The sequence below is a fragment of the Anolis sagrei genome, chromosome X (genome assembly GCF_037176765.1).
Source record: "Anolis sagrei isolate rAnoSag1 chromosome X, rAnoSag1.mat, whole genome shotgun sequence".
NCBI lineage: Eukaryota > Metazoa > Chordata > Lepidosauria > Squamata > Dactyloidae > Anolis > Anolis sagrei.
The window spans coordinates 95,872,787-95,944,875 of record NC_090034.1 but is presented as its reverse complement, the minus strand read 5'-3'; the positions used below and the strand labels follow the sequence as shown (position 1 = coordinate 95,944,875).

At 45.4% G+C, this 72,089-nt stretch overlaps 1 protein-coding gene across 2 annotated transcripts; it reads left to right on the top strand.

Annotated features, from left to right (window-relative positions):
- The first annotated feature begins 38,078 nt into the window (after positions 1–38,078).
- On the top strand, positions 38,079–67,026 carry LOC137094900 (coiled-coil domain-containing protein 9-like). 2 transcript variants are annotated; one of them, XM_067460847.1, is made up of 15 exons: positions 38,079–38,126; positions 38,250–38,283; positions 40,745–40,849; positions 45,261–45,419; positions 50,868–51,146; positions 52,879–52,962; positions 53,086–53,262; positions 54,961–55,163; positions 56,710–56,783; positions 57,864–57,996; positions 58,766–58,859; positions 59,466–59,901; positions 61,917–62,096; positions 62,197–62,258; positions 66,465–67,026. In XM_067460847.1, exons 2-15 carry the CDS (start codon positions 38,281–38,283, stop codon positions 66,480–66,482), a joined length of 2,007 nt encoding a protein of 668 aa, XP_067316948.1. In that variant the 5' UTR covers positions 38,079–38,126; positions 38,250–38,280; the 3' UTR covers positions 66,483–67,026. The 2 variants fall into 2 exon arrangements, with proteins under 2 accessions (XP_067316948.1, XP_067316947.1); XM_067460846.1 differs by having other exon boundaries at positions 53,083–53,262.
- Positions 67,027–72,089: the final 5,063 nt, after the last annotated feature.

Genomic DNA, 72,089 nt, shown 5'->3' with positions numbered 1-72,089 from the left:
TCGTTTCTGACTCTTTGTGACCTCATGGACCAGTCCACGCCAGAGCTCCCTGTCGGTCGTCACCACCCCCAGCTCCTTCAAGGTCAAGCCAGTCACTTTAAGGATGCCATCCATCCATCTTGCCCTTGGTCAGCCCCTCTTCCTTTTTACTTCCATTTTCCCCAGCATCATAGTCTTCTCATGATGTGGCCAAAGTACTTCAATTTTGTCTCTACTATCCTTCCCTCCAATGAGCAGTCGGGCTTTAGTTCCTGACGTATGGACTGGTTGGATCTTCTCGCTGTCCAAGGCACTCTCAGAATTTTCTTCCAACACCACAGTTGGTATAGCACAATATAATACTATGCTAACAATATAATATATTGTATGTATATATATCTTGTAAGCCCTTCTGAGTCCCCTTCGGGGTGAGAAGGGCGGCATATAAATATCGTAAATAAAGAAATAAATATTTTTTCCAAGCGTGGAAAGAACTGATCAGTGAAGCAACCACCTTAGTCCAGTTTTTATTGAAAAGGAAACATACAAAATTCTTCTCTCCCCGGCTTCCCCCCTCCCCCTGGTACAGACAACCGATCCCCTCAAGTATGTACAGGTAGCACCAATTTTGTCCTATGTACAAGCACCAAGATACCCGTATATACATACATACAGCCCTTGCTGTGCAGTTCAGTCCCACCCCGCCCGCTGTACAAAGCCCAGAAAGTCCCCTATTTACAGGGGACGCCACAGGTCCCATGTGCAATTCTCTCTCCCCACCCTTTCCCCCCCTGTACAGGCTCAATGAACAGTATTCACATAGTGCTAACTTGCCCTTGCTCCCACCTCAGTGAGCAGCTCTCCTGATAAGGCACTGCTGGGTTGGGAGCTCTCGCCTCCACCCAGAGCAGGCAGTCCCATGGTCCCCCTGTGAAGGAAGGGCCCGGCGGAGGAGCAGCATCGTCATCGTCGGCCTTTTTGTCACCCAAGGAAGGCAGGCCGTGCGTTTCTCAAGTCCCAAGGAAAGTCTGGCTTTTCCCTCCTGGCCAGCAGGAAGAGGAGACGGGAGGCACTCCTCTGGCACGCGGCAGCGGCGCCTCAAGCAGCAAGTCGGGAGGCTCCACTCTTCGAAGCCCGCGCTAGCCCCTCACGGGCAGGTTGTACAAGACGCCGAGCAAGTGGAACACAAAGTGGTAGAAGTGGCCCCAGGCGGCACCACGCGGCCTGTGCTCCTGCAGAGGGAAGGAAAAAAATCGACATTGAGGATCATCGTTGATACAAAGCCCATTTCTGACTCAGTAGCCCTGGACCGGACCACTCCACCCTTTCACTGCCATCCTTGTGCCGCTGCCACAGCCTGCTCTCGCTGCCTGTGCCCTGCCTTTATATCCCGGGGCTATTTATAGGCCATGAGTCAGCGGTGGTTGCCGGTGGGGCCCTGCCCAGTTCCCTGAACAAACAAGGCAGAGTGGGAGGTGGCCCGGTTTGTGTCTTTGTGAGCGGCGGCGGATCTGAAATTCTTGGAGAGCTTTGAACTAGCTCTTTCCCGCCCACCTTACAACCCTGCACTATATTAGAAGGACGTAGCCTTTTGTCCGTAAATCCCAAACAGCCCCCAACCACACCTCTTTGGTTCTCTGTCCATGATTCTCCACTCACCCTTTGCTCGTATTCTAGCTGGAAGCGGTCTCCCATTTCGCGGAGGCGGGCCCCGATCTCCCGCTCCAGAGTGGGGAGATGCCTAGGGAGGTGCCCGTTGGGTTCGGCGGCCCTCTGCTCAGGCTCGGCGGCCACCCCCTCCTCCTCTTGCAAGCCTTGGTGGGTTGTCGTAACTGGCGGCAGCGTTCCTGCAACAACAACGACAAAAAGAAGGGAGGTCAGACCAAGGAAAAGGGGGAAATGTGTCAGAGAAACAGTCCCTTCCCCAAAGCATACCCAAGGCTGGGGGGGTTGCAAAGCAGCGCGGAGCAGCAAGGAGGGGGACTGGGGAGAAGGGAAGAGAGACGTTTCCTGTATCCTTGGTAACTGCAGCCTGTTGCGGCTGAGCAACGAGATCATTTCAGGACACACGGAGCAAATCTGTCTGTGTCTCCTGATCTGAGGCCCCTTTTCCTGCTGGGATCTCCACTTCCCTTTTAGGATGGGTTCTCACTCGGGTTGCCAGGTGCAAGGAACAAGACTCCAAAAGTCCTGCAAAAGTGACGGGGAAATGGCTATTCTGTAAACTGTGTTGTCGAAGGCTTTCATGGCCGGAATCACTGGGTTGCTGTGAGTTTTCCGGGCTGTATGGCCATATTCAGAAGCATTCTCTCCTGACATTTTGCCCACATCTATGGCAGGCACCTTTAGAGGTTGTGAAACATCCTCACATCCTCTGAGGATGCCTGCCATAGATGTGGGTGAAATATCAGAAGAAAATGTTTCCTGAACATGGCCATACAGCCCAAATAACTCACAGCAACCCCTCAAAAACGTTGAGGATGCCTGCCATAGATGTGGGTGAAACATCAGGAGAAAATGCTTCTGGATCATAGCCATACAGCCTGAAAAAAATCACAGCAACCCTTCACAACCTCTGAGGATGCCTGCCACAGATATGGGTGAAACATCAGGAGAAAATGCTTCCGGAACATGGCCATACTGCCTGAAAAACTCACAGCAACCCTTCACAACTTCTGAGGATGCCTGCCATAGATGTGGGCAAAACATTAAAAGAGAATGCTTCTGGAACATGGCCATAAAGCCCGAAAATCTCACTGCAACCCTATTCTGTAAACCATAGCAAATCTGAGATTCAGGTGACTTTGACACTTCGTTGTTGCTGTCCATTGTTGGTATATACATTGTTGGTGTACATGAGGTGTCACTGTAAGTGTGAAGGATTTTATTGTAATTTTGTATTGCTTACTGTATTTTTATGTTTTACGTATTTTATTTGCTGGGCTTGGCCTCATGTAAGCCGCCCCGAGTCCCCATCGGGGAGATGGCGGGGTATTAATAATAATAATAATAATAATAATAATAATAATAAAAACCAAATATGAATCAACAAGTACTTTCGGAGGAGGTGGCCATGTATTGATTTTTTTGGAAACTATGTGAATTAAAATTAAAATCAATACAGATTGAAACTGATCTTCTTAATGGTCACTTCAGGGTGGCTGGCTCCACAGGATATGCATTTCTGATTGTCCCTTAACGCTCTGTTTGGAAACCTGGCGGCCCGAGTTGTCACCCACCCACATGTGCTGGAGCCTCACATGCTGCATGCTTTCCATAAGGCATGGCATAACCTTGTTCAAAAGGTTTTGTTTCCCTTGCACAGGCTTTGATTTGGTGGAACAGGAGGGTGCAGTGACCTCCTGCCCACCCCATGGGGTGGGCAGGAGGTCACTTCACCCCCTCTGTTTCTACCAGGACGGCATTTCCAAGCAAAGCCTAAAGAGCTCCCTTGCTGCCTCTCAAACCCATCCATCCCTGGCAGACAAAGCCAGGGATCATCAGCACTCCGCAGTTACGCCTTCCCAAGGAGGATGCCATCAGACAAGCCCACCCGCCAAGGTGGGCGGTGGCACTAGCGTGGCACTACGTCCCCCAATCTTTTTCTTCCTCTCTCTCTCTGGGCAGCTTAACCCTTTCCTGGAAGGGGAGCAGCTTGATAAACCACGTTGGCCACCGCACAAAAGGAGGTGTGCCTGACAACAGCTTCAAAACACGCTACGCCTACATTTCGACACTATCACTTCCAGCTGGGAGGAAAAACGATGCTGCGTACACGTACAGAGACTCTTGACATCTCCGAACGCACGGGAAAGCAGCTGATAAAGCACCCAACCTTGAGGGATGGGTCGGAATGAAGGGCATTCTATACACAAGCAGAGACTTTGACAACCCTAATTGAGAAGACATAGTCTGAGACTCTTTGGCTCTCTAATAGAAAAAAGAGGGTACATAGGCAGAGGCTGACATCCTAAATAGGAAAAGGGGCTCTCTGCACACAGTGGAGACTTTCTGACATCCCAAATACCATTCTGGAAAGGGAAGGAGCAGGAGAGGGAGCGTTTGCAAAAGCCATGAACAGCTAGTCCTTCATCACCCAGCCAAGGCACTCTACACATGGGCTTTGACATCTAGATTGAGAAGAGGGAGCGTTCTGTACACGGGCAGAGATTTTGCATCCTGCATGGTATTTGAAAAAGGAAGCCACGTGCTGGATCACTCAGTTTGGTATAAAAAGGCACTCTACACATGGTCGGAGACTTGTTGGCATCCTGATTGAGAAGAGGTACGCTCTGCACGTGGTCAGAGACTCTTGGAATTTCCAAAATACCTTCCAGCATGGGAAAGGGAGGAGGAGAGGGAGACGCTTGCAAAGGGGATGCAACACGCGGGAATCAGGGGCACTCTGTCTCAATTTCACATCCTAATTGTGACGAGGGGTGCTCTGCACATGGTCAGAGACTCTTGTGGCATCCCAAAGACTACTGGGGCAGGGAAGAGGGAGCAGCTTGCAAAGGGGATGCCACGCACGAGAATCAAGTGCACTCTGCACATGGTCTGTGACTCTTTGACATCCTAATCAAAACAAGGGATGCTCTGGATATGGTCAGAAACTCTTGGAATTTCCAAACTACCAGTCCGGTAGGAGAGAGGGAGCAAGAGAGGGTGGGGCTTGCAAAGGGCATGCCATGTCCGAGAATCAAGTGCACTCGGCACATGGTCAGAGACTCTTGGAACATCCCAAAGACCATTGGGACAGGGGAGAGGGCGAGGCTTGCAAAGGAGAAGCCTCGGGGCGGGAACCAAGGGCACTCTTCACTTGGGCAGAGGCTCTTTGACATGCTAATAGAGTCGAGGGTCGCTTTGCACATAATCAGAGGGTGTTGGAGCATCCCAAAGACTACTCGGGCAGGGGAGGGAGTGAAGCTTGCAAAGGAGAAGCCTCACGCGGAAACCAGGGGGCACTCTACACATGGGCAGAGGCTCTTGGGGCATCCCAAAGACTACTATTGGGGGACGGGGAGAGGGCGAGGCTTGTAAAGGGGAAGCAGCGCACGGGAACCAAGGGCACTCTTCACATTGGCAGAGGCTCTTTGACATGCTAATTGAGTTGAGGGGTACTCTGTACGTGGGCAGAGACTCTCGAGACATCCCAAAGACTATTGGGGCAGGGGAGAGGGTGAGGTTTGAAAAGGAAAAACCTTACGCAGGAATCAAGGGCACTCTTCACATGGGCAGAAGTTCTTTGCCATCCTAACTGAGTCGAGGGTTCGTGGGTCGCTCTGCACATGGTCAGAGGGTTTTGGAGCATCCGAAAGGCTATTAGGGGAGGGGGAGAGGGCGAGGCTTACAAAGGGGAAGCCTCGCGTGGGAACCAAGGGCACTCTGCACTTGGGCAGAGGCTCTTTGCCATCCTAATTGAGTCGAGGGGCGCTCTGCAGGTGGGCAGAGGCTCTTGGGGCGTCCCAAAGATTAGGGGCGAGGTTTGCAAAGGGGAAGCCTCGCGCAGGAACCAAGTGCATTCTGCACATGGGCAGAGGTTCTTTGCCATCCTAATTGAGTCAAGGGGCGCTCTGCACGTGGGCAGAGGCTCTTGGGAGAGGGAGAAGTTTGTAAGGAGAAGCCTCGCGCGGGAACCAAGGGCACTCTGCACACGGGCAGAGGTCCGTGGCCATTCCAAAGACCATTTTTCGGAGGCCGGCTTACCGCTGCTGCCGCTTCCGAGCGGGGTCCTTCGCGGGGCGGTACTCAGGCGGGCGGCGGGGGCGCCGGGGGTGCGGAGGGCGGTCGGCAGGGCCAGCGTCCCCCCCAAAGGGCCGGCGGGGCTCCCGGAGACGGCGGCTGTCGGCTCGGCGCGGAGGCTCCCGTCCTGCAGCGGTCTGGCCATGGCGCTCGCGGGGATCTGCCGGAGGGAAGAGGCGGTCAGGAGGGCGACGCCGGGGCCAAAGCCAGCAGCTCGCCAACTGGGCATCCTTCACGCAGCAACACAACAGGGTGGGTTGGCTGCCTGGCTGGCTGTTTGTAAACAAACCCGAAAAGGAGGGAGGAGTAGGAGGAGAGGAGGAGGAGGAAAGACAGAACCCGAAACTAAAACTCCCCAAAAGTCAATCAGCAGTCTCTACGGACTTACTGCAGCTGCATGAACCCTCCGGGGGGCGGCTCAAGGAGTGGGTCGCTCGCTGCGGCTCGAGCAAAACAAGCAGAATGCTTTTGCAAAAAATGAGGAGAGGAGAGGAGCCGGAGCTGCTGCAGCCGCGGCGCGCGCCAAGCGGACGAGTGGCGCGAGCTGGGGCAGGCGCTGCCGAGCCCGGGCAAGCCCCGCCCACCTTGACGTCACCCCCCCCCCCCCCCAAAACACACACCACTCTCCTGCCTTTCCCCCCTCCCTCCCTCCCTCCCTCCTTCCCTTTCTCTTGGAGGCAAGTTCGGGCTTGTGCTGCCGGGCTGGGGAAAGCCCCCGCCCCGAACGGAGAAAAGAGGGGCAGAGAGGAGTCCCACCTCGGTGGCTTCGGTCCCGTCCCTTTACGATGGCCCAAACCGTCGAGGAGGAAAGCAGCCCAGCCTCGCCCGCCTCTCTCTCTCTCTCTCTTTGGGAGGAAAACAGGGCCCGCCCACGCCTCTTTTCTTCCAGCTCGGCGGGGCTGGCAAACACAAACACAAACCGCGTGTTGTTGTTGTAGTGGGAAAAGGAAAGGAAAGGAAAGGGAGGGAGGCAGCCTTTGCAACCAAGCAGTCGCCATTTGGGAGGGGAGAAAAAGGGATGGGGAACACAATGGGAAGCTCTAGCTTTTAAAAAACAGAGGCAGGTGGGGTGCAGGTTGAGTGTCCCTTGTCCAAAATGTTTGGGAAATGCAGTCCCAATGATCCCAAGCCATTGGAAAAGGGAATCCAACCAAAAAGGGTTGCAGAGAGAGGGAGATGGGATAAGGGTTGATTCATTGCTCCTTATCCCAAAGGTTAATAATAATAATAATCCCAAAAGTTGAGTATTCCTTGTCCAAAATGTTTGGGAAATGCAGTCCCAATGATCCAAAGCCATTGCAAAAGGGAATCCAACCAAAAAGGGATGTAAAGAGAGGGAGATGGGATAAGGGTTGATCCATTGCTCCTTATCTCAATGGTCAATAATAATAATAATCATTCCAAAGGTTGAGTGTCCCTTGTCCAAAATGTTTGGAAAATGTAGTCCTAAGGATCCAAAGTCACCGGAAAAGGGAATCCAGCCAAAAAGGGATGCAAATAGAGGGAGATAGGATAAGGGTTGAATCATTGCTCCTTATTTCAAAGGTCAATAATAACAATCATCATCATCATCCCAAAGGTTGAATATTCCTTTTCCAAAATGTTTGGGAAATACAGTCCTAATGATCCAAAGCCATTGGAAAAGGGGATCCAACCAAAAAGGGATATAAAGAGAGGGAGATGGGATAAGGGTTGATTCATTGCTCCTTATCCCAAAGGTTAATAATAATAATCCCAAAGGTTGAGTATTCCTTGTCCAAAATGTTTGGGAAATGCAGTCCCAATGATCCCAAGCCATTGGAAAAGGGAATCCAACCAAAAAGGGTCGCAAAGAGAGGGAGATGGGATAAGGGTTGATCCATTGCTCCTTATCCCAAAGGTTAATAATAGTAATAATGATCCCAAAGGTTGAGTAATAATAATATATAATAATCTATATAAATAAAAATGTAATGTTCGTTTGTGGTACTAACAGAACTCAAAAGCCACTGGGGGAATTGACACCAAATTTGGACACAATACACCTAAAAACCCAATGTATGTCCTTCAATCATAAAAACACTGAAAAACAGAGCAGAAGGGACTTAAAAAGACACAAAAAGCTAAATGATGAAAAGGTAAATGACAATACAGAAAAAGGGAAGAAAGGAAGTGGGGAGAAAAGAAAGAGAAAAGGGGAGGTAAAGAAAGAAGGAAAGGAAGCAAAGAGAGAAAGAAGGGAGGAAAGAGAAGGAGAAGAGAAAGGGAGGGAAAGAAAAAGGGGGAAGGAAAGTTAGAGAAGAAAGGAAGGAGAGAAGGAAAGAAAAAGGGAAAGAAGGAAGGAAAGTGGGAGCAAAGGAAGGGGGAAGATGTAGAGAAAGAGGGAGGGAAGGAAAGAGAGAAGGAAGAAAAGAGACAGCAGAAGAGAAAAAAAAGGGGGAAGGAAGGAAGAAGAGAAGGAAAGACGGGAAAGAAGGAAAGGGAGTGAAGGAAAGAGAGAAAGAGGGAAGGTTGACCACAGCAAAACGTGGCGGCTACAGCTAGTAATAATAATAATCCCAAAAGTTGAGTATTCCTTGTCCAAAATGTTTGGGAAATGCAGTCCTAATGATCCAAAGTCATTGGAAAAGAGAATCCAACCAAAAAGGGATGCAAAGAGAGGGAGATGGGATAAGGGTTGATTCATTGCTCCTTATTTCAAAGGTCAATAATAATAATAATAATCCCAAAGGTTGAGTATTCCTTGTCCAAAATGTTTGGGAAATTCAGTCCTAAAGGTAAAGGTTTCCCTTGACATCAAGTCCAGTCGTGTCCGACTCGGGGTTGGTGCTCATCTCAATTTCTAAGCATGACTACATGGAGTGCTGTTACCTTTCCGCAGAAGCGGTATCTATTGATCGACTCACATTTGCATGCTTTCGAACTGCTAGGTTGCCAGAAGCTGGGGCGAACAGCGTGAGCTCACCTCATTCCCTGGATTCAAATCGCCGACCTCTTGGTCAGCAAGTTCAGCAGTTCAGTGGTTTGATTCACTGCACCACCAGGGGGCTCCAAGGTGAGGATTAGATTCGAGTAAATAGGGTAATTTGCACATTAGTGGTACCTGTTTATCTACTCACGTTTCTGTTTTCGATCTGATAGATGAGCAGTATCTGGGGCTGACGGTGGGTACGCACCCGACCCAGGCTTGCACTGCCAAGGTTTTGATCGGTGGGATTTTCTACAGCTTAGCAGTTTAACCCACTGTGTTGAGTGTCCCTTGTCCAATCCCTTACAGGATAAGCCCAGTCCCTTACAGGATAAGGGACCTGTAAGAACCTGTCCCAAATATCCAAGGATGCAGCCAGAAATCCGTAGGTGAGGGGATGCTACAAGAAAAACACAATTTTCCCGCGTCTTTTCCTAACCAGGAAGTTCATGTCTGAGTCATCTCTGCTTGTGGGGTGGCAATGAAAAGGAAAGCACGTTGCTGTTATGAAAGGAATACCAACATTTGTTCCTCATTTCCTGCAGTGACTGTACAATCATATTGTCCATTTATTCACCTTTGTACACTTTGAGGAAAAGGAAGAATTGTTTATGTGTCTTGATGTCTATCTGGGGGAGAAAACTCCAAAAACTGCAAGAATTTTTAGAAGAGTGATGCTTTCTTGGGTGAAATTCTTTATTATTGAGTACTTTCAAGTCATTTCTGACTTACGGTGACCTAAAGGCAAGCCCGTCATGATGTTTTCCCAGCAGAATTTGTCCAGAAGGGATTTGCTTTTGCCATCCTCTGAAGCTGAGAGTATATGACTTGCCAAGGTCACTTAGTGGGTTTCCATGGCTGAGGATACCAACCCTATTTTCTGAGTCATATGTCAACACTCAAACCACTATTTATTTATTATTATTTATTATTTATTTAAAACATTTATATTCCGCCCTTCTCACCCCGAAGGGGACTCAGAGCGGAGCACAGCATATACACAGCAAACATTCAATGCCTGGAAACAATACATAAACATTAAAAAAACATTTATCAAAATATTAAAATACACCACTTAAAATAACACCATTTAAAACCGTCCTAGCCATCCACTTCAAATCCAATTGGCCCCTGTCATCTTTTCCATTGCCGCTTCATTGTCCTGACCCGAAAGCTTGGTCCCACAGCCAAGTTTTTACCATCCTTCTAAAGGACAGAAGGGAGGGGGCCAACCTGATCTCACCAGGAAGGGAGTTCCATAGCCGGGGAGCAATGACCGAGAAGGCCCTGTCTCTCGTCCCCACCAATTGTGCCTGTGACAATGGCGGGAAAGCAGGGCCTCCCCAGAGGATCTTCATCTCTGTGATGGTTCATAGGGGGAGATGCATTCGGACAGGTAATTTGGGCCGGGGTCAGCACTTTGAATTGTGCCCGGTAGCAAAACAGTGGAGCCAGTGGAGCTGGCGTAACATGTGAGTTTTATGCTCCCTGTATGCCGCTCCAGTTATTAACCTGGCTGCCTCTCGTTGGACTATTTGACGCTTCCTAGCAGTCTTCAAAGGCAACCCCACGTAGAGTGCGTTGCAGTAGTCTATTCTAGATGTAACGAGAGCGTGGACCGCCGTGGCCAAGTCTGACTTCCCAAGGTACGGGCGCAGCTGGCGCACAAGTTTTAATTGTGCGAACGCTCCCCTGGCCACCGCTGCAACCTGGGATTCCAGGCTCAGTGATGAATCCAGGAGGACCCCCAAACTGTGAACCTGTGCCTTCAAGGGGTGTGTGACCCCGTCCAGCACAGGCTCCGACCCTATACCCTGTTCGGCCTTGCGACTGACCAGGAGGACCTCTGTCTTGTCTGGATTCAACTTCAATTTGCTCGTCCTCATCCAGACCGTCACAGCGGCCAGGCACAGGTTCAGGACTTGGACAACCTCCTTAGCATCTGGTGGAAATGAATGATAGAGTTGGACGTCATCTGCGTACAGATGGCATCAAACTCCAAAACTCTGGATGATCTCACGCAGCAGCTTCATGTAGATGTTAAACAACATGGGGGACAATACTGAGCCCTGCGGGACCCCATAGGACAATGGCTGTGAAGCCGAGCAGGAGTCCCCCAGCAACACCTTCTGGGTACAACCGTCCAGGAAGGACTGGGACCACTGCAGAACAGTCCCTCCAAGACCCATCCCCGCAAGTCGCCCCAGAAGGATACCATGGTCTACGGTATTGAAGGCTGCTGAGAGGTCCAGGAGAACCAACAGGGACACACTCCCCCTGTCGAGCTCTCTGCGGAGATCATCTACTAAGGCGACCATGGCTGTCTCAGTTCCATGTCGCCTGAAACCCGACTGCGACAGATCCAGATAATCAGTTTTGTCCAAGAATCTCTGGAGCTGCGAGGCAACCACACGTTCCAAGACTTTGCTCAAAAAGGGGAGATTGGAAACTGGCCGAAAGTTGTTCAAATCAGTGGGAGCCAGTGATAGTTTTTTCAACAGCGGTTTTATCACAGCTTGTTTTAAGCTGGCTGGAATCTTGCTTTTCCGAAGGGAGGCATTCACCACCACCTTGACCCACTCTGCAAACTCCCCTCTGGCTTCCTTTATCAGCCAGGATGGGCAGGGGTCCAGGATGCATGTGATCACCCTCGCCTCTCCAAGACTGAAACTTCACAACGGAAAATATTTTGGAAGTATTGTTTATGTCACTATCCACTGGCCTGTGGTGGCCACCGAATGATGCCACATCAAGTGCTGACTCAGTCACGTGTGCCACCAGGCCTTGATATTCCCTGGTTTCTCATGGAAATTCCAAACAAAGAAATTGCTTGTTCCAGATGACATCCACCCAAGGTTTCTTAAACAATTCAAAAGTGAAACTTCTCTACTAACTATGTCATGTGTCCCTGCAATCATTTTCCCTACCAAAGGATTGGAAAGTGGCCAATGTATCACCAATTTGTACAAAAGGGTCCAGAGAAGCTCTAGGAAAGTGTTGGGCTGTTAACCTCTATTCCAGGCAGGCTGAAGTGTAACTAGGAATAAAATAGTCATCCATATGAAGGACAAGCCCTGCTGATATTGTCAGTATGGTTTTTGCAAAGTTAGCCCTAACTTAGATGTAAGAAAAAATGCCAGTAAATATGTGGACAAAAGTGATCTGCTAGCTAGTACCTACTTTGGCCTTTCCCGTAAAGTCTGATACCAAAAACATCCCAGAAAACTTAGCAGCCATGGGATAAAAGAAGTTCTCTCATAGTTTGAAAACTTGGCTTAAGACTACAGCCAGTAAGAATAAGCTATCAGTTGTCACACTAAGGATGTGACCAGTGCTTTTGAACATATTTGTATACAATGTATTGTTGAAGGCTTTCATGGTTGGAAGTTTCACCTGCATCTATGGCAAGCATCCTCAGAGGTTGTGAGATCCTCACAACCTCTGAGGATGTTTGCCATAGATGTAGGCGAAACGTCAGGAGAGACTGCTTCTAGAACATGGCCATATAGCCCGAAAAATCTACAACAACCCATATTTGTATACAATTTGAAATTAGGACAGTGATTGATAATAATAATAATAATAATAATAATAATAATAATAATAATAATAATATAACTTAGAAAAAGGAGACGAAGGGTCTGATTCTGGCAGCCCAAGAACAAGCCATTAGAACAAATGCCATCAAAGCCAAAATTGAAAAGTCAACGACAGATTCCAAGTGTAGACTCTGCAAGGAAGCAGATGAAACAATAGACTGACAACTGCTGCAAGACGATCATGCAGACAGACTACAAGCAGAAGCATAACACTGTTGCTCAGATGATTCTTTGGAACCTGTGCCACAAATACCATCTGCCTGTGACAAAGAATTGGTGAGATCACAAGCCTGAAATGTTACAGAAAATGAACACGTCAAACTACTCTGGGACTTCCGAATTCAGATAGACAGAGTTTTGGAGCACAATACTCCTGACCTCATAATCGTGTTAAAAAACCAAGTATGGATTGTTGATGTTGCAATCCCAAGCGACAGCAGGATTAAAGAGAAACAACTGGAAAAGCTGACACAATACGAAGATTTAAAGATCAAACTGCAAAAACTCTGGCACAAGCCAGTCAAGGTAGTCCCAGTGGTGTTTGGCACACTGGGCGCAGTGCCTAAAGACCTTGGCCCACACTTAAATACAATCAGTGCTGACAAAATTACCATCTGTCAGCTGCAAAAGGCCACCCTACTGGGATCTGCACGCATTATTCATGATACATCACACAGTCCTAGACACCTGGGAAGCGTCTGACGGGTGATCCAATACAACAACCAGCATAGTGGTTTTGTTTGCTGTGGACTAATCTTGTTGTGTTTCAAATAACAATAATAATTCTTTATTTATATCTCACTTTTCTCCCTCACGGGACCCAAAGCAGCTTACAACATATTAAAATCATGCAAACAACAAACCAAATATATTGATAAGTATAATATTATATAATATTCAATTATATAGACTGATAAGAACAGGAAGTGAAATGGCAAAACAAGACATTTCACATATACAACCATTGGAATTTGATGCTGAATGGTGGGAGACCCAGAAGTAGTTTTCTACCCAATGTGTATTTAAACTGTGGGACTCAACGTCACAAGATTAGTAATGGCGGTCAATTTGAATAGCTTTTAAAAGGAATAGATTGATGGAAGATGGGGCCTTCAGTGATCAGGCATAGACAAACTTCTGCCCAGGTATTTTGGACTTCAATTCCTACAATTCCTAACAGCCTACTGGCTGTTAGGAATTGTGGGAGTTGAAGTCTAAAACACCTGGAGGGCTGGAGATTTCCCAAGTCTGCTAAATCACCAGTACTAAGGGAAGTGTGCTTTTGAAGTCCAAAATGCAATGCAAAGTTGCACTCATGTCATGCTAACAGAATACCCATGGATTGAGTATTGCTGACACAGGATAAATACTAAATAGGCTTTTCATCTGATCTAATGGAACTTCTCGTGTATGCCCAACCTTTTGGGATGGCTTTTAAGGGCAGCACCATACAGAGTGCATTATGGTAGTCCAGACGGGGAAGCAACCAAGCTGAGCCTCTCTCAGGAAAGCTGCCCAACTGGCTAGCTAAATTAGACTGGACGTGGGAAGGTCATCTCTCCAACAATCTGTTGGACTGTCCAGCATACTTGGAAGATGTGTTGCCAATGCCATATTTCACAACCTGCTTCTTGTAGGATCCTGTGTCGTTCCACTCACCCACCTACAAGAGACAGGTGTGTGGATCTTTCCTTCATTTCCAACTTCTTTTAACCAAGGGGCCCAGGGAGGAGGGAGAGTGAAAAGCCAGTTTTGCTGGCAAGCTCAGCTGGGCAGCCTTTGTTGAGAGAGGCCAGGACCTCTGCCGGGGAATTCCCAGCAGCAGCTGAGCCTCTCTGCTGTGTGTATGTATGGGGAGGGGGTGTTTCAGGGCAGCGGGGCCTCTTCCCCATTGCAGGGCCCCTGCCCTGGGTTCTGTGGGTCAGGGGGTCATCTCTGCAGTTAAAGCAGGAGAGAGAAAGGTGGGGGGGGGGGGGTGGTGGTAGAAAGTTCCACCTTTGGTAGAGATGTTGCCTTTGAGATGGGCATCTCAGTGCCTCCATGCCCAGGGGCTTTCCTAGCTGAACACTGCAATGGCTGTTGCTAGCATGAGGCCTGGGGTTAAGACGGAGGACTTTTAATGAAGTTATATGGCAGGAAGTTGTGGTTTGGGGGCAGAAGGCTTGGTCTTGGGATACGGGTTTACTGTTGTGTGTCCTGAACGTTCCTGACTGTAAGAAGAGCTGTCCAACAGTGGAACTCTCTGCCTAGAGTGTAATGGAAGCTCCTTCTTTGGAGGCTTGGATGAGCATCTGTCAGGGGGTGCTTTGATTGTGTTTTTTTCTGTATGGCAGAATGGAGTTGGACTGGATGGCACGTGTGGTCTCTTCCAACTATATGATTCTATTAGTTGGCTCCTGCCACACATTGCTGTGGCCCAGTGTGTATATGTTTTGTGTATATATATTTGTGTATAAATGTGTGTCTGCATCTATATATGTGGTTTAGTGCATGCGTTTTAATGTATTTTTGTTTTTGCTTTTTAAGTATATTCTGCTGTGTTTTTCGATGTTTTTATGAGTCATGGTCACTTTTTGGCCTGATATGTGTATTGTGTCCAAATTTGGTGTCAATTCGCCCAGTGTTTTTTGAGTTATGTTAATCCCACAGATGAACATTACATTTTTATTTATATAGACTAGCTGTACCCGGCACGCATTGCTGTGGCCAACCTTCCCTCCCTCTTTCTCTCCTTCCTTCCTTCTCTTTTTTTCTTTCCCTCTCTCCTTCCTTCCTTCTCTTCCTCATCCCTTCCTTCTCCCGTTTTTTTCCCTTCCTCTTTCTACCCTTTGTTCCTTCTGGCCATCTGTGAGGGGTGATTTGAATGCAATATTCCTGCTTCTTGGCAGGGGGTTGGACTGGATGGCCCAAGAGGTCTCTTCCAACTCTGATTCTATGATTCTCTGCCTGTACTTGGACTGCAACTCCCAGCAGTCCTCCTGATCAATCTATCTATCTATCTACCTACTTATCTCTATCTGTCTAATGTATCCGGTGGATTGCTGGGAGTTGCAGTCCAGGAATAGGAAATTAAAAATATGCAGGGATTGGGATGCTCTCAAAGAAATCCAAGGAGAAGAAAGCTTGCAGCTTGGAAGCAAAGCATTTGAATTATCGTCGAAGGCTTTCATGGCCAGAATCACTGGGTTGTTATAGGTTTTTCCAGGCTATGTGGCCATGTTCTGGAGGCAATTTTTCTCCTGACATTTTGCCTGCATGTATGGCAAGCAGGTGAGGATGCTTGCCATAGATGCAGGCAAAACGTCAGGAGAAAAATTGCCTCCAGAACATGGCCATATAGCCCAGAAAAACCTACAACCCATTTGAATTATCGTCCTCCCCTAAAGGGGGATGCTGGGCGCTGTAGTCCAGAAGAGAGTGTGGATATGCTATTGTGGGTTTTGTTTGCTAGGGGAGTCATTTTTGCACATGCGCTGTAGCGTCTTTTTGCTTTTTAAGTTCCTTCAGCTGTGTTTTTATGAGTGATGGTCACTCATTGGCCTGATTCGCGTATTGTGTCCAAATTTGGTGTCGATTCGCCCAGTGGTTTTTGAGTTATGTTAATCCCACAAACTAACATTACATTTTATTTATATTTAGGGCTTTAGAGGCTAGGGTGCATCTACACTGTCAAATTAATGCAGTTTGGCACCACTTTGACTTGCTACTCAATCAGGGGAGTTATTTTGCTCTCTGGCGGAGGTGTCCAAAGACCTTGTGAAACTACAACTTCCATGACTCCATAGCATTGAGCCACGGCAGTTAAGGGTGGTCTCAAACAGCATCAACTTGACAGTATAGATCAGGCCTGGGCCAACTTGGGCCTTCCCTCCAGGTGTTTTGGACTTCCAACTCCCATCATTCCTGGCCTGGGGCCTCAGGCCAGGAATGATGGGAGTTGGAAGTCCAAAACACCTGGAGGGAAGGCCCAAGTTGGCCCAGGCCTGATATAGATGAAGCCAAAGTTCCTCCTGGCTGGGGAGGACAATGAGATTGAGCAGAAGGCTTTACTAGCACGACTTTCCCCCAGTTTCTTCCCTCCCTGAGCTTTGTTTACATCCTGAGCACAAGAGGGCCTCTGAGCATGTCAATAGGGCCCTGAGAGGGGGAGGCGGGGGCTGGGCCGCGCTGATAGGCGAGCTCCGCCGTGTTGCTGCCCTCCTCCCGGCCTTCGCCTCCTCCCTCCTCGCCTTCCCCTCTTCCTTCCTTCTTTCCTTCCATCCGGGGGGAGGACCCAGGCAACCCGGCTCGCGCGATGATTGGTCGTGCCCTAGCTCCACGCAGCCAATGAGCGCTCCGTCGCCGGGACAAGCAGGCGCGCCTCCGCCAATGAGGACGCGGGACGGCGTGGGGTGGCCGGAGGAGGCGGGGCGCCGAGCGCGCTGTCTCCAATGCGCGCTGCTTCCCTCCTCCTCCCGCGCCCCGCCCCTCTCCTCACGCTGACATCACTGGCTGTTTATTTCTCCCTGGGCCCCGCGCATGCGCAGTGCCAGGGGCATGAGTCAGGCTTCCTTGCTTGGGTTGCCGCCGCTGCAGAAGGGCGAGTTTGCCCAGTGACAGCAGCCACGAGCCGCAGCTTGGGCCGCTTCCTCTCCTTCGCGGTGATGTCATCTCTCGTCGCCCTCCCTCCTTCCTCCAAGTTCTCATGGAGTGGATCCACACTGCAGAGCTGTAGCAGTTTGGGACCACTTTTAAGTGTCTTGGCTCTGGGATTTGTAGTTTGTTGTGGCCCCAGATCTCTTTGAAAGAGAAGGCTAAATAGATTTTGGAACTACAAACCCCAGGTTTCTCTAGCAACTGAGAAACTATGCAATTAAAGTGGTGTCGAACTGCATTGGCTTTGGGATTTGTAGTTTGTTGTGGCCCCAGATCTCTGAAAGACAAAGCTAAGTACATCTTGAAACTACAAACCCCAGATTTCTTTAGCAGTTAAAGTGGTGTCGAACTGCATTAAGTCTTAACTGCCTTGGCTCTGGGATTTGTAGTTTGTTGTGGCCCCAGATCTCTTTGAAAGATCTTGGAACTAAATAGATCTTGGAACTACAAACTCCAGGTTTCTCTAGCAATTGAGCTATGCAATTAAAGTGGTGTCGAACTGCATTGGCTTTGGGATTTGTAGTTTGTTGTGGCCCCAGATCTCTGAAAGACTAAATAGGTCTTGGAACTACAAAACCCAGATTTCTCTAGCAATTGAGCTATGCAATTAAAGTGGTGTCAAATTGCATTAAGTCTTAACTGCCTTGGGATTTGTAGTTTGTTGTGGTCCCAGATCGCTTTGAAAGAGAAGGCTAAATAGATCTTGGAACTACAAACTCCAGATTTCTCTAGCAAAGCTAAATAGGTCTTGGAACTACAAAACCCAGATTTCTCTAGCAATTGAGCTATGCAATTAAAGTGGTGTCGATCTTCATTGTCTTAACTGCCTTGGCTCTGGGATTTGTAGTTTGTTGTGGCCCCAGATCTCTTTGAAAGACAGAGCTAAGTACATCTTGGAACTACAAACTCCAGATTTCTCTAGCAATTGAGTTATGCAATTAAAGTGGTGTTGATCTGCATTAAGTCTTAACTGCCTTGGCTCTGGGATTTGTAGTTTGTTGTAGCCCCAGATCTCTTTGAAGGACAAAGCTAAGTACATCTTGGAACTACAAACTCCAGATTTCTCTAGCAATTGAGCTATGCAATTAAAGTGGTGTCGAACTGCATTAAGTCTGCAGTGTGGATGCATCCTAACCACCTCCAAATGGAGTGGCAATGTGGCCTCATCTGGCCTGATTTCCCCCTGACCTCAAAGAAAGGTGATCCCACTGACAAAACATGACAGATGTCAGGACGGAATCGCCGCCCACCAGCAGCTTAGGCTTCCATTGGACACATATGGCATATGATCTCATATGGATTATTATCATTATGGTATTCTTTGCAAAGGATGCCACTCAAACCATCAGCAAAACAATTGAATTATAGAATTGGATGTCATCCAAAACATCAGCAAAACTACTGAATTATAGAATCGGAGGATGCCAGTCCATGCGGGAATACACAATCGAAGCACTCCTGACAGATGGCCATCCAGCTCTTGCTTTATTATTTATTTACTTCAGTTTTACTTCCCCTTTCTCACCCCACAGCTTACAAACTCCAGCAAAATTCAATGCTGCATGGACATAACAATAAAACACACCCCGATAAATTATGTTGTTTATTCGTTCAGTTGGTTCTGACTCTTTGTGACCTCATGGACCAGCCCATGCCAGAACTCCCTGTCGGCCGTGGCCACCCCCAGCTCCTTCAAAGTCAAGACAGTCACTTCAAGGATACCATCCATCCACCTTGCCCTTGGTCAGCCCCTCTTCCTTTTTCCTTCCATTTTACCCAGCATCACTGTCTTCTCTAAGCTTTCCTGTCTTCTCATGATGTGGTCAAAATACTTCATCTTTATCTCTAATATCCTTCCCTCCAATGAGCAGTCGGGCTTTATTTCCTGGAGGATTGACAGGTTGGATCTTCTCGTGGTTCAAGGCACTCTCAGATTTTCCCCCAACACCACAGTTCAAAAGCGTCTATCTTCCTTCACTCAGCCTTCCTTATGGTCCAGCTCTCGCATCCATAGGTTACTACGGGGGAATACTATTTCTTTAACTATGCGGATCTTCGTTGCCATGTGATGTCTCTACTCTTCACTATATTATTGATATTGGTCATTGCTCTCCTCCAGAGAAGTAAATGTCTTCTGATTTCCTGGCTGCAGTCTGTGTCTGCAGTAATATTCGCGCCTCGTCTGTCACTGCCTCCATGTTTTCTCCCTCTATTTCCCAGTTGTCAATCATTCTTGTTGCCATCATCTTGGTTTTTTTAAATGCTTAGCTGCAATCCAGGTTTTGCACTTTCTTCTTTCACCTTGATTAGAAGGCTCCTCAGCTCCTCCTCGCTTTCAGCCATCAAAGTGGTATCATCTGCATATCTAAGGTTCTCACTGATTCATCCAGCAATTTTCACCCCAGTTTTGCATTCATCAAGCCCTGCATGTTGCATGATATGTTCTGCATACAAGTTGAATAGGTAGGAGGAGAGTATACAGCCCGGCTGTACTTCTTCCCCAATCTTGAACCAGTCCGTTCTTCCATGGTCTGTTCTTACTGTTGCTACTTGGTCGTTATACAAATAGTTGAAACATATGAACAATTAAAACACACAAACAATAAAACAGATTAAAAACCATATAAAGTGCCAAGTCTAGATCTTTAAAACCTCTGGAGAAGGTGATTCCACTACACTCTGAGGCAGCGCATGACACTACTGAACACCTGCAAGGCCAAAGTTAGGGGACTACTCTCTTCAATGCATTTGACACCATCTCTGGTTCCTCATGGGATCAGAAGACACTGCGGCTATATTCACTTGACACCACTGCCAATTCATGTATCACACTCGTGTCCAAATACCCATCCTGGAAAAATCATGGATCCATTATCACCCAAAAGCCTAGATCTGAGATATTGATCCTAATTATTGTAATATACTTTCAATGTACTATGTTTGTGCTCACAACGAATTTTCAAAATCGGAATCCCTGTGACGAGTCCATGAGAATTCCTGCATTCCATCCACGAGGATCCCTGTTTTGGGCCAATGAGGATCCTTGCTTAGATTCCGTGAGGATTCTAACATTGGTTCTGAGGGTCACTGTGTTGAGTCTATAAAGATTTCTGTGTTAGATCCATGAGAATCTGAGCACTGACTCCACAATGCTCCTAGCATTGGCCTCATGAGAATCCGAGTATTGGCTTCATGCGGATCCTTGCATTGGTTCCATGAGGATCCTAGCATGAGCTCCACGAGGATCCCAGCATTGGCTCCATGACGATTTGAGCATTATCTCCATGAGGATCCAAGCACTGGCCCCATAAGTATCTAATGTTGACTCCTCGAGGGTCTCTGGAACCAATCCCTGCATTGGTTCCATGAGAATCCCAGCATTGGCTCTATGAGGATCTCTGTGTTGAGTCTATAAAGATTTCTGTGTTGGATCCATGAGAATCTGAGCACTGACTCCACAAGGCTCCTAGCATTGGCCCCATGAGAATCCGAGTATTGGCTCCATGAGGATCGTAGCATTGGTTCCAAGAGTATCTAGCATGAGCTCCATGAAGATCCCAGCATTGGCTCCATGAGGATTTGAGCATTATCTCCATGAGGATCCAAGCATTGGCCCCATAAGGATCCAATGTTGACTCCATGAGGATCCTACCATTGGTTCCATGAGAATCTCTGTGTTACACCCATGAGGTTCCTTGTGTTGGGTCTATTAGGATTGTGTCCACAAGGATCCCTGTGTAAGATCTATGTTTCTATTATTTGCTTCATTCTGCAGGTAGAAACAGTGGTCTCATGTGGTGTGGTGTAAGGCAGTGGTTTTTGCATTGGACTTCAATGCTCAGGGGTTTTGAATCTGCAGTAGACCATGGAAGCCTTTTGGGTCACATTGGTTAAGTCACAACCTCTCAGTCTCAGAAGAAAGCAAAGGTGAGCTCTTTGATAGGGTCGCTTTAAGTTCAGAATGACTTGTAGATGCACAGCAACAACAAGAAGAAATAACACGATTTGTGAGTAATTTCAGATTGGATGGTGTGCAAAAAAACAAAACACCATGCACATGGCATGGGTTCTGTAGCTATGCAATTCATATTTTTGTTTTTGAACAGTGGCAAATTGTACCATGTCGCTGAGCCTTAAGGAGACGTGAGATCTGATGGTGTTTGGATAGTATTAGTAATATCATCTGAAATCAGGATGATCCAATTTTTTCAGGGGTGGAGTGATTCCGGGATGCAACTTTGTCCTTTCTTCTCTGAAGCCCCCCTCCCCACAGTTTGTTTTGCAGCAGGGCCAGCCAAGCGTGGAAAACAGCTCCCCTCCTCCTTTACAGGTTCTGCTCAACTGCTTGGACCCCCTCCTCTTTCCCTCCTCCTCCCTGGATGTCCCCCTCCCCACCTCTTCTTCCTCTCTGTCTCCCTCCTCCTTGCATGCAAAGCAAGGCTCCCATTGGCTCGGGAGGGCCTCGGATTGCAGCCACTCAGCAGCGAGCAGGTGCCTGTTTCCAGTGGAAGAAACGCCCGCCGAGGCACCGAGAGCCACGGCAACACAGCCACTGGCCACCGAGGCCACACCGCCCAGCCTTAGCCCACACCCACCTACTCTACGCATGGGCCTTTGCAAGGCCGCAAGGCTCACCCTTTCATTCATCCCAGGGTTTAAGACTCCCCCAACTTCTAGGAATCGGTTCCCGCCCATGCCCATTTGAGTCATTCAAACCTAAACATGTCACACATTATAGAACTATGAATCCATAAAGTTATAATACTAATACTATGCAACATGCATTTTTGTTCCTGGGTTATACATGTCATTTTGTAATTGGCTCTATCATTAGAATATGGGGAAAGTTTATTAAAATGCCCAAACTTTATTTTTTGCAGGACATCCGGCAGAACCTTTTGCGATAGTTTTTCAATGCATATCTCCTCGAGTCTCAACCAATTCAGCCTAGTTTGTCCACCCCTGAAAAAATGGAGGGCGAAAGGGAGAAACATTCCAAAAGGAAGGTGTGTCAAGCCAACTCTGACCAGCCTAGTCCACCCCTGAAAAAATTGGATCATCCTGAATTCAGATGATATTACTAATACTATCCAAACACCATCAGATCTCACGTCTCCTTAAGGCTCAGCGATATGGTACAATTTGCCACCGTTCAAAAACAAAAATATGAATTGCATAGCTACAGAACCCATGCCATGTGCATGGTGTTTTGTTTTTTTGCACACCATCCAATTTGAAATTACTCACAAATCGTGTTATTTCTTGTTGTTGTTGCTGTGCATCTACAAGTCATTCTGCCCCCAAAAAAAGGTTTCTGCAATATAACAACTACTTTCAAAGTATCGCACAATTAAACAGAAATGAAACACTTGCAAACCAGGAACAGAATGTTTTTCAAATTTTGTTACATAGTGTCATAATATGCTACAGTCCTGTCCTATGGGATTGGGGTTTGTAGGGTAATGGGACACTGGATCTCTCTCAATTGCCCCTCTAAACCACCAATAAAGCTAGCTTAGTGTCTTGCTTGGACTGCTGAACAACCCCCCCCCCATCTACACTGATTGTTTAATGCAGTTTGAAGTCAGCTTTGAAGAAAGACTGCATACAATTGCAAAGGAAATCCTCAAATTGGTTTCCCAGATGGTGAGGACACAAACCACAGAGCACTGACGTGCATGAAGTGCTTTCTTTTGTGGAAGTTTTGTTGTGCAGCCACTGTAGTTTGGAGCTACCTTCAAACAGCATTGACTGGTCTCTTACTTACTTATGCGATCCCTCGTAGCCCAAGGATGATGGTCCTCCAAGTGGAGTGTCCTGGCGGTGGGTCCATAGGCGGATGTGGAGCCTTATTTTTTATTTGCATGTTCTCCCGCAGTGAGGACATCGGTTTCCAGGTGGAAGGCAGTGCCAGTCAGAGTTGGCTTGATGCACCTTTGTCTTGGAACGTTTCTCCCTTCCGCCCTCCATTCGTGCCTCTTTGAATTCTGCAGCACTGCTGGTCATAGCTGACCTCCAGTTAGAGTGCTCAAGGGCCAGGGTTTCCCAGTCTGTCTATGTCTATGCCACAGCTTTTAAGGTTGGCTTTAAGCCCATTTTTAAATCTCTTTTCCTGTCCACCAACATTATGTTTCCTTTTCTTGAGTTGAGAGTATGGTAACTGATTTGGGAGATGGTGACAATGTGGCCAGTCCAGTAGAGTTGATGGCCTAGGAGCATTCCTTCAGTGCTGGTAGTCTTTGCTTCTTCCAGCATGCTGACATTTATCCATCTGTCTTCCCAAGAGATTTGCAGGATTTTTCGAAGGCAACGCTGATGGAATCATCCCAGGAGTTGAGTGTGAGGTCTGTAGACTACGTTTCACAGGTATACGTATAACAGGGTTAGGAGGACAATAGCTTTATAAACAAGCACCTTGGTCTCCCTACGGATGTCCTGGTCCTCAAACACTCTCTGCGTCTCTGACTAACTGATCAGTGTAAAGGGGAGGGGGGGGGGGTCCAAGACTTCAGAGACCAAGCTTTGAATCTCCTCTCAATCATAGCAAGCCCATAGGATCACATTAAGGTCTCCCTTAATTGGAAACAAAGGCACCCAAGAATAACCTAATCTGCAAATCCAATAGCACTATGGAAATGAATGTGAAACAATAGTGGTAGAATTCTGGAGTATGAATGGCCATTTGATTCCTGGCTGGCGTAGTATAAAGGGTGGTTGGCGCACATATCCACACTAATGATGGGATGCATGGTCTATCCCATTGTTGAAGCCAAAAAGGTTGGGGCAGATGTATGGCCCATAGCAAGACACATTCAGCTGAATAGAGACACCAAGAATTTATTCATCCAGGGTTCCACCTTCTGCATCTGACTGTCTGTGGGCCTCAGGTCACCTATGGTCTTTGGCCATTGATATCCCGGTATCCACAGATCTATATTCTATATTTCCTTCTTGCCTCCCCGAACTCCCTCAATAAACTTTCACCCCCCCCCCCCCCATGGCTCCCTTGGGTTTTCGCAAGCCTTCATTTCCCAACGACTAATGCCATTAGAATAGATCCACAGAGGCATTTGCTGGGATGCAGAAGATCTCAGCCTCCGCCAGGCCCAAGAAGAAGGTGAGACATGCCCTGAAGTTGGACCCAGCAGATCATGCCACTTTACAATTACATTCTGATTTCCCCCATAGAAAGAGGACAGTAACAAAATAGCACATTCACTTATTATCCTCAAGCAACTGTTATTGGATGCAGGTTATACCTATGCCGGCCACATGGCCTCGTGTGTCATGAATGAATCCAAGTTCTCCCTTTTCAAGTTCCTGTCACCATTTGTTGTGATAGTCCATTCCACAAGCGATCCTACACTGGGTTGAACTATGAAGTTCCACAAGAGATCCTACACTGGGTTGGACTTGTGTGAAGAACAAACGTGTTGGAACATCAAGGTTGGATTGAGCTCAACTAGAGAGTGATATCTTTAAGTAGGGATTGGGCAGTCCTCTGCCCACTGGACTTTCTCCACAGACCATCCCACTTCTCCAGCCAGCCCACAGACACCAATCCAGTGGATTTTGCCATTTTATGGGACTGTCTTACTGGGGGTGGTGACGGCCGACAGGGAGCTCTGGCGTGGGCTGGTCCATGAGGTCACGAAGAGTTGGAGACGACTGAACAAATGAACAACAACTTACTTCACCACTGTATATAATAAGACTTCAGCAACTATGAATTTCAGTATCTACTGGAAATTCTGGATCGAAACCCCAGTAGATACCAAGAACCCACTGTAGACCCATTTTTCCAATTAAATTAAATCTTCCAGTGATGAGTCCAAAACTAAGTACACTAATAGTAGCTGACTTCCTTTTTTTTTGATGGATAACAAAGGACAATACATATATGGAGTGAACCAGGGACCAAACTGAATCTAAAGTTGACCAAAAACTGATTCGTAACACTTTTGGGACTAATGTTGGAGAGTGGTCCCTGGTCAAAGTGATCCCTGGTCAAGTGGTCCCTGGTCAAAAAAAGGTTGGGAACCACTGAATTATTGAAATCTTTGAGTGTGTATTTCAAAAAGTACAACTCAATTACAGTAGAGTCTAATTTATCCAGCATAAATGAGCAGTCAGAATGTTGGATAAGTAAAAATGTTGGATAATAAGGAAGGATTAAGGCAAAGCCTATTAAACATCCAATTACATTATAATTTTACAAATTAAGCTCCAAAACATCATGTCTTACAACAAATCGCCAGAAAAAGCACTCCAATAAATGGTAACGTTATGTAGTAATTACTGTATTTATGAATTTAGCACCAAAACATTGCAATGTATTGAAACAGCTGTGGATGCAGGCGGAAGGAAGACTGTGTTGGATAATACAGAACATTGGATGAGCGAAGGTTGGATAAGCAAGACTCTACTGTAGTATGTAGTCACCCACGCCTCAGCTTCAGTCAAAATTTGGTATAAAATGGGTTAAACAGCTGAGCTTGCTGATTGAAAGGTCACAGGTTCAAATCTGGGGAGTGGTGTGAGCTCCCACTGTTAGCCCCAGCTTCTGCCAACCTAGCAGTGCGAAAACTTGCAAATGTGAGTAGATGAATAGGTACCGTTTTAGTAGGAAGGTAGTGGCACTCCATGCAGTCATGCTGGCCACATGACCTTGGAGGTGTCTACGGACAATGTCAGCTCTTTGGCTTAGAAACGGAGATGAGCACTAACCCCCAGAGTCGGACACGACTGGACTTAATGTCAGGGGAAAACCTTTACCTTTACTTTACTAAATAAGGCAAAAAAAATACATTTTAGAAAGCTAAACCAATGTCTGGTTCTCTCTTTCAAATCAATGGCAACGCATAGGCTGTAAAAATAAATCAAGATGAAACAATGTCATCTTGGGTGCCCACCATGCCTCGTGAGAAACTTTATTGCCACTTCCTGATCACAAATGAGCTTGTTATGATTCTGTGCACCAACATCTCTGGATGGAGCTATCTTTTTTTATTGGAGGAGGAGGTGCTTGGCTTTCCCCAAAATCCGAGGTGGCCACCCAGATCTGCCGAATGGTTGGGCCAGCCCTGCCCACCTGTGCCAAGACACACCCACTCCCCTGCCCAAAATGGGAGAAAAGGGAGCAGGTGCAAAGCCAGGTGTGTGTATATATAGAGAGGTGTGTGTGTGTGCAGTGGGACAATGAAGAGGTGAGCCCGAGGCAGACCCTGTTGTGTGCCCAGCATATGCCATCTGAGGTCAGCAGGATTTGAGGGAGACGGCCACCTGCAAAGGATTATGGGCTGGGGGTTGCTCTAGGACCATTGCTCGACAGCATTGTGGGCAGATGTTGCTGATGGTGCAAAAGCTTGCCCTCCTTTTGTCTTGCCCCATAGACGGGCCTAGTGTAAGGAGCTGGGGGATGGGATAAGGGGATTCTGGTGGATTCAGGGAAATTCCCTGACCTCAGCCTGGGGATTTCCCCTTCGTCCTTAAACCCACCCACTTCACCCTCCTGCTGCTGGTTTCTCCTTGGGACCCCCAAAGTTAAGTTTTCTCTTCTTGCAAGCAAGCAAGCGAGCAAATAAATAAATAAAGGCCCCGGGAATGAGAAAAAAAAATTCCAACATTTTATTAAAGAGAGTGAGAGAAAAGGCACCCACCCCACCCAGGCTCTTCTCTTGCCTTCGTAGCCGCAGCAGCAGCAGCAGCATCTCCCCCTTTTGCAGCAGCAGCAACAGCAAAAGCGGAGGCAGTGTTTGGGTCCAGCCCCTCCAACCATCTCTTCCACTCCAGCAGGCCCAGCCAATCGGCGCTCGCCATCCCAGCAGGAAAAGCAACTGCCATGGAAACAGAGCATCACTGACTCAGTAGCCGGCAACCTGTGTTGCCTTCTTTGAGCAGCGCCAAGCAAGTGCCCAGAAGGCTGGCGGGGGCACGTCTGGGGCACTGGGTCCCTGGCAGCTGCACCAGTCAAGAGGAGGAGGAGGAGGAGGGGGCTGAGAAAGAGGCATGAGAGACCACTGCTGCCCAGGAAATACATGAGGGGCTCAGCAACAGCCGGCAAGGCTTCCGCTCAGCCACTCACCTTAAAGAGTGAATGGAAACGAAGGCTGCGAAATAAGACATGGAAGTGTCTCCCAGCAACCTAGTACAAACATTCCTGAGTTACAAACATTCAACTTACAAACAACTCCTAGTTAAGAATAAGGGTGAGACAACAGGACGGGAGAGAAATCTACCCCTTGGAAGGGAACTTAGGTGATCCCTTGTTGTCCAAGTAGGATAGTCTTCCAAGATCAGTGTACTAGTGGGTCTGTAGGTAACTGTGGAGCCCTATTCTTGATCTGCATCTTCTCCCGCAGTGAGGGCATTGGTTTACAGGTGGAAGGTGGTCCTGGTCAGGGTTGGCTTGACACACCTTCCTCTTTGCACCTTTCTCTCTTTCGCCCTCCATTCATGCCTTTTCAAATTATACAGCACTGCTGGTCACAGATGACCTCCAGCTGGGAGCGCTCAAGGGTCAGGGCTTCCCAGTTCTCAGTGTCTATGCCAGAGTTTTTAAGGTTGGCTTTGAGCCCATCTTTTAATCTCGTTTCCTGCCCACCAACATTCTGTTTTCCATTCTTGAATTCGAAGTAGAGCTTTGGGAGACAGTGGTCGGGGATCCAGACAACATGGCCGGTCCAGCGGAGTTGATGGTGGAGGACCGTTGCTTCAATGCTGGTGGCGTTTGCTTCTTCCAGCATGCTGACATTTGTCCGCTTGTCTTCCCAAGAGATTTGCAGCACTAATGGAATTGTTCCAGGAGTTGCATGTGACGTCTGTAGACAGTCCACGTCTCGCAGGCATATAGGGAAGGGAAATTCACATTTGGAAGGGAAATTCACTCATAGAAGAGTTATTATCATGGGGAAAAGGTGTCTCTACTGAAGTACTTTGGTCACATAATGATAAGACAAGAAAGTTTGGAGAAGACAATGATGCTAGGGAAAATGGAAGGAAAAAGGAAGAGGGGCCGACCAAGGGCAAGACGGATGGATGGTATCCTTGAAGTGACTGGATTGACCCTGAAGAAAGCTGGGAGGCGGGGAGTGCAACCGACTGTTTAGAAGCTTCCAAAGAAGGAGCCTCTACCACACTCCAGGGCAGAGAGTTCCACTGCTGAACAGCTCTCACAGTCTGGAAGTTCTTCCTAATGTTCAGATGGAATATCCTTTGTTCCGCATTCATCTTCAAGGCAGCATAAAACAAGTTCACTCCTCCCTTCCTATGACTTCCTCTCACATATTTATACATGGCTATCATGTCTCCTCTCAGCGTTCTCTTCTTCAAACTAAACATGCATAGCTCTTTAAGCCGCTCCTCATAGGGCTTGTTCTCCAGATCCTTGATCATTTTAGTCGCCCTCCTCTAAACACATTCCAGCTTTTCAATATCTCTCTTCAATTGTGGTGCCCAGATAAGACAGGAAAGCTTGGAGAAGACAATGATGCTGGGGAAAATTGAAGGAAAAAGGAAGAGGGGCCAACCAAGGGCAAGATGGATGGATGGTATCCTTGAAGTTACTGACTTGACCTTGAAGGAGCTGGGGGTGGTGATGGCCAACAGGGAGCTCTGGTGCAGGCTGGTCCAGGAGGTCACAATGGTTGTTCCTCGATGTAGTAGTATAACCCATCTGGTTGCCACATTTTGAATTACGTAACTAAAGTTTCTAACTCGGCACAGGAGTAGCCTAATGGACAGTGCATAGTAGAAGTCCACTGTGTGCATCTTTAGATCCTCCAATGCTGATAACAAGCACTCCTGACCATTGTGTCTGTGGAACTATGAGCATTTTCATTCCTATACTTTACATTTATTACTATACTTTATATACTAGACATCTTTATATAATTGACTGAGTTGTGGTGCAGCCCGTTGGGAGTTACCTGTATTAAAATCAAAACTGATTGAGAGGTCATGAGTTCGAAGCCTGGTTGGAGTGAGCTTCTGGACATTTGTCTAGCTTGCTGTTGACCTTTGGAGCCCAAAAGATAGTTTAATCTGTCAAGTTGGAAATTTAGGTACCACTTATGCGGGGAGGCTAATTTAGCTAATTTACAACATCATAAAACTCTCCAACAGCGTGCAAAGAATGAGGAAGTACTCCATCGGTATCACAAGTGGACAGTGAAGCAACAGCTCCCCCAGTGGCTGGAATTCAGAATGCATACCCTCATGAAACTGGATTATTAAATAGCCTCTGTGTCTCTGTCTATATATGTTGTGTGTCCATAGTATTCAACGTTTGCCATGTATATGTGCATTGTGATCCGCCCATGGTCCCCTGCAGGGTGAGAAGGGTGGAATATAAATACTGTAAATAAATAAATAAATAAATACAACTTCTGCAGCTCAGTACATGTGTTTGTGTGTCTTTAGTGGCAGATGATGGCTCTCAGGTAAGCAGGGTGCCAAATCTGCTCCACATTTTGGGGTGAAAGTAGCAGAAAACATCTGAACTGTAGGATGTGTCAAACTTCTTCAAAGTTTTGATCAAACAATGGCTACAATTCCCTCTTCTGATGACATGAAAGCAGTGGTGGATGAGAGTTCTCATTCAAGGGTTTGGCTTGCTTCTGAGGCCCCTTCCACACAGATGAATACAATCCATATTACCTGCTTTCAACTGGATTATATGGCTTATGTACTTTAGGTGATCCCTCGTTGTCCAAGTAAGATTACACTCCAAGTGCAGTGTACCGGCGGTGGGTCCGTAGGTGACTGTGGAGCCCTATTCTTGACCCGCATGTTCTCCCGCAGTGAGGGCATCGGTTTCCAAGTGGAAGCTGGTCCCGGTCGGGGTTGGCTTGATGCACCTTCCTCTTGACACGTCTATGTCTTTCGCCCTCCATTCATGCCTCTTCAAATTCTACAGCACTGCTGGTCACAGCTGACCTCCAGCTAGAGCGCTCAAGGGCCCGGGCTTCCCGGTTCTTGGTGTCTATGTCACAGTTTTTAATTTTGGCTTTGAGCTCATCTTTAAATCTCTTTTCCTGTCCTCCAACATTCCATTTTCTGTTCTTGAATTTGGAGTAGAGTAACTGCTTTGGGAGCGGAGTTGATGGCGGAGGAGCATCGCAGTGCGGACTCAGATAACCCAGTTCAAAGCAGATATTGTGGGATTTTCTGCCTTGATATTCTGAGTTATATGGATGTGTGAAAGGGCCCAGAGACACCCTCCAAATTACATAATTAATTTAAGATGATAGTTCAGCACTAAGGAGAGTTCCTAGGATGAGGAGCTTGATTAGAACACTGCACCTGACGCTGGTTTGTTGGCGACGGATAAATGACATAATAATGTTATTCTGTTTTTAAATTGTTTTGAAACTGATTAGTTTTGTTACTTTGTAGATTTAATAGAAGTATATGTTTTACTTAATTATTTAAACTTTGTGAGTAGTTTTTATAATTTGTTATAGATGTTTTATTAATGGTGCCATTTGTTCATTTTGTATTGTTTTATGGCATTGAATGTTTGCCATCCTTTGTTGGAAACTGCCCTGAGTCCCCTCGGAGAGATTGGGTGGGTTATAAAGAAAGTTATTATTGTTGTTGTTGTTGTTATTATTATTGGGGTGATGCGAGTTTTCCGGGCAGTATGGCCATGACCCAGAAGCATTCTCTCCTGACGTTTCACCTGCATCTATGGCAGGCATCCTCAGAGGTTGTGAGGTCTGTTGGAAACTAGGAAAGTGGGGTTTAATATATCTGTGGAATATCCAGGGTGGGAGAAAGAACACTTGTCTGCTTGAGGCAAGTGTGAATGTTGCAATTGGCCACCTTGATTAGCATTGACTGGCCTTACAGCTTCAAAGCCTGGCTGATTCCTGGCAGATCTCACAAAAATAATTTGCGAACCCCACCACCTCCACGGTGAATAGAACCACGTAAACTGAGCTCTAAGGGCCAATGGATACCCCACCACAGATATCAGAAGAGCTGCAAGACCAAGAACAAGCCAAGAGAGTAAAGACAAAGATCCACCCAGAGGAATTTGCGAACCCCACCACCTCCACGGTGAATAGAGGAAAAGTGTTCTTGATATACATCAAGGGAACCACTGACCACATAGGGAAGCTGAGGAAGAAACACAACCTACAAACTATCTAAAGACCCACTAAGAAAATCCAACAAATGCTACATTTGGCAAAGGACAAGAGGGATCCTCTCACCTCTTCAGGAGTCTACTGTATACCATGCAGCTATCTACAAGTCTACAGAGGGACTTCCCAACGCAGCAGCATTGTCCAGACATGAATCACGGAACATGAAAGCTACTGCAGACTAATTCAACCTGAGAAGTCAGTCATAGCAGATCACCTGATGAATCAACCTGGACATAGCATATTATTTGAGAACACAGAAATGCTGCGCCACTCTGACAAACACCAAGTTAGACTACACAGAGAAGCCATTGAAACCCACAAGCCTGTGCAAAATTTCAACAGAAAGGAAGAAACCGTGGAAATGAATAAAATTTGGCTACTAGTATTTAAAAACTCCAAAATCAGGACAGTAAATAAAGAATAACACTCAGAGAACAGGGGTATTCCAGACATAAAATAATCAGGGACAGCTGACAGGTTTCAACAAAGGATTCCCCCAAGCAGGGAGCAACCAGGCTTTGAAGCTGCAAGGCAATTCAATGCTAATCAAGGTTGTCATTTGCAAAATTTGCAAAATTCACACTCAGGGAGAGAAGAGTTTTTTCTCCACCCTGGACATTCCACAGATATATAAACCTCACTTGCCTAGTTTCCAACAGACCTCACAACCTCTGAGGATGCCTGCCATAGATGTGGGAGAAACGTCAGGAGAGAATGCTTCTGGAACATGGCCATACAGCTTGGAATACTCACAGCAACCCAGTGATTCCAGCCGCTATGAAAGTCTTCGACAACACATAACAGCAACAACAACAACAACAACAACAACAACAATAATATATTATTATAATAAATAATATTCATAATAATAAAATAAAAAAGTTTGGATTATTTATATATTTATTTACAGTATTTATATCCCGCCCTTTTTACCCCGCAGGAGACTCAGGGCAGATTACAATGTACACATATATGGCAAACATTCAATGCCAACACAACAGATATAGACAAACAGTCAGAGGCTATTTTAACTTTTTCTGGCTGCCAGGGGAACTGTCAATTTCATCGTCCATCTACGACACTGATGAAGTACTTCCGCATTCCCTGCATGGTTTTGCTGGAGTGCTTTGCTGGAGCCTTTTTTATGGCCTCGTAAATTTTTGTTAAATTAGCCTCCCCACACATAGGTGGTACCTAATTTTCCTACTTGACAGAGGCAACTGTCTTTCGGGTTGCAAAGGTCAACAACAAGCTACACAATTCGTCGGAAGCTCACTCTGGCATTCCAGGTGACAGTCGCATTGAGGAAAAACAACAGGAAAAACTCAGCCATTATCAGGACCTCAAAATTGAACTGCAAAGGCTCTAGCATAAACCAGTACAGGTGGTCCCAGTGGTCATTGGCAAAAGATCTCAGCTGGCATTTGGGAACAATAAACATTGACAAAATGTCAACTGCAAAAGGCCACCTTACTTGGATCTGTGCGCATCATTTGAAAATACATCACACAGTCCTAGACGCTTGGGAAGTGTTCAACTTGTGATTTTGTGATACAAAATCCAGCACATAGATCTCATTTGCTGTGACACGGTCTACGTGGGGTTGCCTTTGAAGACTGTTCGGAAACTGCAATTAGTCCAATGGGTGGCAGCTAGATTACTCACCGGGGCATCATACAGGGAGCATACCACCCCCCTGTTGTGTCAGCTCCACTGGCTGCCGATCCAATTCTGAGCACACTTCAAAGTGCTGGCCTTGACCTATAAAACCCTATACGGCTCTGGTCCAGCATACTTGTCCGAACGTATCTCCTTCTACGTCCCACCTCGGAGCTTAAGATCTTCTGGGGAGGCCCTGCTCTCGGCCTCGCCTTTGTTTCGAACATGTTTGGCGGGGAAGAGGGTCAGGGCCTTCTTGGTGGTAGCTCCCTGCCTGTGGAATTCACTTCCCAGGGAAATTAGGTCATCGTCATCCCTCCTCACCTTTAGAAAGAAGGTAAAAACATGGTTGTGGGACCAGGCCTTTGGGCAATTAGGTTAAAGGACAATTGATAATGTTTGACTATGGCTTGGAAGTTGCTTTGGATAAGTTAAGCAGAGTAATCATTAGTATATGGCTAGATAAATAGCCACCAGACTGGCAATAGCTAAATGGATCATAACTATATTGTTTAATCTTTATTTACTAATGTTCATGTTTTTAATTGTTATATTTGCTATTTTGTATTTTATGATGCGGCACTGAATTATTGCCAATTGGAAGCCCCCCTGAGCCCCCCTAAGGGTTGAGAAGGGCAGGGTAAAAAGGTTCAAAATAAATAATAAATATATGGTAATGTAGACACATATCGTCCAAAAATAACCTAGATTAAAAAACTGGTTTATGTGGCAGTGTAGATCCAGCCACTGTGGATGGATATCCATTTTTCTCACTCAGACACACACTCCTTGAAAAAAAAGGATAAATACATGTGTCTTAAATGCTTAATCCTGCCCCAGTCAATCACTTCTTATGTGGAAGGAATCCTATTACTCTTGAAGGATGCTCCAACTCTAGCATCATAACATCTCAAAGAAGCAAGTGTAATCAGGAAAGTCCCCAATAATGAGTTCCAATAAACTGCTAACTTCCATGAGCCACCATTTGCATCTTGACATTGCAATTTGGGTCCCCACTGAAGAAGAGGACTTGACTCCATTTCCAAAGAAGCTCCTTTGCAGAATCAGGTGGGAGCTATCTTGAGAGATCTTGGCTAACCTGGAGACTTTTCCACTGTTGTGGTTCTGCAGAAGTCACACTATGAGCAGGCCAGGAATTATGGAAGTATTTGTTCAGGGCAAAAACAACAGGCTCTCCAGGTAGTCCATTCCCCTATAAACCCATTCCCCCAAATTGGTTTCTTGCTTTTGCCCAGAACCCTAGTTCAGGCTTCCTCCTCACCATCCAATGCTGCCATCTAGTGGTATAGGGGTGCAACTACACATTGAGATAGTCTGGAATAGATCTCACAACAATCTCCTCTGAGCCTACACTGTAGAATTAATGCAGTTTTACACCACTTTCACTGCCATAGCTTAAGGCTATAGAATACTGGGAGTTGCAATTTTGCAAGGTCTTTAATCTTCTCAGGTTTTGTGTTTGGACAATTTCAACAGAAAAGAGGAAATCATGAAAATACAACAAATGCTCCATTCAGCAAAGGTCAAGAGGGATGCTCTAACCTCTGTAGGAGTCTACTGTACACCTTATTTACTTTACTTTACTTACTTACTTAAACTCTGGCATAGACAATGAGAACTGGTAAGCCCTGGCCCTTGAGCGGTCCAGCTGGAGGTCAGCTGTGACCAGCAGTGCTGTAGAATTTGAAGAGGAACGAATGGAAGGCAAAAGAGAGAAATGTGCCAAGAGGAAGGCACGTCAAGCCAACCCTGACAGAGACCGCCTTCCACCTGGAAACCAATGCGGGAGGAGATGCAGATCAAGAATAGGGCTCCACAGTCACCTACAGACCCACCAGTACACTGATCTTGGAAGCCAATCCTACCCGGACAATGAGGGATCGCCTAAGTAAGTAAGTAAGTACTTACTTACTTAGGCGATTCCTCGTTGTCCGAGTATGATGGCCTTCCAAGTGTAGTGTCTTGGCAGTTGGGTACTATTCTTGACCCACATGTTCTCCTCCAGTGAGAGCATCGCTTTCCAGATGGAAGGCTGTCACAGTTAGGGCTGGCTTGACACACCTTCCTCTTGGCACCTTGCTCTCTTTCACCCTCCATTCGTGCCTCTTCAAATTCTACAGCACTACTGGTCACAGCTGAGTTCCAGCTGGAGTGCTCAAAGGCCAAGGCTTCCCAGTTCTCAGTGTCTATGCCACAGTTTTTAAGGTTAGTTTGAGCCCATATTTAAATCTCTTTTTCTGCCCACCAACTTTCTGTTTTCTGTTCTTAAGTTCGGAGTAGACCAACTGCTTTGGGGGACGGTGATCGGGTATCCAGACAACATGGCCAGTCCAGCGGAGTTGATAATGGAGGGCCATCGCTTCAGTGCTGGTGGTCTTTGCTTCTTCCAGCACACTGACATTTATCCACGTGTTTTCCCAAGAGATTTGCAAGTGGCAACGCTGATGGAATCGTTCTAGGAGTTGCATGTGACGTCTGTAGACAGTCCATGTTTCGCAGGTGTACAGCAGAGTTGGGAGGACAATAGCTTTATAAACAAGCACCTCGGTATCCCTACGGATGTCCCAGTCCTCAAACACTCTCTGCTTCTCTGACTAACTGATCAGTGTAAAGGTGAGGGGGGTCCAAGACTCCAGAGACCAAGCTTTGAATCTCGACTCAATCATAGCAAGCTCATAGGATCACATTAAGGTCTACCGTATACCATGCAGCTGTGGACAAGTCTACATAGGGACCACCAAACGCAGCTCCCAGACACGCATCAAGGAACATGAAAGGCACTGCAGACTACTCCAACCAGAGAAGTCAGCCATAGCAGAGCACCTGATGAACCAACCTCGACACAGCATATTATTTGAGAGCACAGAAATGCTGGACCACTCTCACAACCACCATGTCAGACTACACAGAGAAGCCATTGAAATCCACAAGCATGTGGACAATTTCAACAGAAAGGAAGAAACCATGACAATGAAAAAAAAAATCTGGCTACTCTACAATCAGGACAGTAAATAAAGATCAGCACTCAGAAAACAGGGGAATCCCAGACACAAAACAATCAGGGCCAGCTAACACCTCCCAACAAAGAATCCCTCATGCAGCAACCAGCCAGGCTTTGAAGCTACAAGGCTATTCTATGCTAATCAAGGTGGTCACTGGCAAAATTCAGACTTGCCTCAGACAGACAGTTCTTTCTCCCACCCTGGACATTATTCCACAGATATATAAACCTTACTTGCCTACTTTTGAACAGACCTCACAACCTCTGAGGATGCCTGCCATAGATGTGGGTGAAACATCAGGAGAGAATGCTTCGGGAACATGGCCATACAGCCTGGAAAACTCACAACAACCCTATGTTGATTTGGTTGAGACTGGATGAGATAGGGCCCTTCCACAAAGTTCTATATCCCAGAATATCAAGGCAGAAAATCCCACAGTATCTGCTTTTTAATTGAGTAAACACTGCCATAGATTCTAGTTCAAAACAGGTAAATGTGGGACTTTCTGCCTTGATATTATAAGATATAGGGCTGTGCGGAAGGGCCCAAGGTAATTGAAAATGTGCAAAATGTGTTATTGCAAGATACTCCCAAAGAAACAAAGCCTAAGCAGTTTAAGAAAATGTATTGTCGAAGGCTACCTCTGAGGATGCTTGCCATCGATGCAGGTGAAATGTCAGGAGAGAATGCCTCTAGAAAATGGCCATATAGCCTGAAAAACCTACAACAAGCAAGTTTAAGAAACTTTTCAAATGTACTGTTGAAGGCTTTCATGGCCGGAATCACTGGGTTGTTGTAGGTTTTTCGGGCGGTATGGTGATGTTCTAGAAGCATTCTCTCCTGATGTTTCACCCACATCTATGGCAGGCATCCTCAGAGGTTGTGAGGTCTGTTCAAAAGTAGGCAAGTGGGGGGTTAATATATCTGTGAAATCATGTCCAGGGTGAGAGAAAGATCTCTTCTCTGCCTGAGGACAATGTTGCCATTGACCACCTTGATTAGCATAGAATAGCCTTGCAACTTCAAAGCCTGGCTGGTTGCTGCATGGTGGATCCTTTGTTGAGAGGTGTTAGCTGGCCCTAATTGTTTCTTGTCTGTAATTCCCGTTTCCTGAGTGCTGATCTGAGAGATATTGACAGGCTGGAATGCGTCCAGAGAAGGGCAACTAAAAGGATCAAGGGTCTGGAGGACAAGCCTTATGAGGAGCGGCTTAAAGAGCCGGGCATGTTTAGCCTGGAGAAGGCTGAGAGGAGATATGATAGCCATGTATAAATATGTGAGAAGAAGTCACAGGGAGGAGGGAGGAAGCCTGTTTTCTGCCGCCCTGGAGACTAGGACATGGGACAATGGCTTCAAACTACAAGAAAGGAGATTCCACTTGAACATGAGGAAGAACTTCCTGACTGTGAGAGCTGTTCATCGGTGGAACTCTCTGCCCTGGAGTGTGGTAGAGGCTCCTTCTTTGGCGGCTTTGAAACAGAGGCTGGATGGCCATCTGTCGGGGGTGCTTTGAATGCAATTTTCCTACTTCTTGGCAGGGGGTTGGACTGGATGGCCCATGAGGTCTCTTCCAACTCCGATTCTAAGTGTGAATGTTGCAACATGCCACCTTGATTATTTTTATTTTATTTATTTCCTATATTTATACCCCAACCTTCTTCCCCCAACGGCATTGAATATCTTTGCAGTTTCAAAGCCTGGCTGGTTGCTGCCGGGGGGAAACCTCCCAATCTCTGAGGATGCTTGCCACAGATGCAGGCGAAACGTCAGGAGAGAATGCTTCTAGAACATGTCCATGCAGGCCAAAAAACCAACAAAAACTCAACTTTTCCAATGTATTGTCGAAGGCTTTCATGGCTGGAATCACTAGGTTCTTGTAGGTTTTTTCGGGCTATAGGGCCATGGTCTAGAGGCATTTCTCCTGATGTTTCGCCTGCATCTATGGCAAGCATCCTCAGAGGTAGTAAGGTCTGTTGGAAATAGGAAAATGGGTTTCTATATCTGTGGAATGACCAGGGTGGGGCAAAGAGCTCTCTGCTGAAGCTAGGGGTGAATGTTTCAACTGACCACCTTCATTAGCATTTGAACTTTTCCAATGTTTTTTGTTGATAGAACCAATTAGGAAATGACATGGAAGCAGGAACACAAACTCGTGTTACATAGTTGCCTTTTTCTGCCAAAGAGGGCAGAGACAACCCCCGAAGATGGAGCGTTATGGAACTGCGTTAATTCGACATGTGTAGATGCACCCGTGACCTCAGTGCCAGTCTCCTCCTCTTCGGTGGGGAAGGAAGCGGAAACGGAGGCCACGTGGGGAGAAGGAGGGAGGATCCAGAGAAGGAAGGGGGGGGGGGTTAATCCGGTTTCTGTTTCTCTTGCAGGGCGGGGGCAGGTAAGGGCAGAAAGAGCAAGGATTGGAGGGCAATTGGGGGAAATTAGTCCCCTTTTCTCCCTCTCCCCCCTTTAAGAAACCCTTCCATGCATGCTTCTGACTCTGCTTCTCTTTGCATTGCAGACCTGGCTGCTCCCTTTCGCGGGTGGAAAAGATGGTAAGGAGGGAAAGGGATCTTGGTGGGGAATTGACTTTGTTTTGGTTCAGTCTTGGCTCAGCTTCGCCCTCCAAAAGGGCCTTGTTTGAGGAGGAGGCTTTCCAAGGGAAGGCTGCCCTCTGAGCTTTGCCCTCAAGGCCAAGCCAAGACCTGGGCAATTGCACCCACGCTGCAGGTTTAATGCACTTTGACACCGCTTTAATCAACGCAATGGCGTCCTGGAGTTTGGCACTTTGGCGACTCATGTATTGTCTGAGGATTTCATGGGTTGTTATGAGTTTGTCTGTGTCCCAGAAGCATTCTCTCCTGACGTTTCGCCTGCATCTGTGGCAGGCATCCTCAGAGGTTGTGAGGTCTGTTGGAAACTAGGAAAATTGGGTTTATATATCTTTGGAATAATATCCAGGGTGGGAGAAAGAACTCTGGCTACCTTGATTAGCATTAAATAACCTTGCAGCTTCAAAGACTGGCTGCTTCCTGCCTGGGGGAAATCCTTTTTTGGGATTTTTTTTATCATATCAGGAGTGACTTGAGAAACTGCAAGTCGCTTCTGGTATTAGAGAATTGGCCGTCTACAAGGACGTTGCCCAGGGGACGCCTGGATGATTTGATGTTTGTATCATCCTTGTGGGAGGCTTCTCTCATGTCCCCGCATGAGGAGCTGGAGCTGATAGAGGGAGCTCATCCGCCTCTCCCTGGATTCGAACCTGCAACCTGTCGGTCTTCAGTCCTGCCGGCACAGAGGTTTAACCCACTGAGCCACTGGGGGCTCCACTTTTTTTGGGATGTGTTAGCTGAACATGATTGTTTCCTGTCTGGAATTCCCCAGTTTTCTGAGTGCTGCTCTTTTTTTACTGTTTTTACTTAGCAGCATCCCTCAAAGGTGGCATTGTTGTCTTCATACATCTGGAAGTAAGAATGTCAGTTTGATAAACACAGCTTCCACCGGGTTGCTGTGGGTTTTCTAGGCTGTATGGCTATGTTCCAGAAGCATTCCCTCCTGGCATTTCGCCCACATCTATGGCAGGCATCCACAGACGTTGTGGGGTCTGTTGGAAACTAGGCAAGTGGGGTTTATATATCTGTGGAATGATGTCCAGGGTGGGAGAAAGAACTGTTGTCTGTTGGAGGCAACTTTGAATGTTTCAATTGGCCACCTTGATTAGCATTGAATGGCCTTGCAGCTTCAAAACCTGGCAGGTTGCTGGTTGTTAGACTACATGGAGAAGCCATTAAATTCCACAAGCATGCGGACAATTTCAACAGAAAGGAGGAAACCATGAAAATTAATTTTAATTAATTTTTTTAAAATTACCAGTATTAAAAAAACCCTCTAAAATTAATACGCTTGTTGAAGGCAAGTGTGAATGTTTCAATTGGCCACCATGCTTAACATTTAATGGGCTAGCAGTTTCAAGTTCTGGCTGCCTCCTGCCTGGGGAATCCTTTGTTGGGAGGTGATTAGCTGGCCCTGGTTGATTCTTGTTTGGAATTTCCCCTGATTTTGAGTGACTTTCTTTATTTACTGTTATGATTATAGATGCTTATTTCAGTACTGGTTGCCAGATTTTGCTCATGGGGGACTTTGGGAACTCTTTGGCAGTGCAGTTCTGGGCACCACAATTGAAGGGAGGTGTTGACTCTAAGGGCCCTTCCACACAGCCTTGTATCCCAGAATATCCACAATATCTGCTTTGAACTGGTTTATCTGTTCAAAGCAGATATTTTGGGATTTTCTGCCGTGATATTCTGCGACATAGGGCTGTGTGGAAGGGCCCTAAGGTGAGATGTGTCCAGAGGAGGGCGACTCAAATTGTCAAGGTTCTGCAGAACAATCCCTATGAGGAGCGGCTTAAAGAGCTGGGCATGTTCAACCTGCAGAAGAGAAGGCTGAGAGGAGATATGAAGAGGGGCATGTATAAATGTGTGAGAGGAAGTCATAGGGAGGAGGGAGCAAGCTTGTTTTCTGCTGCCCTGGAGACTAGGAGGCTTCCAACTACAGGAAAGGAGATTCCACTTGAACATGAGAAAAAACTTCCTAACTGTGAGAGATGTTCAGTAGTGGAACTCTCTGCTCTGGAGTGTGGTGGAGGCTCCTACTTTGGAGGCTTTTAAGCAGAAGCTGGATGGCCATCTGTCGAGGGTGTTTTGAATGTGATTTCTTGCTTCTTGGCAGGGGGTTGGACTGGATGGCCCACGACGTCTCTTCCAAGTCAATAATTCTAGGATTCTAAATCCTGCCAAGTAATGCAGATTGAACTGAATGCAATTCACCTGCATTCTGAAATGACATGCATCAAATGGCAGTGATTTGCTACCACACCCAGGATTCCATTGCATTCAGAAAAGGCAGCTAAAGTGGTGTCACACTGCATTCATTCCTCAGTGTAGATGCTTATCAGGGTGAGCTTGGGTGTCTGCATGGGTTGCCACATTATTTACTTTCTGCCTTTTCCTGCAGTCGGCTTCTTTGGACCTGAAGTCGAAGGAGGAGAAGGATGCGGAGCTGGACAAGCGCATCGAGGCGCTGCGGCGCAAGAACCAGGCGCTGATCAAGCGCTATCAGGTGAGCGATAGATGCCTGAAATAAGGATACAAGTGGGAACGAAACCCTTCTCATTGTGCACTCCAGGCATGGGCCAACTTTGGCCTTTTGGGTGTTTTGGACTGCAACTCCCACCATTCCTAACAGCCTCAGGCCCCTTCCTTTTCCCCCTCAGCCGCTTAAGCGGCTGAGGGGGAAAAGGAAGGGGCCTGAGGCTGTTAGGAATGGTGGGAGTTGTAGTCCAAAACACCCAGAAGACCAAAGTTGGCCCATGACTAGAGTACAGCATGGAAGAACTCAAGCCATCGAGTGGGAGAATGACTTTATAATAGCACTATTTTTGCTCCTGGGTTATAAATGCCATTTCCTAATTGGTCCTGTCATAAAAGCATGGAAAAAGTTTATTAAACTACCCAAAACTCTCTTTTTGCGGGTGGGACATCCTTCTATAGCACATTTTTCCTATAGTTTTTCAATGACTATCTCCTAGAGTCTCAACCAATTCAACCTAGTTTGTTGCAGCCATATAAACAAAGTTTCTGGAGCTTTTAAACTAAGTATCACCCAATTAAACAGGGAATAACACTATCAAACCAGGAACTGTTTTTCAAACTTTGTTACATACTATAGTTTTTGTTTGCTGTCTGAAAAGTACAGCTACATTGTAGAATGGATGCACTTTGATACAGCTGTAACTGCCTTGGCTCAAGGGTAAGTAAACAAAGAAGTAATTTAACATTTACATAATGTAAATAGGGAGCCCCCGGTGGCGCAGCGGATTAAACCGCTGAGCTGCTGAACTTGCTGATTGAGTCGCCTTCGGGCTGAGAAAGGCAGGATAGCAATACTGTAAATAAATAAATAAAGGCTTGTAATTCGAATCTGGAGAATGGAGTGAGCTCCTGCTGTTAGCTTCAGCTTCTGACTATTTGTTTATTTATTTACAGTATTTATATACCACCTTTCTTACCCCTGGGGGGACTCAAAGCGGTTTCAACCAAGCAGTTCGAAAACATGCAAATGTGGGTAGATCAATAGGTACCACTCCGGTGGGAATGTAACGGTGGTCCATGCAGTCATGCTGGCCACATGACCTTGGAGGTGGCTACGGACAACGCTGGCTCTTTGGCTTAGAAATGGAGATGAGTATCACCCACCAGAGTTGGACGTGACTAGACTTAATGTTAAAGGGAAATGTTTACCTCTTTTAATGCCACAAAACTTGATCCAAAAATAGAGTGTCAACAAAACAATGTGCAGATGAAGCCACACCCTTCAACCTGTCACTGGAATTGACTAATAATGACTACAAAGCGTGTGAGCATTGGGAGGGTTGAAAAGCGATTTAGCATAGAATTTATCATGTATGTATATTGATACAGTACATCTAAGCTGGGTGTACAAAAATGTCTTTACAACTATGTCTAACTGTCAGGATATTTGTATAAAAATAATAAATTTCTGCAGATATGCTGCACAAAAAATGTAGTTTCCTTGCTATTTCGCGGTTCGCTTTTAGCGGACTCGCTGTTTCGCAGGTTTTTGAAAATATTAATAAAAAATAAAAAATATTTACGTCCAAGGGAGGCCAGGGACCCTGGAAGTGTGGCAGCCTGAAGCATGGTGGGGAAAGCCTGCCTCCCTGGCCTCCACAGACCCCAGAAGTGTGGCGGCCTGAGACGCGGTGGGGAAGGCCTGCTTCCCTGGCCTGTTTCTGCCTGCATGGCTTGGGAGGCTCTGTTGAGGTCAGGGAGGCAAGCAGGTGCCCTTGGGATGGGCTGGGAGGTGGATAAGGAAGTGCGGGTAAGAAAATAATATATAAAATATATAAGATAATGTACAAATATTAAAATTAATATGGCACCCCTACTTTGCGGATTTTCACTTATTGCGGGTGGTCTTGGACTGGAAACCCCGCAATAAGTGAGAGAACACTGTAGTTGTTTTGATGCTGTGCCTTCTGATGTTGTTACTTGGTTGATGCTACTGCTTTAGGGAGAAGGGGTCCAATTTGGCCAAGGGAGTGGTGAGTAGAGGCTAGTGTTAGACTTCAACCCCACATGCCCAAGGAGTCTCTGGTGGCACGTGTGTTAAAGCTCTGAGCTGCTGAGGTTGTTGACTAAAAGGTCGCAGGTTCGAATCTGGAAAGCGGTGTGAGCTTCCGCTATTAGCCCCAGCTTCTGCCAACCTAGCAGTTCGAAAACATGCAAATGTGAGTAGATCAATAGGTACCGCTCCGGCGGGAAGGTAACGGCGCTCCAGTCATGCCGGCCACATGACCTTGGAGGTATATACGGACAATGCCGGCTCTTCAGCTTAGAAAAGTAAGATGAGCACCACAACCCAGAGTTGGATATGACTGCACTTAATGTCAGGGGAAAACCAACCTGACCTCATGCCCAAGTCTCAAGTCTTCAATGAGGAACAGTTTAGTATAGTCTGGGAGTTTCTCTTCCCCCATGTCTCCTGAATGACAGTTGGGAATGTATCTATTTGCTCTCTCCTCTCTGTCTTTGCTCTCATTTTGATTGGTTATTTAAAATGGATACTTTTCTATTACAAGCTTTTTGGATCTGACTTCTTACACTTTAGTATGGAGAGTACGTGCTGTGTGCTTTGAGATCTCTCTCTACTTGTGTGTTAGGAGAGAAGCAGTGATTGAGGTCTTTCCTCTCTTGAAACCTTAGAAGAGATGGGTGTTAGAGTAGCTCAGACCCAGGTATTGATTATTAAGAAATGCAGTCATTTCTTATCATTGTAAATAAACCTTTTGTGATTTTTAAAAGATTGGACTCTGCATGTTTACCTCCTAAGCTCTGAGTCCTTTGCAATCACATCACATTGCACTTTGTGCTTTGCTTGCTAATGAGCTGATGCTCCACTTTTGTATCCTGTTTGTATTTTTGAATTCTCTGCTATATTTTAGGGTAGTTTTCCCTAACAAAAAGAGTTCCCTAACAGCTGGATGACCATCTGTCAGAAGTGTTTTGATTGTGTATTCCTTCTTGGCGGAACAGGGTTGGACTGGATGGCCCTTGGGGTCTCATCCAACTCTAGAATTCTCTTGAGTTCTGTGATGGGGGCACCTGGCTGTTCTTTGGACTCTATGAATCAGGATACACTTAGCTGGCCTCTGTGTCTGTTGGGAGTGTGTGCATGGCAAAGAAGATGAGACTCCTTAAGCTAATTAGCGTGGCACATGGACAGGCACGTCCGCAGGTGCTGTGGCCAAAGGGTCAGCTGGTGCTGGACTGCCCCGTGACCTGGATCCTCTGCATGGAGGAAAAGAAAGGCCAAACCTACCAAAACCTTAGACTGGGTCAGCTACATTGCCTCTGGCAAAGTTGGGCCACCCAGACTTCTATATAGTCGGGTTTCCCAGGCAGACGTTTTAGGAAATGACGCAGTGCCAAGTTATATTAAGACTGCTACTGTGGTTGAGATATCCTTGGAATTGTAAAGGCTGATTATAATCTCCCTGGTGTGTGCACTGACTCAGGAGTATGCGGTCTAGAATACAAGAATGGCACTTTTTAAAAAGCAATGTTTTATTCAACTTGAAAGTTTAACAAACTTTTCCACATGTTTTTATGACAGAACCAATTAGGAATCCATTATACGATATGTAGGATGGATTTTCATTCACTGGAAGAATTTGGCACAAATACCCGATACATCCAAATTCGAATACTGGTGGGATTTGGGGAATTGATTTTGTGATTTGGGAATTGATTTTGTGATTTGGGAATTGTAGTTGCTGGGATTTATAGTTCACCTACAATCAAAGAGCATTCTGAACTCCACCAATGATGGAATTGAACCAAACTTGGCACAGAGAACTCCCATGACCAAGAGAAAATAATGGAAGGGTTTGGTGGGCACTGACCTTGAGTTTTGGAGTTGTAATTAATTTACATACAGAGAGCACTGTGGACTCAAACAATGGTGGATCTGGACCAGACTTGGCACGAATACTCAATATGCCCAAATGTGAACACTGGTGGAGTTTGGAGAAAATAGACCTTGACATTTTGGAGTTGTTGTTTCTGAGATTTATAGAGCATTCTGAACCCTACCAAACTCCCACACAGAGCCCTCATGCCTTAAAGGGACTTGCTGGTACGAGCCTCCCTCCCAAATTTGCACGGTCTCCCTCACCCGCACATGTGCACCATGCTGTCATGCACCGAGCATACCTGCTCTCCCCTTCCTTGCTTGGAGTCTCAGAAACAGCCCTCCCCTTGGCTAGGAAGCTGGCCAATCACAGCAGAGGAGGGCTTTTGGTGGAAGGATTCACCCTGTTTCCAAAAAGGAAAAGAAGGACAGGCGAAGATCTATGGCTGGGGATATGGATGTTCTTGGGAAAAGGTTAGGGTTTTCCATGGGAGAGGAACTTGGTTATGATACACTTGATTCCTTTCCCCATTTATAGGAGATTGAAGAAGACCGGAAGAAAGCAGAGCAGGAAGGCATTGCTGTGACCGGAGGACGACGACCTCGGGCTGCCGAAGGGGATGCCATTGTGCCAGAGAGGAGGCGAGGGGAGCTGGATTCCCCAACTCTGACTGTCCAGGTTTTGCTATCACAGGAGGTGAGCAGTCCGTCGAAGGATATGTCTGTCTGTAGAGGAGGCAAAGCCAGTGCAACACTATTCTTTGGCCACAGTAGAGTCTGGTGTACAGTGGCTGTCTGGTGTACAGTGGCCCTCCCTCTCTCACCTTCTCCCTTTTCACCTCCAACTCCTCCTCCTCCCTCTTCCCTCTTGGCTCCAAAGCAAACCTCATCTCTGTTGCTCCTGTCTCTTCCTCCTAAAATGGAGGGGATGGGGCTGAGTGACATCACTACCTCCCTCCGAGGAAGAAGAAGCCTCTGGGAAGCGAAGGGGGTAGCAAATAAGTGAGTGGTGTTTTGGTTCCTAAGACCAACAGAAATGTGTGTTTTCCAATGGTCTTATGTGAACCCTGTGAATTGCCATTCGACCCCCGAAGGGGTCGCGATCCACAGGTTGAGAATCATTGCTCTAAGGCTTAATGGGGGTGACTTGCCCACGGCTCAATGTGTTTACATGTTAACCAATAAGTTTTTGAAGCCATGCATTGTTTATCCATGGTTGAACTGGGTTTGAATCATGGTCTTCCTAAATCTTAGCCCAGCATTCAAAGCCACCACATTATGTTGATTTGCAGTGTATAATTCTTGTGTTGCAAAAGTTTTAGTTGCTTCCAATCCATTTCTGGGTGCAGTTCAGTCCTGGTAGCAATAGTAGTGATGATGATGATGATAGCAATAGCAACAGCAATAGTAATAATCAACATTAATGATTGTTGACTGGCTGGATGGCCATCTGTCAGGGGTGATATGAATGCAATATTCCTGCTTCTTGGCAGGGGGTTGGACTGGATGGCCCATGAGGTCTCTTCCAACTCTTTGATTCTATGATTCTATGATTCTAATGGAGGTCAATAGTAGAAAACTGCTTAAAGTGCAAAAGACAAAGAGGGAACACCATAAAAATACAATGCAGCGCAGAAGAGAAAAATGGCGAAAGAAGGCTCCCTATGAACAGTTCCTGGGAAAAATTGAGAGCAAAATTGACAAAGAAAAAACATGGATGTGGCTCGCAAATGGGACTTTGAAAAAGGAGACGGAGGGCTTGATTCTGGCAGCCCAAGAACAAGCCATTAGAACCAATACCATCAGAGTCAGAGTTTAAAATTAGATGACAGATCCCCAATCTAAACTCTGCAAGGAAGCAGATGAAATGATAGATCACATCGTCAGCTGCTGCAAGAAGATGGTGCAGACAGACTACAAGCAGAGGCATAACACCGTTGCTCAGATGATTCATTGGAACTTGTGCCACAAATACCATCTGCCTGTGACAAAAAAATGGTGGCATACAAACCTGAAAAAGTTACAGAAAATGAACACGTCCAACTACTTGGGACTTCCGAATTCAGACTGACAGAGTTTTGAAGCACAATACTTCTGACCTCACAATCATGGAAAAAAACCAAGTATGGATTGTTGATGTTGCAATCCCAGGCGACAGCAAAATTGAAGAGAAGCAACTGGAAAAACACACATGATATGAGGATTTAAAGATAGAACTGCAAAGACTCTGGCACAAACTAGTAAAGGTGGTCCCAGTGGTGACCGGCACACTAGGTGCAGTGCCTAAAAACCTTAGCCTGCACTTAAAAACAATCAGAGCTGACAAAATTACTATCTATCAGATGCAAAAGGCCACCCTACTCAAATCTGCATGCCTGATTTGCAATACATCACATGGGCCTAGACACTTGGGAAGTGTCCAATGTATGATTGAATACAAAAGCCAACATAGTGATTTTGTTTGCTGTGTACTAATCTTGTATCAAATAATAATGATGATGATTGTTACCTGCCTCTTCTCACGGTTTGAGGCAGGGTGCAGCACAATTAAATCACACCACCATACAATTAGTAACATTAAATAGATACATTAGAACACATCATCCCAAAATACATATATTAAAATACATAGTATAAGAATTAAAATAAATCAACATATATTGAAATACGAAGAGAGTGTACATTTAAAATCCAGCTTTTAAAACTTAGTGGGTAGGTTTCCTGGAAGAAACAGGGCTTTAGTTCTGTCTTGAATGCTGGCAGCTCCTTTTATAAAATCAGACATGGCTTGGTCCAGATTATTTCAAAGATTGTGTTTATTTATATAAGCCTTGCTGGCCTTTGAGATCTGTGGGATGGGCTTTTCTGTCATTCTCCCCACTTTCAAAAGTATGTTTTGTGCAGATACAAAAGAGTGGTTCTTGGTGGTTGCTCCCAGATGACGAAACTCCAAATTGAAAGGAGTATTGACCAATCTTCTTGTTTTCCTTGTGGCTGGCAAAGAACCTTTAGTCATGGTCTGTCTGCAGTGGAAAATTATTTTAAAATGGATGTGCTGGATTTTTTGGTATTTTCCTTTTCATATATTATTAATGCGCATATGTTTGTTTTAATGGTATAGTTGGTTCAATGTGTATTTTGATGGGCATGGTTCTGTTGTTTTTATTCACGGCAGGCATTGTTGGAGTCATGGATTTGGAAGGAGAATTGTAAATACTTAAATGCTCCATATTCAGTTAGATCAGACATGGGCAAATTTTGGCCCTCCAGGTGTTTTGAACTTCAACGCCCACAATTCCTAACTGCCCATTGGGGGTTGAAGTCCAAAACACCTGGAGGGCTGAAGTTTACCCATGCCTGAGTTAGATTGCGTAGTTATTGTAAGAGGACTATATCAGTACACGGTTGTTGTAGGTTTTTCGTGCTGTATGGCCATGTTCTAGAAGCATTTTCTCCTGACGTTTCGCCTGCATTTATGGCAGGCATCTTCAAAGGTTGTGAGGTCTGTTGGAAACTAGGAAAATTGGATTCATATATCTCTGGAGAAGCCATTGAAATCCACAGGCGTGTGGACAATTTCAACAGAAATAATGATAATGAACAAAATCTGGCCACCAGTATTAAAAATCTCTAAAATTATAACAGTAAATAAAGAACAGAACTCAAACACAGGGGAACTTCAGACAAGAAACAATCAGAAACAACTAATCACCTCTCAACAAAGGATTTCCCCAGGCAGGAACAAGCCACACCTAAAAACTGTCAGGGCATCAAATGCTAATCAAGGTGGCCAATTGAAACATTCACACCTAGCTCCAACAGACAATAGTTCATTCTCCCACCCTGGACTTTCCACAGATATATAAAATCCATTTTCCTAGTTTCCAACAGACCTCAAAATCTCTGAGGATGCCTGACATAGATGCAGGTGAAACATCAGGAGAGAGTGCTTCTAGAACATGGCCGTAAAGCCCAAAAAACCTACAACAATGATTCCAGTGATTCCAGCCATGAAAGTCTTCGACAATATATCAATACAGATGTTCACATAACGTATGAGATTTAACATAAACACATCAAAGCAAAATAAAACAGTAAACATAGCAAAGGATTAAAAATATAATCCAAAGCAGATAATTTGGATTCAAAAACTGGATTATATTATCACACGGCCTGCGAAACAGTGTGATATAAATTCAATACATTTGACTGAATAATACACAAAATACAACCTTGGGCAACAGCAGAGGGTTTTTTTTTTTGTCGTGTCAGGAGCGACTTGAGAAATTGCAAGTCGCTTCTGTTGTGAGAGAATAGGCTGTCTGCAAGGACATTGCCCAGGGGACGCCCGGATGATTTGATGTTTTTATCATCCTTGTGGGAGGCTTCTCTCATGTCCCCGCATGAGGAGCTGGAGCTGATAGAGAGAGCTCATCCACCTCTCCCTGGATTCGAACCTGTGACCTGTCAGTTTTCAGTCCTGCCGGCACAGGGGTTTAACCCACTGCACCACCGGGGGCTTTGGTGGGTATCTTGATGGAAGGAACACAGAAGGGCTAGTTTAGTCTTCCTTTTAAAAAGTAAATCATTTTAATTATATTATTGATGAATTATCTAACTGCTGGATCATTCAAATGACCTATTTCATGATAGACTTTATATATATTGTTCTTTTTTGTAATAATAACAATAATAATATAATTTGTTACTGATTGAACATCAAAGTGGATGCTAGAAACAATATCATACGAAAGCTGACTGGCACAACTTGGGGATCACAACCAGATACAGTGAAGACATCTGCCCTTGCGTTCTGCTACTCTGCTGCAGAATATGCGTGCCCAGTGTGGAACGCATCTTACCACGCTAAAACAGTGGATGTGGCTCTTAAGGAGACATGCCGCATTATCACGGGGTGTCTGCACCCTAAACCACTGGAGAAATTATACTGTTTAGCCAGTATTGCACCACGTGACATCCGCTGGGAAGTAGCAACCAATAGTGAAAGGACCAAGGCAATGACATCTCCGGTTCATCCTCTGTTCGGATATCAGCCAGGACTCCAATGACTTAAATCAAAAAATAGTTTTCTAAGATCTACAGAGACATTCTCTGGAACACCTCAGCAAGCGAGAGTCCAAAAGTGGCAGGCTCAAACCCAGAACCTCAATCAATGGCTGATACCACATGAGAGACTCCCTCCTGGGCACATAGAAAATGGAGCGACTTGGAAGGCACTGAACAGACTGCGCTCTGGCACCACAAGATGCAGAGCCACCCTTAAGAAATGGGGCTACAAAGTGGAATCCACGACATGTGAGTGTGGAGAAGAGCAAACCACAGGCCACCTATTACAATGCAACCTGAGCCCTACCACATGCACAACGGAGGAACTTTTTATAGCAACACCAGAGGCACTTCAAGTGGCCAGCTACTGGTCAAAGGTCATTTAATAGAATGCCAAGTTTGCAAACTTTATGGTTTTTTAATTTTTTTTAAATACAGTACAACTGTTTGGTTTGCTCCTGATATGATAATTAACCCACCTCTCGTCTTGGCTCAAGGCAGGACACAACACAGTTAAAACACATCACCATGATATACAAATAATGAAATGCATATATTGAAACACTTTACTGTAAAATACATACATTAAAATACATGATACAAAGGTTAAAATATAATGTAAATTTATTTTTCATAGTTTAAAATTGACTGGGTAGGCCTGTGCAAAAAATACTCGGGATTACTATACAAAAACTATCTTGTACATTAGTGGTAGGCCTTCTTCACCCATGGTTAAATTCCAAACGTGGGATATGAACAGATCCCAAAGTTGTCTTTTGCTCTTTCTCCCCGTGTCATTTGAGCTTCTATTGTCAACTTGTCAGCTAGAGCAGCCCAGCAAAACCTGTCCAGCCAGCATTGGAGAGATAATCCTTTGCATTTCCAAAGTCTTGCTATGTTGACACTAACAGCTCCAGTCCTAACTGACAACAAATCTTTATGTGTCAGGCTTGCAATTCCCCCGTCGGATATGGACAATATTGACAAAAGGCTGTGAAAAAAAAATGAGATGATGCCTTATCATTTGGAAGGTTAATCTAAAAACCTGTCACCTTTTCTTTCCCTATCCTTCTTGCAGGACAAGCGTGTGGTCAGCAACGAGAGGAAGCACCCTGCCTCCGCCAAGCCTCCCCGCAGCAGCCCCCATGGCCAGGGTTCCCTCCGTGGGGTGCTCTATTCGGGCAATCGCTCCCCGCGCGGGGAGTATCCCCCCGAACAACCGGAATGGGAAGAGGGGGGCACAGCTGGGCCGGGGGCCGGCAAGCGAGGGCGAGGAGGAGGCGGGGGACGTGGACGGAGGCCCCGGGGGGGACATGGGGGCCCCGCAGGAGACGCCGGGCCCGACAGAAGATCCAAGGTGAGGAACCCATGGGTGCAAAAGCTTGACTGATGAACCAAAAGTGGTCCTTTAAAAAAAGTATTCTTTATATTTATATATCCAGGCAGTCCCCAAGTCACAAACATCTGACTTACAAATGACTCCTAGTTAAGAACGGGAGTGAGACAACAGGAAGTGAGAAAAATCTCTCCCTCGGAAGGGGAATTCACTCCTGGAAGAGTTATTATCATAGGGAAAAGGTGTCTCCACTGAAGCTTTCTCACCATTCCTTCTTCAAAATACAGTGATTATAGGGACAAAAAGTGAGGTGAGATCTTTTGAACAGAGGCACAGACAGCAAAAGAAATACCACAGGGGTATTATTAACCCTTCCCTGTGCTATCCAAAGCTTATCTATATATATAGGCCGGAGTTACACTTAAAAATGTAACTTTTCCAATTTATATACAAATTCAACTTAAGAACAAACCTACAGAATCTTGTTCATAATTTGGGGACTCCTTGTATATATATGATATATGTGTGTGTGTGCATGTGTATTATATATATATATATATATATATATAAATTTATGTTTCTAATCATATTATTTACAGTTGAGTTCGTCTGTTGTATATACACATAAAAAGGCATCACATAGTCATCCTCTTGAATATTGATGTTAGCAATTATTTTTATTACATTTATTATTTTTCTCTATTTGTTATTGTTATTGTTACATTTACAATAACAAATAGAGAAAAATAACAATGTTATTGTTATTGTTACATTTGAGACAGCAAAACCTAGAGAAGGCAATGATGCTGGGGAAAGTGGAAGGCAAAAGGAAGAGGGGCCGACCAAGGGCAAGATGGATGGATGGCATCCTTGAAGTGACTGGACTGACCTTGAGGGAGCTGGGGGTGGTAACGGCCGACAGGGAGCTCTGGCGTGGGCTGGTCCATGAGGTCACGAAGAGTCGGAGACGACTGAACGAATGAACAACAACAACAACAACATTGTTACATTTATTATTTTACTCTCTTTATTACTATTTGAAGGATACCTTCGCACATTTACATTGAAGCAGGTTAGAATGATGGCTTAATCAAAGTTGGACAGTCTTATCTTGAATTACAGTTTTATGTAAATATTCAAAAATATTGAACCTCCTGATGCCTTCAATTCATGTAATTTTATTGGTATTTATTTTTATTTTGAAATTTACTAGTAGCTACTGCATTTCCCACCCTTGACTTATACTCGAGGCCATATTCTTTCCCAGTTCTTTGTGGTAAAATTAGGTGCCTTGGATTATATTTGGGTCGGCTTATACTTGAGTATATACGGTACTGATAGCAACCTATAGCAAACCCCAATACTTCCATAGGGTTTTCTTAGGCAAGGAATATTCAGGGAGATTGCCCGTTCCTTCCTCTGAAATATCGGCTATAGAACCTGGCTTTCCTTGGTGGTTTCCCATCTAAATATTAACCCGGGATAGCCTTGTTTCATTACTGAGATGAGATGTATATTCTCCACATCTTTTGCTCATGTACTATTGAAGCTCAAAAAAAAAAATATTGAAGAAACAATTCTCACCCTTATTTTTTTAACAACTGGGAGTCTACCTCTGTTTACATTTGGCAGTCTGCATGGCACTTGAAGGATCTTTGGAGTTAAAATTGAGCCCTGGACCCACTGCAGCCACCCATCCTGGGAATAAATCAATCAATCAATCACAAGAACCTTCCCTTTCTCTTCCATTCAGGAGTGGGAGGAGCGCCGGAGGCAGAACATTGAGAAGATGAATGAAGAGATGGAGAAGATCGCGGAATATGAGCGTAGCCAGCGCGTGAGTACCAGAGCATCTTATGCCCTGACGTGCCCCATGTGGGGTGAGGTTTGACCTATACCCTGAGTTTCCTGCTCCTTCTGTCCTTCTCTGACTGTGACCATTGACCTCTCTTTTCAGCAGGATGGGGCACAAGAGAAGAATCCGGTCCGCAACTTCCTAGATGATCCGCGACGCAGTGGCTCCTTTGCCGAGACAGACAGACGGGAAGGGAGTCGCCGCCACATTCGCAATTGGGGAGGCCCTGATTTTGACAAGGTCAAGACCGGCATAGAGCAGGGCAAGGATTGGCCCTCTCCTGTACGTATATATATTTGTGTGATGTGTATATGAGTATAGGAAACTTCAGCTGATATGGGAAGGCATTTGTTCTCTCTTTCACACCATACAGTTCTAGCTCTTTAGCTGCTGGAGCTTCTTCCTATGTAATCTTGGGATTTGTAGTTTGGGGAAGCTCTAGAGCTGTCCAGAGAGAATTGTAAACATCTTATATAGCTACAAAAGCCAAGATTCCATAGAAGTTAAAATGGGATCATAGGGTTCTGCATCAGAAGCTGGGATGTGTAACTTTGCAATGGTGGAATGACATTGCTCACAGTTTACCATTATTATTATTATTATTATTATTATTATTATTATTATTGGACATGGAAATGCTGGACCACTCAAACAGTCACCATGTCAGACTACAGAGAAGCCACTGAAATCCACAAGCATGTGGATAATTTCAACAAAATGGAGGAAAAACATGAAAATGAACAAAATCTGGCTACCAGTATTTAAATACTCTAAAATCAGGACAGTAAATAAAGAACAAAACTTAGAAAATGGGGGAATTCCAGACAAGAAACAATAAAAGCCAGCTAACACCTCCCAACAAAGGATTCCCCCAGGCAGCAAGCAGCCAGGCTTTGAAGATGCAAGGATATTCAATACTAATCAAGGTGGCCACTTGCAACATTCGCACTTGCCTCAAACAGACAAGAGTTCTTTCTCCCACCCTGGACATTCCACAGATATATAAACCTCACTTGCCTAGTTTCCAACAAACCTCACAATCTCTGAGGATGCCTGCCATAGATGTGGGCAAAATGTCAGGAGAGAATGCTTCTGGAACATGACCATACAGCCCAGAAAACTCACAGCAACCCAGTGGAAGCTGTGTTTATCAAACTGACATTCTTACTTCCGGATGTACCAAGACAATAATGCCACCCTTGAGGGATGATGCTAAGTCGGGACAGTAAATATAGAGCAGCACTCAGAAAAAAGGGGAATTCCAGACAGGAAACAATCATGACCAGCTAATACATCCCAACAAAGGATTCTCCCCAGACAGGAAACAGCTAGGCTTTGAAACTGCAAGGCTATTCAATGCTAATCAAGGCTATTCAATGCTAATCAAGGTGGCCAGTTGCAACATTCATACTTGCCCCAAACAGACAAGAGTTCTTTCTCCCATCCTGGACATTCCACAGATATATAAACATCACTTGCCTAGTTTCCAACAGACCTCACAACCTCTGAGGATGCCTGCCATAGATGTGGGCAAAATGTCAGGAGAGAATGCTTCTGGAACATGGCCATACAGCCTGGAAAACTCACACCAATCCAGTTTACCACACAAGGGTTCTCATTGTGCATTACTGTTACACAATAAGGATTCTCATTGTGCATTGGGATATATTGCGCATTGGCTGTCACATTGCTGGCTCTTCTTGTGTGTGTTTCAGTGATGCAGTTATATATCTGCTCCCTTTTATAAAGTACAATTTCAACATTTTATAATTTACAATGGTGTAACTTCCGATCAGAATGCTAACCATAGTGCTTGAATTATGCAGCATGAACTAAATAGCTTTGGGTTGTACTAAAGGGACCTGCAGCGGTGTATCCTTGCATGCTCACATATACATCTCCTGTGGTTCTTGGGTGTCTGCACTTTCCACTGAAGCTGGCAGATACCCACTTTTGGGTCTACCCTCTCTTTCCCGCTAGGGTCGCGGCGGCCCCCGACGCAGAGGAGGGCCACCACCTGCAGGATCTATGGACATGACACTCTCCATGACGGGCCGGGAGCGTGCAGAATATATCCGCTGGAAGCAAGAGCGAGAACAGATTGACCAGGAGCGCTTGGCACGGCATCGCCAACCTACGGGCGAGTGGCGCCGAGAATGGGATGCAGAGAAGATAGATGCAGCGTAAGTGCCAGGAACATAGTATATGCATGTGGGAGATGTGGCCTCAGGTGATTGTGTTGTAGGTAGATACCTCAGAAGACCTCTGTTCATGGGTTATACGAGCAGTGGCGCAAGTGGTGGTTCCCATGCCAGTGGGACGGTGAAACCCCTCCAGACTTTAGTCCATTTCATTAAGCCAGTGGTTCTCATCCTGTGGGTCCCCAGATGTTTTGGCCTTCAACTCCCAGAAATCCTGACAACTGGTAAACTGGCTGGGATTTCTGGAGTTATAGGCCAAAACACCTGGGGACCCACAGGTTGAGAACCACTGATTAAGCAGTTATCTGAAGTGATAGGCTTCTACTGCTTAATGAATCAGACCAAAACCCTGGAGGATCCACCAGCTCTCTTAGAAGTGATGCAGAATAGATTTGTGCACATGCAATTGCACACAAATAGCTCAAACCTATTTTTAGTTAAATTTGCGTATGTGTTTTGTTTACCATTTAATCATTAATTCAATGTATTGTCAACTGCTTTCATAGCTGGAATCATTGGAGTGTTGTGTGGTCTCCGGGTTGTATGACCATGTTCTAGCAGCATCTTCTTCTGATGTTTCACCTGCATCTGTGGCTGACATCTTCAGAGGATCCTTATCAAGAGAAAGTTCCGTTAGAACATAGTCATACAGCCTGGAAACCAAATAACTCAAATCATTAATTTGATGGGATTTATTAGATAACAACCAGAATAGTAGTTTTGAAACAGCTAAAAAAGAAGGGAAACTAGATACATTCGGATTTATCAAGAATGTAAACTACAAAGACATGGGACTAGAATTCCCTCAGAAAGCTTGACTAGGACTTGGCAAGAGCTGTTGCTTCAATTACCAAAGTTGATGAGACTGGCTGGAAAATCCCCCCGGCCTCTCTAATACACACATGACATCATGCCTTCTCCCATGACTTCCTGACACGGGTCTCTTCTCTAACAAGCACCATAACCTTCAGAGATTCTGTTAGGCAGCACAAAATCTATCTCATTATCTTGCAACTCATTCTCTCCACCTGAGATTTCAGCCTCTGAACTTGTTTCCCTAGAGAACAACTCTTCTGCGCATCTCAACACCTCTCTGGAATATGACATTCACTAACTGCTGGACACACGAACTGATCATTTTCAGGACTTAAAATCTCATGTTGGCTCGCAGGCCCAGAGTTCCCATGATCCACTTTCACATTTACATCGGTATCAGCCACAACCATGGGCTGAACTACAACAAAAAGGTTGATCAGTAATAGAAGCCCAGTTTTGTAGAGTTTTGTAGAGTTTCTAGTTTGGGCAACATATTTAATGAGGCAGAAAGAGTGATCTAAGAATTGCACACAGTACTGTCATGGCTTTAAGTATTTACTGAGTTTGTTTATTTGGAAGAGTGTAGGTGAGGTATGTATGTATGTATACTGAGGGATCATGGAAGTTGATCTATTGAAATCTTGCAAGAAGAGGAGCTGCTGGAAGAGGTTTTCTGCAATATCCTCATTTCTGTTCCTTTTGCCCTTCCCAGGTTTAAAGAGGGCAGCAAGCCTGGAAGCTCTGGAGGCTCTGGAGGTTCTGGAGGCTCTGGAGGTGGTAAGCATGGTAAGGACCCCTCTGTCCCCTCACCTCTTAGAGGGCAACTTGTCTCTATTGCAATATGGATGGTAAGAGGATACAATACTCCTGTTGCACTCATGCCAGGATTCACCTTGCACTCAACACCAGCAGGGAATGCAAAAGTAGTACAAAAACAATTTATTGAGAAAAGTACATATTAAAAGGAAACATCCAATAGTTAATGAGAAAAATAATCAACAATTACTAAGTCAAATCAAACTAGCAATGGGAAAAAACACTCCAAAGGTAAGAATCCAAACCATCCAAATCTGTTCCATAACATAAGGTCCAGGAAAACCAGAATCAAACTTGAGCATAAATCCAGGAAAACTAGAATCAAAACATGAACATGAATCCAAAAGCAAGGCATGAATCCAAACTTCCAGGATCTTAGACTCAAAACATGAACTGGAAACAAGATTCGAGATCCTCAGTGCTTTGCAGCGTTGCCTGGTCTGAATCTTCAATGATGTGAGATCCACAAGACATGAAGTCATGCCTGTGACTTGCCTTGCCTGTGAGATTTCTCATGTTGCTGTTTCTCACGGAGTCTCTGAGACTTTCTTAATTTGCTTGATTCTTCCTTAAAATGAAACCTGAGATTTCTGCTGACCAGATGTGTTTTCAAACGAACTTGCTTCCCCATCCAACTCCTTATCTGGAGTTGCTATGAGACGACTAGGTGAAAAGCATTTCCCTGACTGCTGGACTCGGAGGCAGTTTCACTTTCAAGCCCATTCTCACAGACAAAATCTAAACTCCCCTCATTTCCCGCACTGGAAAACCCATGCACTCTCTCAGGCCCTGGAATAACAGTCCCCTCATCGTCATCAGCTGGCTAAATCACAACAACTCCTTTGAATTAGGAGCAAGGATGGAGGATGAGACATTGATTTGTAGACATCAAGATGGTGGATTATGTTCTTGAATTGAGGGTGACACCCAATGGCTTTTGAGGAACCTTGATGCGGAATTTGGTTCGTCTTCAGTGGGGTCCCTAAGAGCGTGATTATAGGCAGTGTCTGGCAGCCCTGGCTCCATCCCCTTCCCCTTTGTCTCTTCTAGGTGAGTCCAAGAGACCCCCAAAACTGCCTACATTTGGGGAGTTCCTGTCTGAGCAGCAACCAGATCGGCGCAGGAGAGGCAGAGGAAGGGGCCGTGGGCGCCCACGGGGCAGTGGTCCCTCCAAACCCTACAGGTGAGGCCCTGACAGATCTTGGTAGGCAGTACTTTTTATATGTTTATGTACTTGTGTATTTTATGTGTGTTGTACTTCCGAGATGTGCTCCCTTCGGGGAGATGATGACGGAATATAAATAAAGTTTTATTATTAATTTATTATAGCACTAGCTCTAGATCTGCATTGGGCACTGTTTTTTAAATTTATTTTAGCTCTTGTTTGGGGTGGGCCCAGATGAGGGGTTAAGGAAGAGGCTATGGGCTGGCCCACTTCCTTGCTTGCTTCTAAGGTTGGATAGTCCTTGCTGAGGCAGTTTGGGCTTTCCCTTGTGCACTGAGCTACTGAACTTGTGGACCAAACCACTGAGCTGCTGAACTTGTTGACCGAAAGGTCAGTGGTTCGACTCCAGGGAGCGGGGTGAGCTCCCGCTGTTAGCCCCAGCTTATGCCAACCTAGCAGTTTGAAAACATGCAAATGCAAGTAGATCAATAGGTACCACTGCAGTAAGAAGGTAACGTCACTCCATGCAGTCATGCTGGCTCCCGCTGTTAGCCCCAGCTTATGCCAACCTAGCAGTTCGAAAACATGCAAATGCAAGTAGATCAATAGGTACCACTCCAGTGAGAAGGTAATGTCAATCCATGCAGTCATGCCGACCACCTTGGAGGCGTCTACGGACAATACCGGTTCTTTGGCTTAGAAATGGAGTTAAGCACCACCCGCCCAGAGTTGGACACGACTAGACTTAATGTCAAGGGGAAACCTTTACCTTTTATTTTCCGTGCAGCATGCATGACAATCGCTGGGAGAAGGAAGAGCCGGACCAAGCCACGCCACCAGAGCAGGTGGAGGAAAAGTCAGCCGTTGACACTGTGCAGAAGGTGAGGGGCTTACAAAAGTCTGAGATTATCCATAATTACTTTGCGAGAATTTCAGACTGTCTGTGGGATTCTTGGTTATAGAATCATAGTCATAGAGTTGATAGAGACCACAAAGGTCATCCACATAGAATCATAGAGCTGGAAGAGACTACATGGGCCATCCAGTCCAACCCCCAGTCCAACCCCCTGTTATGCAGGAAAGGCACAATAAAGTCACCCCGACAGATGGCCATCCAGCCTCTGTTTAAATGCCTCCAAGGAAGGAGCTTCCACCACACTCCGAGGCAGAGAGTTCCACAGTTGAACAGCTCTTTCAGTCAGGAAGTTCTTTCTAATGTTTAGGTGGAATCTCCTTTCCTGTCATTTGAACCGATTGCTCAGTCCTAGTTTCCAGGGGAGTAGAAAACAAGCCTGCTCCATCTTCCTTGTGACAGCCTTTCACATATTTATACATGGCTATCATGTCTTCTCTCAACCTTCTCTTCTGCAGTCTAAACATACCTAGCTTTTAAGATGATGTACGTGCCATTCTGAGCTGAAGAAGTCAAGCCGTGGTGGCAGTTCTTTTCTCTGTTACCCTTGTTTATTTTTGGATTTATCCTGCAGGTGGAGAAACCTGCCTCTCCCCAGGTAGTTCTGGAAGAGGAAATGGTGGAAGGGGAAGAGGAAGATCAGTGGGAAGATGTCAGTGGTGGGGAGGAAGAGGAGGAGGAAGAGGAGGGTGAAGCCGGGAGCAACAACAGCCAGGGCTTGGATGCTGAAGAGGAGGAGAAAGAGGAACAGCAGCCATCGTCACTGCCTCCTTCCACCAGCTCTTCTCAACCTCCTGGGAAGAATGGGCAACTGTCCCTAGCCATGCCTCCACCTCCGGAAGAGGAGGAGACTCCAAACGCAGAAGGAAAGCCCTTGACACCATTTTCACCGGCAGAGGGGTATCACCCTGTTTCTGACTGGGGCGAAGAGATGGAGCTGAGCTCACCCCGGGCGAACCTCACCAAGAGTCCTCTGGCTCCGTCTGGAGAGGATCCTTCCGCTAGTGCTGGTAAAGTGCAAAGGGGAGGGCAGAGTACGCTGGGTGGGTGTGTCTGTGGGCTCTGAGTTCAAACTTGGAGTAGGCACCAAACTTAAATTTTATTATTTATTTATTTACAGTATTTATGTTCCACCCTACTCACCCTGAAGGGGACTCGGGGTGGATCACAATGCACACATACATGGCAAACATTCAATGCCATTTTTGGACATACAAGACAGATAGATGTATTTTTGGCATTTCCAACTTCGGCGCCTGGAGGTTATGCTCACTTCCGGCCACAGGGGGTGTGGTCACTTCATCCACTATGACGCCAAGTCATTTTGATAAGATTTCTTCCTTGTCCTTTGATTGCCAACATTTTTATCGTGTCATAAAATACCATCCCGCTTTAAGCCGTAGCTAATTTCTCTACTCACAGCTCAGCTGTTTTCAAACTGCTAAGGTGGACAGTAAGGTAGATTTAACAGTCGGATGCTCAATCCGACTCGGGCTTTGAACTTGCCACCTTCCGGTAGGCAGTGATCTATTGATGCTGGCGATTAACCAGCTGTGCTACAGCCCGGCCCACACAGCCCAAAAATCTTGTTGTCTTCTAACATTGGATGGTATCTATCTATTTCTTTCTTGATACTTATCACTTTCCCTGAGAATGCTACCTGGGAAGGTTATGTGTGCCAGCAGATCCAAATTATGGCAGTTTATTTGGGGAGGATGTGGATCCACATCCCTTCAGCGATATAAAATTTGTCTTGGCTTCTGCTCACGTCCTAGGCTCTTTCTACACTGCCATTTAAAATCTGGATTATCTGCCTTGAACTGGATTGTATGGTAGTGTAGACTCATATAATCCAGTTCAAATCATATAATCTGGATTTTATGTGGCAGTGTAGGAGGGACCTTTCTCTCTGTACTTTGAATCTCTCCTGTGGAGAGAAAAAGCAGGGTATAAATTGTGATGAAATGACAATCATGCGTAGTTCACATTTGATCAGCCCACACACTGTCTTGCCAGAGAAAGAAAACATGCCATGCAGATGAACAGTAAAGAACAAGTATTTACTCTTCACAATTTAGAACAACATATTTACAATCATGTGATCAGTTGTATCAACTCACATAATCTGGGAATCTGCTATTGCAACACATCCAATGAAGTGGTTTAAAACCAGTATAAAAAAGGTTAGGACTAAGTACATTCCAGTCTACATGACCTTGGAGATGTCTACGGACAGTGCTGGCTCTTCGGCTTAGAAATTGAGATGACGGCTTAGAAATTGGACACGAGTGGACTTAATGTCAGAGGGAAACCTTTATCTTTTCATTATCTATCTTGTTTACTCATATTGTATTAATTCAGTATACGAAGCCCCCGGTGGCGCAGTGGGTTAAACCCCTGTGTCGGCAGGACTGAAGACGGATAGGTCGCAGGTTCAAATCCGGGGAGAGGTGGATGAGCTCCCTCTATCAGCTCCAGCTCCTCGTGCAGGGACATGAGAGAAGCCTCCCACAAGGATGATAAAACATCAAAAATCATCCGGGCATCCCCTGGGCAACGTCCTTGCAGACGGCCAATTCTCTCACACCAGAAACGACTTGCAGCTTCTCAAGTCGCTCCTGACACGACAAAAAGAACTCACATAATGTCCTTTTATGAGAGATTTAAAATGCTCTTTCTTTGCCCATGTGGATAATCTCCTTCAGCAGCAAGAGCACACTCCAAACTCTGTCTCTCTCTGCAAGCATCTGAATAGCTTAAGCCTGAAAAATGTAACTGTAACCAAAAGTCCCAGGCTCAACCAGTTCCCTGGACATAGCCCGACCAATCGGCTTCATGCATCTTATTTTACAGCTGACACACACACATTAACTGATTTCTTACATGCTCCAACATAAATAAACATAATAATGAGAGTGTTTTCCCCAAATTTGGTTGCTCTCTCTATGACAGTCCTTTATTTCTCTGACCATTCTTCTTGTAAAGACTGACTTCAAGTATTACTGCTGTCCTACTCTTCCTTTAGGGCCTGCTTCCACTGATTCTCCATCTGGATCAGGATCCCAACAGTCCACTGCAGGGGTGTCGGAAAAAGAGGCACCTCCTGCACCCGGAGCCCCAGCGGCGGAGATGAGCAAGGAGCCAGAAGTAGACAATCTGAACAAACACTCCATGCAGAAGGAACCAGACAATCAAGATGACAATGGTAAGGGACAAGAGGTTTGGCAGGCAGTTTGACTGGACTATTGGGTCTCCACTTCATGGGCCATTCTTCCTTGACTCTGACATTCATCTTGTCTTCCTAGGAGCTGCGACAGGGACCTTGCCTACTGTGCCCATTGAGGGAGAGATTGCTGACATCCAGAAGGTGAGTGCCTCTAAGATGTCACCTTCCGATCATGATGGTGACAGTGCCAGACGCATCTCTTTGCACGACTCTTTCTTTTCTACCCCTTTATGTTAACTAGATTGCCTTATTGGCTGGCCAGTCGTCTTCTCTTCCTCCTGGATGCTATTGTCTCCCTTTGGACATTCCTGCAAATCTGTTGCAGCTCAGAGAACTGGTTCTCTCCCTCTCTTTCTGTGTTTTACAGCCATTCCTCATATGCTTGTCCATTCTTTCAGAAATGTTAAAAAATAACTGCCCTATATCCTCCGACCTGAATATCATAGAATCATAGAATCAAAGAGTTGGAAGAGACCTCATGGGCCATCCAGTCCAACCCCCTGCCAAGAAGCAGGAATATTGCATTCAAATCACCCCTGACAGATGGCCATCCAGCCTCTGCTTAAAAGCTTCCAAAGAAGGAGCCTCCACCACACTCCGGGGCAGAGAGTTCCACTGCTGAACAGCTCTCACAGTCAGGAAGTTCTTCCTCATGTTCAGATGGAATCTCCTCTCTTGTAGTTTGAGCCAAGGCACCTAATTTTACCACAAAAAACTGGGAATGTATTGACTCGAATATAAGCCAAGGATGGGAAATGCAACAGCTACAGTAAATTCCAAAATAAAATTAGAGAGCAATAAAATTCCATTAAATTGAGACATCGGTAGGTTAAATGTTTTTGTATATTTACATAAAACTCATTTAAGATAAGACCGTCCAACTCTGATTAAACCATTATTCTAACCTTCTTCAATGTAAATGTACCTACATATCCTTCCAATAATAATAAAGAGCATAAATAATAAATGTAATAATAACAATAATAGAGTAGAACAATAAGTGTAATAATAATACCAGACCAGGCTGTGATGCAACTAGCTGATAGCTAGCTGCATTAAATCACTACTGACCGAGAGGTCATGCGTTCAAAGCCAGCCTGTGTCAGAGTGAGCTTCCAGCCATTAGTCTAGCTTGCTGTCAATCTTTGCAGCCCGAAAGACAGTTGCATCTGTCAAGTTGGAAGTTTAGGTACCGCTTTATGTGGGGAGGCTAATTTAACTAATTTACGACACCGTAAAACCTTCCAGCGGTGTGCAGTAGAATGAGGAAGTACTCTATCAAAGGACTCGGTGTCACAAATAGACTGTGAAGGGCAGCTCCCCCTGTGGACGGAATCGAGCATGAAGCCGGAATAACTGGAATGTTAAGTCACCTCTGTGTCTATCTACATATGTTGTATGAATAATTGGCATTGAATATTTGCCATGCATACTTGCATTGTAATCTACTCTGAGTCTGAGAAGGGCGGAATATAAATACTGTAAATAAATAATTAATAAAATAATAAATGTAATAAAAATAATAACAATAGAGTAAAATAATGTAAATGTAATAATAGTAATAGTAAATAGAGTAAAATAATAAATATAATAAAAACAATAATAGTAACCCAATAAAATAATAAATAACTTAGACTCGAGTATAAGCCAAGAGGGGTTTCTTCAGCCTTTAAAAAGGGCTGAAAAACATGGCTTATATTCAAGCATATACGGTAGGTATTTTTATTACAAAAATGTGAGTCAAGCACTGAAAAGATTAAATCGATGCAATGACTCAGCAAAACTTGCAGTTCTATATAAGCAGGCATGCCTGTAGCTTAGTAGCTGTCAGTCTGAGGTAAACCTCAGTGGGAGAAAGGCCTCACAGTGTGAGGTAGGCCTTAGTCTGTGAGAAGGCCTCACAGTGTGAGGTAGGCCTTAGTCTGGGAGAGAAGGCCTCACACTGTGAGATAGGCCTTAGTCTGGGAGAGGTCTCACAGTGTGAGATATGCCTTTGTCTGTGAGAAGGACTCACAGTGTGTGATAGGCCTTAATCTGTGAGAGGTCTCACAGTGTGAGGTAGACCTGGTGTGAGAAGCTTCAGTGAGGGAAGCCTCAGGTTGTAAAGCCTCATGTGTGAAGCTCTAGTGTGAAGGCAGCTGTGTGTAAAGCTACTGTGCGAAGCTCCTGTATAAGTTCGGCGTGAGAAGAGGCTCTGTGAGAGCAAAGCTGCTTATCTGCATAAGAAAGAAGCCCAGGGTGGAAGCAAAGAAGGAAGTATAAATAACTTTATTTGTGTTATGGAAACTTTGTTCTTGTAAATAGTTCAGCCTTTCGTAAGACAGATGTGTGCATCATGTAATTTATGAATGTCGACTATATGTTTATATTTACAGAGAAAACAAACTATGCTTGTGGTTGAAAGAAGGGCAGTGCTGCTCTCTGCTGGCACATAGGGAAACTCCAGGGCTGTTGCTTTCGTGGTTCTTTTGCACTACAGAAATTCTTTGACTTGAAAGGTTTTGGGTGGTGGTTAGCTTTGGAAAAATGGCATTCACAACCTTTTTGAAAAGAAAAACGATGTCATATCCTTTTGGCAAATGTGAGTCTCCATGAACATCTGGAGATCACTTTTTGAAAACCACTAATCAAGGAAAGGCATGACATTGTTGGAAGTCAGCCTTTTGAACAAGTGATGTTCACAAGCATTCATGTAATGGCACACAGGTAACTCAGCTGTTAAACTGATAAACCATGTATTTGAACTGCCAGGGACAAAGACATGCCACGGCATAAAAATACATATACTGAGCTAACAGTTTAAAAATGTTTCTTTGAAGTTGAAATTGCAATTGCCCAAAACATATATCTTCCCTTGAAACCTTTTAGTTTTGAAAATATGCACTCAGAGAACAAAAAACAAAGTCTTCTTTAAAAAAGGAACATATCTTGTTGTAGCCCCCAGTGGCACAGTGGGTTAAACCACTGAGCTTGTTGATTGAAAGGTCACAGGTTCGAATTCGAGGAGCAGCGTGAGCTTCCACTGTCAGCCCCAGCTTCTGCCAACCTAGCAGTTTGAAAACATGCAAATATGAGTAGATCAATAGGTACTGCTCTGGCGGGAAGGTAATGACACTCCATGCAGTCATGTAAATATAATGTAAATATATACAGAAAGTAAAGACTTTCAGTATATATTTCAGATTTCAATATTAATGTCAAAAATACGTAGTATGATTTTACATAGGATTTGAGCTACATTAGAACAGTAAAGACAAGTATCACTTAAGTAAAATAAACATTAAATATTAAATAACCAGAAAAATAAAATAAGGTGTAAACACTAAACTAATCTGGGAATCTGCTATTGCAACACATCCAATGAAGTGGTTTAAAACCAGTGTAAAAAAGGTTAGGACTTAGTACGTTCCAATCTATGTGACCTTGGAGGTGTCTATGGACAATGCCGGCTCTTCGGCTTAGAAATGGAGATGAGCACCAACTCCCAGAGTTGGACATGACTGGGTTTAATGTCAGGGGAAAACCTTTATGCTTTCATTACCTATCTTGTTTACTCATATTAATTCGGTATACATACACATTTCTCATTAAAGTTAAGTTATAGATAGGATGTAGTTTCTCTTTGTTGAGAACACAGGGCATCATTCTTAATCAATAGTCCATAGTCCAAAGTCTTTAAGTATGCATCTGGACGAGATGCCAAAATTCCTGTCTGAGTCAGACGATGCCCAGCGGAAGGAATGCTAGATCAGCAGACATTGAGTTGTAAAATAAGGACTCTGCAGGCTTTGAGTTACAAAAGAAACTAAGTTTACTAAGCACATTCAACAGACACGTCTTATTACAGCGAGCTACAATTCAGGAACTAGTCAAAACCGAAAGCCTCTTCACATCTGCTTATTTTTTCTTGCTGAGACTGGCTACTCCCTTCTGTTCCCAGCAAGAGCAAACCTTATCTTACTTTTCTCAAGTTCACTTAATCACAGCCTCATAGCATAAACATTCTGCACAGCATTTCTAATTCACAGTGGCATCCATCTTGGCAATACATAGAAGCACATTTAAAACACATACATAACTAAATTAATCCTGACAATTCCTACCGGCTGTTAAGAATTGTGGGAGTTGAAGTTCAAAACACCAGGAAGGCTGAAGTTCGCCCATGCCTGCATTGGGGCATGCTTTTGTGGCCATTCATTCTGTAGCTGCTGCAATTTGAAGGTAGCTGCAAACTGCATTAAATGGTCAGTGGAGATGGGCCCACAGCCTTGCAACCTGCACAGTTCCCCTTGCATTTAAATCTCCCATCTTTCTGATTGCATATGGTTCTCTTCCCAATCTCTCCAGGAGCAGCAGGAGGCCTGAAGCGCTGGAGGGCGTCTTCTCTCTGCTTCCCTTGCCCAGGGTGGTCAAGAAGAAGACTGGCTTCTGGACACATCGGTGACCCTGCCCTGCCGCATCCTGCCTGCTTGCGTTGCTCTTGGGCTCCCATATTTAGAGGAAGGCAACCCTCTCCCAGCACGCCGTAGCCTGCAGAGCCATCTTTTAGTGCAGTGAACACTAAATTCATGTGCGGATGGGGACTGTGGGCCCTGCATGTGATGCTTTTCTGACTGTTCATGTGGGGGGGGGGGGTGCACTTGTGCATGTGAGAAGGGAAATCTTTTTGTTCATTTATCCACCCTTCTTCAGTATTTCCTAGAAAAAAGGGGGTCCTGTGAAAATAACCACTAAGCCCCCTTTAACACTTTGAGGAGAAAGAAAAGCCTAGCGTTGTATCTGCCTTCACTCCTCTGTCCCACATGCTGCTGCTTTTTCCCCCTTTCCCTGGGGTTGGGTAGGATTTGGCTGCTTCATATCATGTACAAAGGAAAAAGGGATTGTAAAAATAAAGTCATTTTCATGGCCAGTTGTCTCTCAGGCTCTTCTTTAACGCTGGATGGAGGCAGGGATGGGAAATGTGCGCACGCAAACAGTAGCGTGTCTGTACTCATTGAAATACGGCATTTCTTCAGTTCTAAGACACACTTTTTTCTCAATATAAATATCTCTGAAAATAGAGTGTGTCATAGTATCGGGAATGCTTTTAATATATATATATATTTAAAAACCAAGGTTACACAACATCTTTTATAGAACTCTAATATGCTGATGACAACGCATATTGTGCACATTCAGAAGAAGACCTACAAGCCACTGTAAACACATTTGCAGAAGCATACGAGAAGCTTGGCCTGTCATTGAACATTGAGAAAACCAAAGTGCTCTTCCATCAGTCACCAGCCAATCCCCCTCCAATGCCAGAAATACAGCTTAATGGTGTAACATTAGAAAATGATGACCATTTCCGCTACCTTGACAGCCACTTCTCCACAAAAGTCAACATTGATACTGAAATACAACACCGCCTGAGCTCTGTGAGTGCAGCATTTTTCCGAATGAAGCAGAGAGTGTTTGAGGACCAGGACATCTGTAGGGAGACCAAGGTGCTTGTTTATAAAGCTATTGTCCTCACAACCCTGCTATATGCCTGAGAGACGTGGACTATGTACAAGCTATCTACTCCCAACTCAAGAAAAGGAAACATTTTTCTTATTAATTTATTGAAGTGAAATGGAGTGGAAGCGGTTAAACGGGCTCTTCGAGCCCGATCCTTGCAGAGCGGCTCGCTCCCCTTTTGGCAGCGCTCGGACCCACTCGGACTCCCCTCCTTGAGGGAAGGTGGCCTCTTGGGGTCTTCAGGTTGCCTAGGAGATTTGCGATCACCTTCGCCTTCAATCCGGCAGAAGGTGGGGAGCCAAAGCTCAACCTCACCACCACAACACAGGTCCTCCCTGAGAGCTCCCTCTCAACGAGGCTTTCCCGTCACCATCTCCACCGGAAGCTATTGTCCTCACAACCCTGCTATATGCCTGAGAGACGTGGACTATGTACAGACTATCTACTCCCAACTCAAGAAAAGGAAACATAATTTTGGTGGACAGGAAAAGAGATTTAAAGATGGGTTCAAAGCCAACCTTAGAAACTGTGGCATTGACACTGAGAACTGGGAAGCCCTGGCCCTTGAGTGCTCCAGCTGGAGGTCAGCTGTGACCAGCAGTGCTGTAGAATTTGAAGAGGCATAAATGGAGGATGAAGGAGAAACATGCCAAGAGGAAGGCGTGTCAAGCCAACACTGACCAGGACCGCCTTCCACCTGGAAACCAATGCCCTCACTGCGGGAGAACATGGAGATCAAGAATAGGGCTCCACAGTCATCTACGTACCCACTGCTAGGACACTGATCTTGGAGGACAATCCTACTCAGATGAGGGATCGCCTAAAGGTAAAGGATATATATATATAGTAGGCAAGAACTGTTTAGGGGCTTATAGGCTAAAGGCACCACTTTGAATTGTGCCTGGTAGCAGACTGGCAGCCAGTGGAGCTGGCACAACAGAGGGGTTGTACACTCCCTGAGCGCCACTCCTGTTAGTAACCTGGTTGCCGTCGGTTGGACCAGTTGAAGCTTCCAGACAGTCTTAAAAGGCAACCCCATGTAGAGAGTGTTGCAGTAGTAACTTGGCTGCCGTCGGTTGGACCAGTTAAAGCTTCCAGACAGCCTTCAAAGGCAACCCCATGTAGAGAGTGTTGCAGTAGTCTATACGGGATGTAACCAGAGTGTGGACTACTGTGACCAAATCAGACTTCTCAAGGTATGGGGGCAGCTGGCGCACAAGCTTTAACTGTGCAAATGCTCACCTGGTCACCTCCAAAACTTGGGGTTCCAAGCTCAGCGATGCGTCCAGGATCACACCCAGACTGCGAACCTGCATCTTCAGGGGGAGTGTGACCCCATCCAACACAGGCTGTAACCCTATGCCCTCTTCGGCCTTACGACTGACCAGGAGTACCTCTGTCTTGTCTGGATTCAATTTCAATTTGTTAGCCCTCATCCAGACCATCACAGCGGCCTTTGGCACCGGTTCAGGACCTGAACAGCCTCCTTAGTAGCAGGTGGGAAGGTACCTGCTGGGGTTTGGTTCCAGGACCACCTTAGATACCAAAATGTATGGATGGTCAATCCCCATGATATATAAATGCATAATAAAGTGGTGTCCCTTATATAAAATGGTAAAATTGAGGTTTTCTTTTGTGGAACTCATGGGTGCTGAATCTATGGACACATTGCCTCTGGTTCCAAACTTTAGCCCTTGAGTTTAACTGTTACTGGGGGACAATGAGAAGGAAGTCTGGCAGCTTAATCCCCTTTCAGAAGTGGGTTTTTGGGGATTTGAAAGGGAAACATGTCCCACTTCAAGTTCAAGAATAAAAGCATTCAAAAACGGAAGGCAGCGGCGCATTTAATAACATGCCAATCCAGGCTCCCAGCACTCAAACGGAGCAAATCTGGCACTGATGCAAATACACATCTTACCATTTATAGCCGGTTTGGCAAATCCATGCAGCAACAGCATACAAGAACCTGAGAGCAAATCACAGGCGACCACTAGATATATTTCGGCCAATCCTGACACAGCCATTGAGATAGCGGGGAAAATTACTTAGCAAGCACCCAGTGAAAACTATTGTTGGACTCTTTCCTTACATTTCCGATGGATCTTGTTGCTAGCAGAAAGTGCCAGTGAGTCGAGGGTAGAGACAGAAGCTTCTGGAAATGCTTAATCTGCCCTTCCTTCTGATTCATAAGAGCTTAATATTGCTACAGCTTTTAAAAAATGCCTGGGGCAGCATTTCCTCCATCATTTTTCAGATGAAGACAGACACATTTGTGGCCAAGCAACCTCAGTCTGTGGGTTAAGATGGCAAATGTTATTAATGAGGAATGCACATGAAGGAGTCTGTTTTTTATTGTCAGAGGCTTGTGATGTCTGTAGATAGTCCACGTTTCACAGGCATATCCTTTATTTGTAACCTGCTCTATCACCCCAAGAGGACTCTGAACAGTTTTCAACAAAAGCGGCAAAAAATAATAAAAAAGACAAACAACAAATCAAATCAAAGCAATACATTTTTTCCCTATGTCAGGAGTGCCTTGAGAAACTGCAAGTGGCTTCTGGTGTGAGAGAATTGACTGTCTGCAAGGATGCTTAGACGTTTCGATGTTTTACCATCCTTGTGTGAGGCTTCTCTCATGTCCCCACATGGGGAGCTGCAGCTGACAGAGGGAGCTCATCTGTGCTCTCCCCAGTTTTGTGCCTCCGACCTGACAAGGCATCATGGCACTGCAATAAATAAAACAGCATCAATATAAACTTATAATAACTAACCAAAAATTAACCAAAATTTAAGAATTAAAATAAACATGATATATCACATCACAGAAGGAAGAAAGGGAGAGAGAAAGGAAGCAAGAAGGAAGGAAGGGAGAAGGAAAGGAAGAAGGAAGGAAGATAGAGATAAAAGAAGGAAGGAATAACAAAAAAGAGAGAAAGGAAGGAAGGAGGGAGGGAGAGAAAGGACGGAAGAAGGGTTAGGGAAAGGAAGGAAGGAAGGAAGGGAGAGATAAAAGAAGGAAGAAAGAAGGAAAAGGAGAGAGAAAGGAAGAAGAGAGAGAGAGAAAAGATAGAGTAAGGAAGGAAGAGAGAGAAAGGAAGGGGGAAAGAGGGAAGGAAGGGAGAAAAAGAAGGAAAGGGGGAAGAAGAAAGGAAGAAAGAATGGATAGGGAAAGGAAGAGAGAAAGAAAGAAAGGGAGAGATAAAAGAAGAAAGAATAAAAGGGAGAGGGAAAGGAAGAAGGGAGGGACAGAACAAGGAAGGAAGGAAGGAAGGAAGGAAGGAAGGAAGGAAGGAAGGAAGGAAGGAAGGAAGGAGAAACAAAGGGCAAAAGAAGGGATAGAGGAAGGAAGGAAGGAAGGAAGGAGGAAGAGAGAGATAAAAGAAGGAAGAAAGAACAAAAAGGAGAGAGAAAGGAAGAAGGGAGGGAGCGAGAGAGAAAGGATAGGGTAAGGAAGGAAGAGAGCAAGGAAGGAAGGAAAGAAGGAGAGAGAGAGAGAGACAGAGGGAGAAAGAACGAATGGACACAGTAAGGAAGGGGGAGGGAAAAGTGGGAAATAAGGGAGAGAGCCAGGAAGGAAGGAAGGAAGGGAAAGAAAGAAAGAAGCCAAGTGCAGATCACTTTTTCCCTTTGAACTCAGTCTGCTGCAACTGAAGTAAACAAGGGGCCAAGGTGAGGAAATGGGAAAAGAAAGTAACTCCTTTTTTCTGTTTTAAAAATAGAAAAAGGGGGATGATAGTGGGATTTTTTGGGATTTTCCCTGCCAAATTAGGATAGTTGGAGGTATGACTGCAGTCAGAGTATGTGACTCAACCGAAGTTCCTGCCCAGCTTCCTTTGTACACTTTTTAGAAATCGGCTTTTCCTGATGAAGAAATAAATACTTCCTTTCACAAGCTTGCACATCAGTTGCTGTGCCTTTTTGGGTGGCACATTCTAAACGCTGGCTGTGGGGTAACAAATGGAAATGGTATCAAACCTGTCACTCTCTATATCTGCGAAGGCAGAAATGTTCAAGGATTACAGAGAGAGAGAGTAGAAGGGTTTCGTGCTTCCTTGGTTCTCCTTCTTTCCTCTTGCCTTTTGCCTCTCTAGTCAGAGAAGGGGACAATTCTCCCCCCCCCCCCCTTTTTCTTTTTGATAAGGGTTAAGTATGTAGAAGTAATACTCCCATTGACCTATGAATAAGTCAACCTAGTTTTTTGGATGGATTTTTGATGAAAATTTCTGGACCGATACATATAGGGTAACACTTTGATTAGGAACCATGCAAATTGGGTATTTAGGTAACTTAAAGGTAAAGATTTCCTCTCGACATTAAGTCTAGTCATGTCTGACTCGGGGGGTGGTGGAGATGGTGCTCCTCTCCATTTCTAACCCGAAGAGCCGGTGTTGTCCGTAGATGCCTCCGAGGTAATTTGCCGGAATGACTGCAAAGCGCGCTGTTACCGTCCCACTGGAGCGGTACCTATTGATC

Bases quoted from the DNA above. Each gene is read 5' to 3' on its own strand.
- LOC137094900 (XM_067460846.1), top strand. The intron at 53,263-54,960 runs GTACGTATATAT...CTTTCCCGCTAG, and splicing joins GCAAGGATTGGCCCTCTCCT to GGTCGCGGCGGCCCCCGACG. The intron at 56,784-57,863 runs GTAAGGACCCCT...TGTCTCTTCTAG, and splicing joins CTCTGGAGGTGGTAAGCATG to GTGAGTCCAAGAGACCCCCA.